This window comes from Tachypleus tridentatus, chromosome 7 (assembly GCF_004210375.1).
Source record: "Tachypleus tridentatus isolate NWPU-2018 chromosome 7, ASM421037v1, whole genome shotgun sequence".
NCBI classification, from domain to species: Eukaryota; Metazoa; Arthropoda; class Merostomata; order Xiphosura; family Limulidae; genus Tachypleus; species Tachypleus tridentatus.
Window position 1 is genome coordinate 110,974,866 of NC_134831.1, and position 62,093 is coordinate 111,036,958.

Here is a 62,093-nt window from a genome sequence, read left to right on the forward strand (position 1 = left end):
ATTCTGAGTGAATGTTGACGTTACTGTGTTTAGTTAGTGTATATAATATAAACGTGATTTTATACACATTGTGTATTCTGAGTGAATGTTGACGTTACTGTGTTTAGTTAGTGTATATAATATAAACGTGATTTTATACACATTGTGTATTCTGAGTGAATGTTGACGTTACTGTGTTTAGTTAGTGTATATAATATAAACATGATTTTATACACATTGTGTATTCTGAGTGAATGTTGACGTTACTGTGTTTAGTTAGTGTATATAATATAAACATGATTTTATACACATTGTGTATTCTGAGTGAATGTTGACGTTACTGTGTTTAGTTAGTGTATATAATATAAACTTACACTGCAGACATGTATGATTTCAGGTATTATAATACTGACAAAAAATGTTCTTATCTAAAAACGTACATAGAAAAGCCACATATTTAACGACTAATAATAATCTGTAAAGTATGTTTGTTTATGTGAAGTTACATTTATGTTGTGTGTTTTCATGGTTAGTGATGTTGGTGACTCTCCAGTTGACCAGTGTTCTGATGATCTTGATACCATGGACAGTTCTGAACCAGAGATTCTTGCTAGCGAAGATGGTAATAACTTTATTGTCTTGTTAGAAACATAAGTTTCAATTACATTGAAGATGCCTAAAGTACTTTTTGAGCAGATGATTTTGAAAACGCAATAATGGAAATTTGTTTGATATAAATACTGTTTCTATATAGGATCTCAATGATGTTTCTTTCTGACAAACAGAGGACAAACAACAAAATAATTAACATTAAAATTAATCTTCTGACAAACAAAGGACTAACGAACGACAAAATAATTAATATTAAAATTAATCTTCTGACAAACAGAGGACTAACGAACAACAAAATAATTAACATTAAAATTAATCTTCTGACAAACAGAGGACTAACGAACAACAAAATAATTAACATTAAAATTAATCTAACAAACAGAGGACTAACAAACAACAAAATAATTATTAAAATTAATCTTCTGAAAACAGAGGACTAACGAACAACAAAATAATTAACATTAAAATTAATCTTCTGACAAACAGAGGACTAACAACAAAATAATTAACATTAAAATTAATCTAACAAACAGAGGACTAACAAAATAATTAATATTAAAATTAATCTTCTGACAAACAGAGGACTAACGAACAACAAAATAATTAATATTAAAATTAATCTTCTGACGAATATAGGGTTAAAATTAAAAACTGTACTTTTGTCCATTAAGTGGGAACCTAAGTGACAAGACATAAGATTTTCACCAAGTTAGTTGAACATTCTTTAAAGATAAATAACAAAACTTTAGTATAGATGTAATGATAAGGGTATTTAAGATTTGTATATTTTCAGTATTAAGCTCTGAATGAAAGTTGATATTATGTTTTTAATTTCACTTGGTAGAGTTAGGTAGGTTTAAAAAAGTCCTTTTAGATCTTAACTTTGGTTAGATTAACATTCTTGCTTTTCTGTATGCTCTATAAAATATCAACATATCAGTCAGAAGCACCCGTTTTCCACTGTATACAGTGAAAAACAGATACATAACAGCATGCAGTCACTTATAAATGTCCTCACTGTATATTGGTGACTGCTTGTTATTATGTGCTAGTATGTTGTGAGGACTCATTGATGATGCTTTGACATTTAATAACTTTTATGACCCCTTGGTCACAAAAACTGACCCAAATTTAGTTTTAAAAAAAGACAGAGGTGAATTGGATGCATCAGGCTATGTAACTGTAATCCAATAATACAATATAAAATAAAATTATTTTTTTAGTTGAAGAAATATACCCATAAGATAAATCTATAAAATGATAGGAACATAAACATAGAAAGCAGATTGGTGTTTTTAGATGTTGGTTACCTTTGGATTCATGTCCGAATAAAGTATATCTTATTACTCCACTTTCAACATCATTTTAACTATTAATAAGAAGGACAAGTGTCCTGAGAGGTCAGAACAGAATTAGGTCAGAAGAAAGTAAGGTTATAATTCTAGAGAAGCTGGATACACTGAAACCTCTAAAACCATTACTGCTATATACAACTAACTTTTTTTTTTCAGTACTCTCGTGGAATTCAAATATGAAAACATTTTCTGAATATTAGAGTTACATAGTTTATTTCTACTAATCACCATCTTCTGGACATAATATTTAAAAATTTAGTCTGATGCCTATAGGGTCAGTTTATCATGACTATGGGGTTATAATATGATACACTTCATTAGTATCGCTTCACTCTTAACAGTGAGATATTGTAAATCATAATACTTACTACTAACAGTTGCCACCAAAACCAGTGTTTAATACCTAAATACCACAATTACTATCAAAATTGAACATCGTTGTGTGGTAGTTAAAATAAAAATATATTGATGTAATTAAACTAAAGAACATGTGGCACACAAGACTTAATTAAATAAATACATGTTTATTAAACATTTAATTCATGAAGTAACAGTTAATTTTAAAGAATATAGTTGTTGCTAGTGGGATCAAAATAGCTGAATCATTTGCCAAGTCCCTTTTGGTACAGTGATAAATTTATGGACACACAGTAGAAAGTTTTGGGGTTCAATTCCTAGTTCAGCCATTTACAGTTGCTTTCAGTAGTTAAGGTGAAGATGTGTTACTTGTTCAATTAACTATAATATTCTAAATATTAAACTCCTTAATTTCTGTTTTACTTCAGCTGTTTGTGTCATTCTGTTTTCAGGCATGTAATGCTATAAACATGTGACATTTCTAGAAGTTATTTACAAATAACAGTAGACAAATCACTGTTTATTTTCACATGGTTGACGTGTTCTTTGCACCATCTTGTCTGTTACTGATTTATTTTTTAAATTATTCAGTGCTGAGTAACGTGTGGAAATCATTTTTGATAGACAAAATACTTCAGCTGTTGTTTTAAATGTCAATAAGTGAAAACAGTGACCAAGGAAACATTTATCTTAAGTTCTGTAGTCCTCATTTAAAATATATTGTGGATTCATCTTCATTTGTAATTCTCAGAAGATTCATTTGACAAAACATTCCCAGTATAAATTATTATCTACATCCATAGGATACTTGAAAGTGGTTACTGATTAGAAGGAACCACACCTTGATTGTGTTTGTGTAACATGTTCCCTGTTATAAGATGTATATGGAAAGCCTCAACTGTGATCCAGTAAATGTTGAAGTGTTTTCAGAGTAGTGGTTGAGATGTATGTCCAACTTATAAATGTTTAACTCTTGGTTACATGGACTGTAAAAGAAGTTATTGTATTATCTGTAGAATGTGAAATTCTCGAAGGTGTGGCCCAGCAGACTTTCTGTGGCCCGAACGGATCGTGAACTCTCCTTTAAGCAGGGTGACGTTCTACAGTTGTACTCCCAAGTCTCTACCAAGTGGTGGAAAGGAAGTTTTAATGGGAGAGAAGGACTTGTGCCGGACAACTTTATCTTTCTGAAATTGAAGTAAGATTTTATTTTTATTTCCTCTTCAACTTTCTTTCAGAATAATGATTTAAAAATACAATCAATTGTGAGTTTATGAAGAATTTATACAGAAACACAAATTTAGAGTTGTCTCCCAACATCGAGTAATGACAGGCAACATTGTCTGGTAGAAAGTTGATTCCCAGTCGCAAACTGAGCAACAGTTGTCATGGTAACAAGTATATAAATGTAATAATCACCTAAGTGTCATTACTGATTGGTTGCGTTTTTGTTGTTACTGTTCGATGATTGATAGTTTATATTCTGCACTTTGTCTGCCTTTTAAAGGATTGAGTGTGGTTGTAGATGTCCAGGTACATCATTCCAAGGTGTGCAGTTGAGTTTTAAAACTAAAGAACTGCAAACCATTCCAGTATGGATTTTTCTTGTGTTATCATTGTCTGTTTATTGCACTGTAACATAAAAGACCAACTTCACTTTGTAATGGTGTTTTGCAAATTGAGGCATACTAGTGACTGGAGGGGTCATGGAAGAGTTCACAGATAATGTGAGTAGAAACGGAAGTGTTGGACACAATGATAACCTGTCAATTTTCACTGATTTTTTATTTGCTCTCACATTTGCTTGCTGTTACAAACATTTTTTAATTTGAAAATTATTAAAAACGGGTAAAGAAAATGTTGATGTTGCTGTTAACACGTGAAAATCATTTAAATGTTAAGTGAAATCGAAACTTTGCTGATGTGGTAGGGGATGCTACTGCTAAAAATGTAGAAAAACACTGCCTTGTGATATAGCATTTTTACCCCACAGGTTGCCCTAGAGGATTTGTAAGAATGAAGAAAAGTCCCTAGTCTTTCACTGTGATTTAATATGTTGCTCATTGAATGTTAACTACATTAGACCAGATTTCAACATTGTTTTTCACTCTCCAGTATTAAATGTGTTTCTTTCCTCCTCTTGGTGAAATATTTTGACATTCTATCAGTGACTTCCTTTTCTTGGATAATAAAAGAAGTGATACACTGATAATCTTGGGAAGTTAACCTGATAATATATCAGATAAAATGTTAAAAGAATAGTCCAATGATTTATTATCCAGTTATGAATTTAACACTAATTTGTAAAAATGGAGTATATTAATGGCAGGGAGTTGTGCAGCTAGCTCTGAATAAACTTACACTGGAATGGTACAAGTTAAACAGTGGTTAAAACCAGTTTCAGTATGTTACTAGTATAGTGTTTGTTTAGACATTTATAACACATTTTGAGTGTATTAATCTTGTGAGCTAAAAGTACACTCTGTCCATGTCAGGGATGAAGACAGAGATAAAATCAGTCACGATGGTAGTGAGAGACGTACAAGTAGCAGTAGCGACTCGTTGTCAGGCTACAGTGCGAGTCCCAAACCTTCTGTTGACATACACGTACCAGAAGAAGGGTCCGACACGTTTTTTCCAGATTCGCTGTCCACATTACCGTCGAGCTCGACGTCCAGCTCTGGGATTGGTTCTTTACATTCCCTAAACTGCCAGCGAAGGCTCAGCCTCAGCCCTTCCACTCTACACAAAGTTCAACTTTCTGCTTCTGGTGAGTTTAATCAACCCAAACTTGTTCATTCTAGCAGTGTAGGAAAAGCAATGGAAGACCTAGCACAAGATGAAAGTCCAGTGATGGCTAAAGATACAAGTTTCCCTGAAAAAGAAGAGAATAGGCAAGTGAAGGACTTTATCCCTAACTTTTCATCGTATGTTGAGTCTGCTAAAGGTAAAGCAGATGAGTTAGCAGGAATTAGTTCTACAGATTCAAAAGAAACTACCCTTTCATCTAGCAAAGGTACTCCAGACCTTGTTAGAGGTCTTCCATATAGTTCATGTAGATTTGATTTACCCTTGAATAAGTGTTCAGAGGAAAAGAAAGAAAGCTCACCCTCTCATGTCAACAGTCCAGAATTGACCACAGCAGAAAGATTTGCTCTTTCACATCAGGGCACTCTTAAGAAAGGTGGTTCTCGACCTGGGCTAAAGTCAACCGTGCCAGTCAAGGTTTGGACGAAATCTGAAAATACCGAGGAGTCTAGTTCAAGTACAATGTTCACAGTGGTTCCTCAAACAGAAGATCAGATGAAGCCCACATCCGAAGTCCCTCTGAATTTTAAATGGGAGGTAGAAGACAAGAAACATTCCATCAATTCTTCGGATAACCAGAGTTCAGAAGAAGTACATACAAGAGCTATTTCACATACCAAGCTTCTGCCCAAAGTTAAGCCCCCAGTAATGAAAAAGCCAACACTTCCTTCTCAACCACTGAGATTTCCAGAGAGAGAATACAAGTGAACCTCATGTTAAACATAAAGTTGGAATGTAGAAACGTGGGGATAATAAAACTTTGAAGAGCAACCTACACAAGAAGTTCCAGCATATCACTGAAACCAATATTGTGGAACAAATATCTCAAGTTATTTTGAAAATTATGGTGAACTGAGAAGAAATAAGGGTCTACCTAGTAAAATAAGTTAATTTCTGTTTCTGTAAAACAAATTACAGGCAATAAAGGAACAAACTATTAAATTGTTTTGTTTCCAAGAATCAAAAACACGTGCAGTTGAGATAATTACACGTGTTGAGAGTGAGTAATAAAAGACAACATTTATCCTCTGTAGCATACATGACTGATCTCAAAATAATATGTTGGTATTTGATATCTTCTATTTCAGTTAAACTGTGGTAGAACAAAGAGTATATACAGCTTTACTGTCATTGTAACAATTTCCTTTTTCAAAAAGATTTATGATATTCTATAAATTACACATTTTTAGAGGTATCAGTAATGTGTCCATTGGCCAGAAGAGAATTGGATTTTCCTGTATTTTTTAATCTTTTTGTATGTTATTTCTGTGATTCAAAGATTTATAAGCTACTAAATTATATCACATACTTTATAATATAAATCTATTACTCATAGAAAACAAGATATAGTCTTCATAACGTCATGGTTCTTGCATGTAACTTATCTGAAACATCTATCAGAAATTGTATGTACTTCAAACGTATCAGAACATCCAAGTGATTGGTGTGTATGCTTGCATTTAGAAATACCTTTTATTTACTGTGTAGGGAAATACTTTGATTATGATTTTATTGTCTAAATAACTTTGAAGTAAAGTATTGTATTATATACAGGTTTGTACAGAATGTTGTGTGATCCAATTATTGTGCACTAGCAGAATGTTGTGTGTAATCTATATATACACGTGTGAATCATGTGTTTTTATGTAAAAATCTTCAGTTATTAAATCCAATTACAATAGGTTCTGTTTTAAAGTGTTCGTTATAAGTTGCACATTGTTGTGAACACCTACCAATGCAGTTAGTTAAGCTATGATACAAAAAGTGATACATCTTATTCCAGTAATAATCTATCCCATATATAGCTCCTCAGACAAGTATTTTAAGTTTCTAATATTTAACATCCATTAAAAATCCTTTAAATTTTGTTTTTGTTCACTGTGTTACTGGAGAAAGTAACATGGATTGTTCACTCTTTATTTTAGGTTGAAATATTGTAAGTGGGGGGGTCTGGACATGTAGCTCAAAACTAAAATCAAAAATGTGTTGCACAAACAATTCATGTAACAATTTCAATCACAAACACATGAGGAAACTTTTGTTTATCAATATTGAGGAATACTGGGACGTTTTCCACTATGATCCTCGGCAAAGGATGAAACTGCTCCAGAAAGATCAGACTTACAATTAATAAAGAATGTAATGTTACTAACAGCTTTAATTTTCTCATAGAATTTGGGAAAAGTACCAACAGTTATGATAAGTTGATTTTAGTATTATAATGAAAGTACAACCCTACTACTATGTTTACCTAGAACTCACAGTAGTTTCAGACCTATACTATAGACCAAGTCTTCCTACACCTAACTTTAGCTTCTAGTTTTTTAACACATTAAAATCCAGGCATTGTTGGCCACTAATAACTTTTACTTTACACAGAAAATTATGTTCACAGTAAAGAAAAACTGCTAATAAATAAATTTTATGAAAATGAAACTTAAACCAAATGGTGTGTACACTGTCTACATAAGATTGGAAGATGTAAGGGGAAAACAAACAGATGTTAGATCAATTGGTCGGGGACGTGAAAGTGGGTCTTCTTTGAGTACTCCTGTTTCCCCCACATAAAAATTTGGTATCAGATCTATACTTCAGCGTGGTGTGGATCTACTCCAAGTTGTATATTGGCTGTTGATTTTGTGTTACTCATGCAGATAGGGTGCACGTGGTCAGTTGTTTTTGCTTGTGCTTGCTTGCCTCTTATGATTCCAGTATCACTTGTATTGTTTTGAAATATATATATATAAAATAAAGGACAATATATTTTTTTTCCCCTTGGGTCACTTCATCAATATTCTAAAACCATGAGTGGGACAAAGAGAAAGTTCATCTTTCTGAGTTATCTCTCTCTCCTGTGGGGATAGAGAACTTTACACGAAAATTTGTCAGTTTTTTGTTTAGTAGATATGGAACATAACACTGGCCAAAAGAGAGAACTCTATGAAGTCACCAGTGCCTGTCAAAAACCACTGAAATTATTTGTAATTATTTCTCGCTTTAAGTTTTCTTGTAAAGTTATAAAAAAAACTGTTTAAATTATTCTACTCACAACTTACAGTTGCATGACATGTGTAATTATAAGTTGATGTAAGACAAGTACAAAAAATTACTTGTTAGAATTAGTGAGGGTGGAAACTATATAATAAAGTTACACACACAATGGGGCTGTGAAAAAGCTGATTCATTTAAGCTTGTATACCACAGTAAAAGTGAAATTTTAAATGCCTTGAGAAAAAATCTTTATTAACATAATTCAAAGACCTGATTACACATCTTGAAAGGAACTGCTGTTTGGCAGTTAGATAAAATTGTAATTATTTCCAAGTTAGACTGGTCTTTCAATATATATATTACATTCCAGTCTTAACTTGGAATAGAAACCTGAAAAGTTGTACACAATACACTAGTGTAGGACCAACTGACACACTCACATGTTCCAGGGAATTCTGCAGTTGGACAGTAGTTACTGTGCTATTATAACAGAGCTTAAAACATTCTTGTATCAACGGTCTTCTATGGGTTACTTCCATTTTGTTGTTCCCTCAATTTTAATACTATTGATTGACACTTGAACGATGTTAAAACATTCCTTTCCTGCAAGCAAGAGCGACATCTTGTACAATGTAAGAAATTTATCTTGTGTAGGGTGTTTAACTAAAGAGAACAAATAAAATTGGGGGAACATGCCAACTGAGCTGTAAAAACATGCGACAGTAAGCATTGGTCATTACTTTTTGTATACACAGGATGTAGGAATCGCATTCTAATTTCAGACACTTTTGAAAAGATTGTATTCTCTTGTCCCGTGATATTCAGATGACTTTATAAACAATGAATTGAAGTGCATAGCTTGTACCACATGTCCATTTTAATGTGAGGTTTTCATTATGTTGTCACCTACAATATTCTAAAGTTTATTTTGAACGTCAGAATAATTTCACCTTTTATTAACCAGTAGAAAAAATGTATAATAATACAGGTACCACACTTGTACCTCTTGAACTTTCTCTATATACATAAAGTACTCTAGATTTCTTAAAAATTATTATTTTTTTGTTTGGAAAGATAGAGTAACAGTATATACATTTAATGAGTTGGAAAATTTAAAAATTATAAACCAAAGAATGTAGACAGACAGGAACATGTTCTGTGATGTTTCCATCTGAAACAATACATACATCCCTAGCCAGTCCCTGATGTTATCCATCTGAAACAATACATACATCCCTAGCCAGTCCCTGATGTTTCCATCTGAAACAATACATACATCCCTAGCCAGTCCCTTTTATCCATCTGTTTTAATGCAAGGATCACCTTACAGTGTTTGGCAGAATTTTGAAAGAGGTTGGGATAATCCTTTACAATTCAAAGCATTAGGATTGTAAACCCACAATCCTAATTATGTGGGTTAATGATGAATGTCCATCCAACAGTTTGAATGTATAATTAAAACTAGTGTCTGTGAGATTTGAAATCCTGCATCTAAGTCCTTCACTATTTTGAATAAAGTTATAAAACAGTTTTTATCTCTAATGCACTCTTACAATGTAAACATACACCATAAAACCTCTCTTTTTGTTTGACCTAAATTAACCATAACTACTTATTTCAATGCAGAGAAAATAAAAACACCAAATATTAAAAAAATTTCAACAAAAAGACCATTTTTGAAACCAGCTTAGCTTCTTAAACTGTTGTCTGGTTTACTACTTGACTCTAGAAGATTAATTTATCTAACTTCTGAAAGGCATGTTTTTTCTATTTACATGTAATAACAACATGCACATCTCACTTTGGACTAAATTCTTTACTACAATAATTCTAAGTCTTGCAAGATTCATTTCTAGAATAAAACTCATGTTATCGAAAGTGGTGATAAAAGAAATTGGGAGGATGGTGTGATCCAAGCGACACCTTCGGATTTTATCTCACACATTAAGAAGAGTCGCATTCACTGGTCCTTTAGTACCTGGAAAGTAAGACACAACAATGTTAACTTTTACAACAAATACAGCACACTGTTAAACCTTATTTAAATAAATATATATCAAAACAATACAAGTTCACTTTGCATTTAGTATTCTTACAAATAAATATATTAACAACTGTCTATGATTATTTCTTTACCTTATCTACATTAAAATATACTGATAGCAAAACACTGACCATATGAATGTTTAAAAAAAGTGTATGTAGGTGAAGTCCAACCTATAATTTGATTCACCATTTGTCACTAGGTAAGTACTGCATCGAGTTTCATCTCTACAGGCAAACCCCACTTTACGCGATTATGTCCCAATTTTTACTTACATTTAATAACTTGAAAGGTTTCTTCTAAAGCAATTGTTTTTATTTTCCTTTTAATATTACTGTCAGAGTTTTTTCTGTTATCCATATTTAATTTTACAAATCAGAAATAAAATAAAGGCAGGCAAGATTATACAGTATGTCAGAGACCCATGGTAACTGAGCATGCACCAAGTCTGACTGTCATTAGTGCATATTGCATTTAGGGCTGTGCACACAATCTACTTGTAACTGAATAATTGCACACATAAAACAGGTAATGGTCACAGTTTTCCAAATTGCGGTATCTGAATTTTGCATTGATTGAAGTAGCGTATAGTGAAGATTGCCTGTATTTTGTCTGGTGAATAACTTGTAGTAATACATTAATAGCATCAAATATTTCCTTGTAACATTACCTTCTATTATAGAAGATAAAATTAGCACAATAATTTAACTATTAAGTCACAAATTTTCCTGATCAAAGTAACATTTGGATGCAAGATATGTTTCATGATGTTCGTACACTAGATGCAACCTGCAGTAATTTTCATGCCTTTCAACCAAATTCTGTCATTTCATAAACAAATTAAGTTAGGATTTCTTGCACACATTATACATGAGACTGATAAATACTGGTCTGTGTTAAAATAATTTTAATCAGTCAAATAAACAAGCTCATGTTAATATAATAATTTAATAAAGCACATGATACAGTGTATAAAATATAAAACAGTTATGAGCATTCAGTGTATAATGCAGGTTTACAATACAAAACAACCAAAATTTAAAATTATTACAAAGTGTGTGTGAGGTTGTAATCAAAGCAAACTTGCCTGATATACAGAAACATTTGAAAGTTTAAATGTTCTTTTTTTAAAGGAAATTACACGAGTTAAATGTTGTTTTTGTGCAGAACTTTGCAAACAAAAAAAAAGTTGAATTTGAAGCCAACAAAGGCCAAGCTAATAACGTGAAATTTGTAGCATCTGATCGAAAAATGTGAGAAAACCTTCAGACAAATATGAGCATAATATTCATATAGATAAGTCTTACAGTTTTTGTACACATTTTTTATTGTCAGTAAGTTAGCAAAACATTTACTTGCTCTAAGCCTGATCCAACAAACCTACCTATAATAGTTAGGCTTGAAAGGCCCTGCTTTGTTCAACCCCATGTATTTAGCTTGTTCATCTGTCAGTTCAGTAAGATGAGCATCAAAACAGGGAAGATGAAGACTGGCAACATACTCGTCTGTTAAAATATGAGTGACTTTCACCACTTCTCATAAAACTACACATATAACAGAAACACCAAGTGTATATAAAAACAAATGACCAGAGACTTAGTTCATTGGACAAAGTGCTGATACCATCACATTTTATTCCAGGAAAAGAAAAAAAAAACAGGAACATTTTGACACAGAATATTATTATCTGGCTGAAGATAAATAAAGATAAGCATTACTCTTGTCACAGACCTGCATTATCTGGCTAAAAAAATATGAAGATAACCCTTACTCTTGTCACAGACCTGCATTATCTGGCTAAAAAGAAATAAAGATAAGCATTACTCTTGTCACAGACCTGTATTATCTGGCTAAAGAGACAGTTAAAGGTAAGTATTATCCTTGTCACAGACCTGTATTATCTGGCTAAAGAGACAGTTAAAGGTAGGTATTATCCTTGTCACAGACCTGTATTATCTGGCTAAAGAGACAGTTAAAGGTAAGTATTATCCTTGTCACAGACCTGTATTATCTGGCTAAAGAGACAGTTAAAGGTAAGTATTATCCTTGTCACAGACCTGTATTATCTGGCTAAAGAGACAGTTAAAGGTAAGTATTATCCTTGTCACAGACCTGTGTTATCTGGCTAAAGAGAAATAAAGATAAGCATTACTCTTGTCACAGACCTGTATTATCTGGCTAAAGACACAGTTAAAGGTAAGTGTTATCCTTGTCACAGACCTGTACTATCTGGCTAAAGACACAGTTAAAGGTAAGTGTTATCCTTGTCACCGACCTGTGTTATCTGGCTAAAGAGACAGTTAAAGGTAAGTATTATCCGTGTCACAGACCTGTGTTATCTGGCTGAAGAGACAGTTAAAGGTAAGTATTATCCTTGTCACAGACCTGTGTTATCTGGCTGAAGAGACAGTTAAAGGTAAGTATTATCCTTGTCACAGACCTGTATTATCTGGCTAAAGAGACAGTTAAAGGTAAGTATTATCCTTGTCACAGACCTGTATTATCTGGCTAAAGAGACAGTTAAAGGTAAGTATTATCCTTGTCACCGACCTGTGTTATCTGGCTAAAGAGACAGTTGAAGGTAAGTATTATCTGTGTCACAGACCTGTGTTATCTGGCTGAAGAGACAGTTAAAGGTAAGTATTATCCTTGTCACAGATCTGTATTATCTGGCTAAAGAGAAATAAAGATAAGCCTTACTCTTGTCACAGACCTGTATTATCTGGCTAAAGACACAGTTAAAGGTAAGTATTATCCTTGTCACAGACCTGTATTATCTGGCTAAAGAGACAGTTAAAGGTAAGCATTACTCTTGTCACAGACCTGTGTTATCTGGCTAAAGAGAAATAAAGATAAGCATTACTCTTGTCACAGACCTGTATTATCTGGCTAAAGACACAGTTAAAGGTAAGTATTATCCTTGTCACAGACCAGTGTTATCTGGCTAAAGAGAAATAAAGATAAGCATTACTCTTGTAACAGATCAGTATTATCTGGCTAAAGAGACATAAAGATAAGCATTACTTTTGTAACAGATCAGTATTATCTGGCTAAAGAGAAATAAAGATAAGCATTACTCTTGTTACAGATCTGTATTATCTGGCTAAAGAGAAATAAAGATAAGCATTACTCTTGTCACAGACCTGTATTATCTGGCTAAAGAGACAGTTAAAGGTAAGTATTATCCTTGTCACAGATCTGTATTATCTGGCTAAAGAGAAATAAAGATAAGCATTACTCTTGTCACAGACCTGTATTATCTGGCTAAAGAGAAATAAAGATAAGCATTACTTTTGTAACAGATCAGTATTATCTGGCTAAAGAGAAATAAAGATAAGCATTACTCTTGTTACAGATCAGTATTATCTGGCTAAAGAGAAATAAAGATAAGCATTACTCTTGTTACAGATCTGTATTATCTGGCTAAAGAGAAATAAAGATAAGCATTACTCTTGTCACAAACCTGTATTATCTGGCTAAAGAGACAGTTAAAGGTAAGTATTATCCTTGTCACAGATCTGTATTATCTGGCTAAAGAGAAATAAAGATAAGCATTACTCTTGTCACAGACCTGTATTATCTGGCTAAAGAGACAGTTAAAGGTAAGTATTATCCTTGTCACAGACCTGTGTTATCTGGCTAAAGAGAAATAAAGATAAGCATTACTCTTGTCACAGACCTGCATTATCTGGCTAAAAAGAAATGAAGATAAGCCTTACTCTTGTCACAGACCTGTATTATTTGGCTAAAGAGAAATAAAGATAAGCATTACTCTTGTCACAGACCTGTATTATCTGGCTAAAGAGACAGTTAAAGGTAAGTATTATCCTTGTCACAGACCTGTGTTATCTGGCTAAAGAGAAATAAAGATAAGTATTATCCTTGTCACAGACCTGTATTATCTGGCTAAAGAGACAGTTAAAGGTAAGTATTATCCTTGTCACAGAGCTGTATTATCTGGCTGAAGAGAAATAAAGATAAGCCTTACTCTTGTCACAGATCTATATTATCTGGCTAAAGAGACAGTTAAAGGTAAGTATTATCCTTGTCACAGACGTGTATTATCTGGCTAAAGAGACAGTTAAAGGTAAGTATTATCCTTGTCACAGAGCTGTATTATCTGGCTGAAGAGAAATAAAGATAAGCCTTACTCTTGTCACAGACCTGTATTATCTGGCTAAAGAGACAGTTAAAGGTAAGTATTATCCTTGTCACAGACCTGTGTTATCTGGCTAAAGAGACAGTTAAAGGTAAGTATTATCCTTGTCACAGACCTGTGTTATCTGGCTAAAGAGACAGTTAAAGGTAAGTATTATCCTTGTCACAGACCTGTATTATCTGGCTAAAGAGACAGTTAAAGGTAAGTATTATCCTTGTCACAGAGCTGTATTATCTGGCTAAAGAGACAGTTAAAGGTAAGTATTATCCTTGTCACAGACCTGTGTTATCTGGCTAAAGAGACAGTTAAAGGTAAGTATTATCCTTGTCACAGACCTGTATTATCTGGCTAAAGAGACAGTTAAAGGTAAGTATTATCCTTGTCACAGAGCTGTATTATCTGGCTAAAGAGAAATAAAGATAAGCATTACTCTTGTCACAGATCTATATTATCTGGCTACAGAGAAATAAAGATAAGCCTTACTCTTGTCACAGATCTGTATTATCTGGCTACAGAGAAATAAAGATAAGCCTTACTCTTGTCACAGATCTGTATTATCTGGCTAAAGAGAAATAAAGATAAGCATTACTCTTGTCACAGACCTGTATTATCTGGCTACAGAGAAATAAAGATAAGCCTTACTCTTGTCACAGATCTATATTATCTGGCTACAGAGAAATAAAGATAAGCCTTACTCTTGTCACAGAGCTGTATTATCTGGCTGAAGAGAAATAAAGATAAGCCTTACTCTTGTCACAGATCTATATTATCTGGCTAAAGAGACAGTTAAAGGTAAGTATTATCCTTGTCACAGACCTGTATTATCTGGCTAAAGAGACAGTTAAAGGTAAGTATTATCCTTGTCACAGAGCTGTATTATCTGGCTGAAGAGAAATAAAGATAAGCCTTACTCTTGTCACAGACCTGTATTATCTGGCTAAAGAGACAGTTAAAGGTAAGTATTATCCTTGTCACAGACCTGTGTTATCTGGCTAAAGAGACAGTTAAAGGTAAGTATTATCCTTGTCACAGACCTGTGTTATCTGGCTAAAGAGACAGTTAAAGGTAAGTATTATCCTTGTCACAGACCTGTATTATCTGGCTAAAGAGACAGTTAAAGGTAAGTATTATCCTTGTCACAGAGCTGTATTATCTGGCTGAAGAGAAATAAAGATAAGCCTTACTCTTGTCACAGATCTATATTATCTGGCTAAAGAGAAATAAAGATAAGCATTACTCTTGTCACAGATCTATATTATCTGGCTACAGAGAAATAAAGATAAGCCTTACTCTTGTCACAGATCTGTATTATCTGGCTACAGAGAAATAAAGATAAGCCTTACTCTTGTCACAGATCTGTATTATCTGGCTAAAGAGAAATAAAGATAAGCATTACTCTTGTCACAGACCTGTATTATCTGGCTACAGAGAAATAAAGATAAGCATTACTCTTGTCACAGATCTATATTATCTGGCTACAGAGAAATAAAGATAAGCCTTACTCTTGTCACAGATCTGTATTATCTGGCTACAGAGAAATAAAGATAAGCCTTACTCTTGTCACAGATCTGTATTATCTGGCTAAAGAGAAATAAAGATAAGCATTACTCTTGTCACAGACCTGTATTATCTGGCTACAGAGAAATAAAGATAAGCCTTACTCTTGTCACAGATCTATATTATCTGGCTACAGAGAAATAAAGATAAGCCTTACTCTTGTCACAGATCTGTATTATCTGGCTAAAGAGAAATAAAGATAAGCATTACTCTTGTCACAGACCTGTATTATCTGGCTAAAGAGACAGTTAAAGGTAAGTATTATCCTTGTCACAGATCTGTATTATCTGGCTAAAGAGAAATAAAGATAAGCATTACTCTTGTCACAGACCTGTATTATCTGGCTAAAGAGACAGTTAAAGGTAAGTATTATCCTTGTCACAGACCTGTGTTATCTGGCTAAAGAGAAATAAAGATAAGCATTACTCTTGTCACAGACCTGTATTATCTGGCTAAAGAGACAGTTAAAGGTAAGTATTATCCTTGTCACAGACCTGTATTATCTGGCTAAAGAGAAATAAAGATAAGCATTACTCTTGTCACAGACCTGTATTATCTGGCTAAAGAGACAGTTAAAGGTAAGTATTATCCTTGTCACAGACCTGTGTTATCTGGCTAAAGAGAAATAAAGATAAGCATTACTCTTGTCACAGACCTGTATTATCTGGCTAAAGAGACAGTTAAAGGTAAGTATTATCCTTGTCACAGACCTGTATTATCTGGCTGAAGAGACAGTTAAAGGTAAGTATTATCCTTGTCACAGATCTGTATTATCTGGCTAAAGAGAAATAAAGATAAGCATTACTCTTGTCACAGACCTGTATTATCTGGCTAAAGAGACAGTTAAAGGTAAGTATTATCCTTGTCACAGACCTGTGTTATCTGGCTAAAGAGAAATAAAGATAAGCATTACTCTTGTCACAGACCTGTATTATCTGGCTAAAGAGACAGTTAAAGGTAAGTATTATCCTTGTCACAGACCTGTATTATCTGGCTAAAGAGACAGTTAAAGGTAAGTATTATCCTTGTCACAGATCTGTATTATCTGGCTAAAGAGAAATAAAGATAAGCATTACTCTTGTCACAGACCTGTATTATCTGGCTAAAGAGACAGTTAAAGGTAAGTATTATCCTTGTCACAGACCTGTGTTATCTGGCTAAAGAGAAATAAAGATAAGCATTACTCTTGTCACAGACCTGTATTATCTGGCTAAAGAGACAGTTAAAGGTAAGTATTATCCTTGTCACAGACCTGTATTATCTGGCTAAAGAGAAATAAAGATAAGCATTACTCTTGTCACAGACCTGTATTATCTGGCTAAAGAGACAGTTAAAGATAAGCACTACTCTTGTCACAGACCTGTATTATCTGGCTAAAGAGAAATAAAGATAAGCACTACTCTTGTCACAGACCTTTATTATCTGGCTAAAGAGAAATAAAGATAAGCATTACTCTTGTCACAGACCTGTATTATCTGGGTAAAGAGACAGTTAAAGGTAAGTATTATCCTTGTCACAGACCTGTATTATCTGGCTAAAGAGAAATAAAGATAAGCATTACTCTTGTCACAGACCTGTATTATCTGGCTAAAGAGACAGTTAAAGGTAAGTATTATCCTTGTCACAGACCTGTGTTATCTGGCTAAAGAGAAATAAAGATAAGCATTACTCTTGTCACAGACCTGTATTATCTGGCTAAAGAGACAGTTAAAGGTAAGTATTATCCTTGTCACAGACCTGTATTATCTGGCTAAAGAGAAATAAAGATAAGCATTACTCTTGTCACAGACCTGTATTATCTGGCTAAAGAGACAGTTAAAGGTAAGTATTATCCTTGTCACAGACCTGTGTTATCTGGCTAAAGAGAAATAAAGATAAGTATTATCCTTGTCACAGACCTGTATTATCTGGCTAAAGAGACAGTTAAAGGTAAGTATTATCCTTGTCACAGACCTGTATTATCTGGCTAAAGAGAAATAAAGATAAGCATTACTCTTGTCACAGACCTGTATTATCTGGCTAAAGAGACAGTTAAAGATAAGCACTACTCTTGTCACAGACCTTTATATTTCAATACAATGGAGGGAAAAAATACTTGTGTCACAGATCTGTGGTAACTGACTGAAAACCAATTAAGTCCTTACCCATTTTTTTTGGAAGCAAATAAACATCACTTTTGTAGCGACCGTTTGGGGCATTGTACAGTTCAATAAGAGCTAAAGCTTGTGATGCTGCTGTTATGGAAACGACAAAAGATGGGATGCTGGAACAGCTGAGATTAACAAGTCTTCCCTAGAAAAAAATAATTCTAACCTTAATGTTTTGTTCCATTAAGAGAGTACAGGATAGAGTATCGAGATAAAAGTTTGGTAAAATATTAAACTTCTACAACTAATTTGTTTTATTTGTGTAAAACTGTGATGCCAGAAGACATGTCTAGAAATATTAATAGTGACTTATTCCTCTGGAAAGAGAAACTTACAAATTCTTGAAAAATAAAATGTTTTGAGAATCATTCAAATGGTTTGGTTCAGTTTAGACACACATGTAAAGTTGAAGACAGCTCATAAACAGAAATGTTGTTGTTATATTACCTCAGCAATTAAAATAAGCCTTTTTCCATCTGGCCAGATAATGTGATCCACTTGAGACCGAACTTTTTCCCATGTTAAATCGGGAGTTCGTAGACTTTGCTACAAGAAACAGCAAGTTTCACAAATTCAGTATACACACTGTTACGACTAGATTAATACTAAATTTTATATCTGGAAAGAAAACAGGTTTATTACCCATTAATTTTAATTAAAACTAAGGTAAGCATAATTATACTATTTGAGTAAAGAAAGAGTTATATCAGCTGGCAACATTAAGTTGCTTTATGTTTACAGCTTATAAGGCAATACTTACAACATCTATCTCAGTATTGGAGTGACCCATGTTACAGATAATACAGCCATTCTTCATCTTATCCATGTGCTCTCTGGTCACCACATTCTTGTTTCCTAAGTTTTCAAATAGAAAGACCTTAATCTTTCTTGACTTGGTTATTGAAGTTTAGTAAAATAATAATGCTATACAATCTTCTAGTGAAAGAACAAATATACAGTTACTGTTAATATACTACAACTCTCAGTGTAAATAGGATTATAAAGGTGTTGTTGAAGTAAGTTTCATGCACATTTTATATCTTTAGAATTATAGGAAACATACTGGCTTCCTTTATCCCTAACATGAATCATATGTCTGACATCAGACAATACTGTTCTTCAATATATATGTACCAGCTGCTTGATGTACAAATCTCCTCAGTCAAAGCTGCCTTCAATCACAACATTAAGGTCTTGAATTAAACCTACTGCCAAACTGTTTGTACAAAGTTTCATATTTTACATGGAGCTTCCACATAATTATTAGTTTTTTTTAGAAGAAAACATTACACTGCTGGCCAAAATCTTAAGGCCAATGAACATAAAGAAAAAATATGCATTTTGCATTGTTAAACTCAATCACTTATTTGAGTAGAGCTTCGAAAAGATTAAAGTAAGAAAAGGGAAAATAAAAATAAAAAACTTTTTAGCATTTAATATGGAAAATGTGAACACTATGAAATTAGCCTAAATACTAGCTGGTCAAAAGTTTAAAACCATACTGAAACGAAGCGTTAATCAGTAAACATTTAACAAAATTTAGTCATTTGTGTTCAAGCATTAGCGTTGTCAACATCTGCCACTGACATGTTCTGTGTTGCATTGAAAACATGGCAAAGGTTAATATGTTGACAGAGTTTGAACGTGGCAGAATTGTTGAGCTGCAAAAGCAAGGTCTCTCTTTATTTATTCTTAGAGCTAAAATTACTACATTTCACGTCTTCCAGTATTGTTTTACTGCACAAGATTACAACAAAGTAACTACACACCACACTGGTACTGCACAAGATTACAACAAAGTAACTACACACCACACTGGTACTGCACAAGATTACAACAAAGTAACTACACACCACACTGGTAAGGCTTTGTGCAAAGTACCAAACTGTTTATTGAATATTTTGTTATTAGTTGTTTTGTTTTTCCTTTTCAGTTCTCTTATCTAACCTAACAAGTTTCTAATATTTACATTTATAGTAACAGATGAAACGAAACATGTGTACAAAAAATAGTTTTAATGTTAACATGCATGTCTCGATAAAAGTTAACCCTACTTTTTTTATTGGATTGATTTAACCACTTGATCAAAGTTTCAATTACCCCAGTTTGAACATAACAATAAAATACACAAACAATACAACTTCCTATCACCATCATAGTTTGAGAGACTTTCTAACTAAGCTAAATGTTCCTTAAAATAATTCCAAGACTTACCAGATAGATCTGGCATTACATAAAAGTTGGTAAATTAAAAACTTCCTATTCATAATGTTTCCCAGCGGTACATCAGTAAGTTTACAGAGCCCATAGGGTGTAATTTCCCACAGTGGACACAGCAAATAATGCATTGTGGCTTTGCTCTAAAATAACCAGCCATTCTATTGGTTACAAATAATCAAGAATGTGATAGAAAATGTTAGAAAAGAATGTAATTTGTGGTTTGGTTTTATATTTCAGTAGAGAAAGAAATCTATTTATAATAGATGAACAACAATTCTGTAATTTGTGTCAAATTCAGAATATACACAGTAGAAAACAAACAAAGATGGGTAAGTTGGCGAGAAAAATGTCACGTGATATAGGAATAAAAATTAAAAGATTAGTTTGATTAAAGATGAAATTTTAGATAACATATAAATTACATTTTGATGCCATATCTGCTAGCATACATTTATAATGAAGTGTTGAATGTAACTCGATAAAACAGGTTACATAAAGAGACTTATCAGTTTATGAAAGGTTAAAGGTTACAGGAATTTATTCTTAAAAACATTATTAGACACATGGCTGAAGATGACCAAATCATTTTACAACAGGCAAGATACTACTACCATCTATTATCTAATCACAACAGGCAAGATACTACTGCCATCTATTATCTAATCACAACAGGCAAGATACTACTGCCATCTATTATCTAATCACAACAGGCAAGATACTACTACCATCTATTATCTAATCACAACAGGCAAGATACTACTACCATCTATTATCTAATCACAACAGGCAAGATACTACTACCATCTATTATCTAATCACAACAGGCAAGATACTACTGCCATCTATTATCTAATCACAACAGGCAAGATACTACTGCCATCTATTATCTAATCACAACAGGCAAGATACTACTGCCATCTATTATCTAATCACAACAGGCAAGATACTACTACCATCTATTATCTAATCACAACAGGCAAGATACTACTGCCATCTATTATCTAATCACAACAGGCAAGATACTACTGCCATCTATTATCTAATCACAACAGGCAAGATACTACTACCATCTATTATCTAATCACAACAGGCAAGATACTACTACCATCTATTATCTAATCACAACAGGCAAGATACTACTACCATCTATTATCTAATCACAACAGGCAAGATACTACTGCCATCTATTATCTAATCACAACAGGCAAGATACTACTACCATCTATTATCTAATCACTTCAGATATAATACTTTAACCCCTTCACAACAGGTCAAGGATCAAAACCATTAAATTGTGTTTATTAACTTGTATTCAAAGTTTTACTGAACTACTATTTTATGAATTTATGTCAATAAGTTTGGAATCAAATTGTAGGTTATAATTCAACAATTAACATTATGTACGAGTTAATGTTTTAATTTAAAGTTTTGTACAAATTAGGAACTCAAATTAATAGTATTGACAAACTAGAATATAAAATAAGAACCTCGTATATTGCTAAGGTATGGCTTATTTACTGAATCAAACATGTTCAACTCTTTCCATTTTATGAAGAGGTTCCTGATTACTCTCATTAGTGTGTGACACATGAATAACCAGTCAACAGCTCAGAATGTCCCCGGAGTGGTTTTCCCTGCCATTGTAGTGTGTGAAAAGGCTACCACATTCTTTTAAATTAAGATTTCAATGAGGTAGGATGTGTCTTTAGTTTGCTTGAAGTTTCATATTCTAAAAAATCTAAGTACATTTTGGTTACTAAGCTTCAAAAATGTGTTATTTTGCAATTCCATGACATCAGTGTAGTTATTTGTGATTTTTTGGTTATACAATTGTATATTAAAGACCTAAAAATTTTTTATTTGATATCCTTCAGGTCAAAATTTTAAACGGGTTATCAACCTGTGTCCAGCAACAACCAAGTACAAAGATAACTGTTTAGTTTACTTCTTGATTTATCATTACATATTTTAAGAAAAATAAGTTGAATAATTTATTTCTGCATATTAATTATCTATATACATATATAAAATGTATAATAATTGAAAAGTGACTGTATATTACAGGATACTAGTTCATTAAAACACAGCTAAAACAGGGAAGACTAAAGGTCAGTTTTATATTACTGGATACAAAACTAGTGCATGTGCACCTCACCAATGCAAATTAGGTAAATTTTAGCTAGGCATGACTGGAAAGTCAGTATAATAAAAAATAATATATATGTAAATAATATAGTGTTATGAGACTTTGATACTTAAAACTACACATTTTTATTTTTGTGTTATAATATTTAGTTATTCTAGCATGAAAAAGCATAATTTGTATTTCCTAATTTTTTTTATGGTTACAAGGTTGGTCAAATAACAGACCCCACATAGTTAAGAGATTAGAAAATAACAAAATATAAAGTTACTGAAATCAAACATTGTGAGAATATTTAGGAGGTTTTAGAGATCACACAAATAATAGTTGTTTTGTCTTAATCATAACATGAAATCACTTTGCGCTCAGGTTAGTAACGAAACAGACTATTTTCACAAACAAATATTTAGTAAAAATATTTCATTAAAAAACCTGATTTTTTATACACAAAATACTTGTAATCTTTACTAAAACTCAACCAAATTTTGTGAATATACATATGCTGATTAACAGTTATAATACAAATACTTAACATGCACATATGCTGATTAACAGTTATAATACAAATACTTAACATGCACATATGCTGTATCAAAAGTTATAATACAAATACCTAACATGCACATATGCTGTATCAAAAGTTATAATACAAATACTTAACATGCACATATGCTGTAACAACAGTTATAATACAAATACTTAACATGCAGATATATAGATGAATTTGTGTATATTATACCAAGCCAATTGTGAAAGGGTTAATATGCTTTCTTTAATAAATCACCATTTGATAATAATTAATGTCATGTAATAAGAGTTATGTTACTGTTTTTATCACCTAACTTTATATTCCTTCACTGACAAAAAGCAAGCAATTCAAGATTTTATAGTTACATGTAATGTCATTTGGAAAGTGAAATGAAAGAGGACACATGCACATTTCGATCTCTCGGTAAAGAGGGTTTATCATGAAATTATTTTAAAAATTGTAAGCAAAAATACGTGAACAATGAGAGCAACATAAAACTTACCTATTGCTGTTATAAGAATATCAAACAATGAGAGCAACATAAAACTTACCTGTTGCTGTTGTAAGTATATCAAACAATGAGAGCAACATAAAACTTACCTGTTGCTGTTGTAAGTATATCAAACAATGAGAGCAACATAAAACTTACCTGTTGCTGTTATAAGAATATCAAACAATGAGAGCAACATAAAACTTACCTGTTGCTGTTATAAGTATATCAAACAATGAGAGCAACATAAAACTTACCTGTTGCTGTTATAAGAATATCAAACAATGAGAGCAACATAAAACTTACCTGTTGCTGTTATAAGAATATCAAACAATGAGAGCAACATAAAACTTATCTGTTGCTGTTATAAGTATATCAAACAATGAGAGCAACATAAAACGTACCAGTTGCTGTTATAAGAATATCAAACAATGAGAGCAACATAAAACGTACCTGTTGCTGTTATAAGTATATCAAACAATGAGAGCAACATAAAACGTACCTGTTGCTGTTATAAGAATATCAAACAATGAGAGCAACATAAAACTTACCTGTTGCTGTTATAAGAATATCAATGTTTCGAATGACTTCTGAAATTTTCACAACCTTAAACCCGTCCATGCTGGGAGAAATAAGTTTAAATATTACGTTTTCAAATTACTGTACACTGTCTTCTGATTTATATTTAATACAATAAACATCTTTTATCTCTCCATATATCACATCTTCATTTTATTATGTCTTTATAGAAACAATTCATAGTATTTAAACATTACAGTACAATAAAACAAAGTCCAGAACATCACCCTAACATCTCTTATAAAAAAGCACTTTTACTGTAAGAAGTTGTTTCATAAGTTTATTAAAACTGAGAATTTTTCTGTTTAAATAATAAATAACACAACTTTAAAACATTTACTCAATTAAATACATTTTCATTATGGTCAATATTTATGACCACTAAAGTTTAGTCTACAATATAGCATCATCTTCATGAGGGAGTTACAAGACATAATCATGTCTTATTTATTTATATATATTTAGTTAAATAAATCATATGATCTATATTTACAATTTCCACATGAATATTTTAGAGAAGGCCAACCCTACATTTTCACAAATATTCACCAGACCATCATCTATATTTAATAATAGATTATCCTTTTTATATTTAATTATTTCCAAAGATTATCATATATTACTAACCATAATATAATATCTTTTGGTTGAGCTAATATAACAGAACTATCCCACAATACCAAGAACTAATACTCACTTTTCCATTTATTTAAAGAGTATTAGCTTACAAACACATTACTAATCACCAGACAAAACCTAACCCTAACATTTACATCTGTATACTTCTAATATCACAAAACTAAACATCTGTTCTTTCAATTCATTTCTGACATAAAAATTCTCGCATCTTTCCTCTCTTCTACATTTCATCGATTCACTAATATTAATTATCAGCTTAACCTATCGAAACTAGAAAATTTTTGCAACAAAGTTGATTACTTGTATGCAAAAATAAAAAGTATAAAAATATAATTTACGTTAAAGGACAACTTTTGAAACACCTCCCAATAAGTTGATCACATCAAGCCTGATGTCCCATTAACTTACAAACAATATTACAAGTGCAATATTAGCGAGGTAAAATGTATCAGCACAAAAAAACCCAACGAAAGTCTGTTAAATATAACTTACCATGCCTGAAGGGCACAGATAGGGTCGATTTCGGTTAAATAAACCACGGCTCCCATGCCTTTTAAGGCCGAGCAACAACCTTTTCCTACCTGTGAAAAACAACAAATATAAAATGATCCGTTTTATCATCTTCCTGTTCATTTAACACAAGTTTAGAGGTTTTACTCCATGGTTTACATAAAGTGAATTCACTTAGTGCATACCACAATCTTCTGTAAACACAATGAGGATTCTCAGAACGAAACAACTGACAAATTATCTGTTCTTTCAAAGCACTAGAATACTTATTAACAAAACAAAAAGTGAATGGTTATATTATTATATAAACCTCAATACATGAGCATGTCTAAAATATAAACAGACAGTACTATACGTACACGTGATTTCAAAACTAATACCTTAATGTTAACAGTCTAAACATAATGTCTGAATTATGTAATAATGTGAATTTTAACAGTTTAAACAGAGTGTTTGGATTATGCATTAACCAAACTCTTAACTAGCATCTAATTAAATTTTTTAACTATAATGTGAGTTTGCACTGTATCAACAGAACGTTTAATTAAATTAGTTTTATGTCCACATATAATATTTGACGTATTAATAGGGGTCTTGACAAAATGTTTGAAGTCAAGGTACTAATTAGTTTTAAGTTGTTAGAGACTGACCAAATTTAAACTAGTACTTATCTGAGTAAATAACTACACTTTCATTTTAAGTTTTTATGCGAGTTCAGATGAATATAACTCACTTCTCCATAGCCACATACAAGAACCAGTTTTCCACCAAACATTACATCTGTTGACCTTTTAGCCTGGAACAACAAAATAAATTACTGTACAAATATTGATAATGAAACAATTACTTGTCATATACATGACAAACAAACTGCTACTTTTCAAGAGAAAACTTGTTTCTGAGAAATCAAAAGCTAAGCTATCTTTAAATGAAATCAATTCCCAAGAATATAATTCATCTTTCACAGAAACAAAGAGTATGGTTAACTGATTGCTGAAGACTCATTTTGTGACACAAATAAAGATTTAAACAGACATTATGTGGTTATAATGCATTAATTTCAGACTAATTCTTCAATACATTAAACATGTATGAATTAAGGAAAACCTTAAGAGACAGAAAATGTGTTACTGGCGAGTGTGTATTAATTTACAGTGTTTGTGTTTCAGGCCTACAGAGAATATCTCTAGCATTACTATGATAGTAAACTAGTGTTAATCCAACCAGGCTAAGAAAAAGCTCAATTATCCACAGCCATTTGATCTATGTTAACACTGTACACTTCTTTACATTATTTACATTAAAAGACACACACAAAACCTGAATATTCTACCAATCAGTGCTCTACGTTAACACTGTACACTTCTTTACATTATTTACATTAAAAGACACACACAAAACCTGAATATTCTACCAATCAGTGCTCTATGTTAACACTGCACACTTCTTTACATTATTTACATTAAAAGACACACAAAACCTGAATATTCTACCAATCAGTGCTCTATGTTAACACTGTACACTTCTTTACATTATTTACATTAAAAGACACACACAAAACCTGAATATTCTACCAATCAGTGCTCTATGTTAACACTGTACACTTCTTTACATTATTTACATTAAAAGACACACACAAAACCTGAATATTCTACCAATCAGTGCTCTATGTTAACACTGCACACTTCTTTACATTATTTACATTAAAAGACACACACAAAACCTGAATATTCTACCAATCAGTGCTCTAATGCTAACACTGTACACTTCTTTACATTATTTACATTAAAAGACACACACAAAACCTGAATATTCTACCAATCAGTGCTCTATGTTAACACTGCACACTTCTTTACATTATTTACATTAAAAGACACACACAAAACCTGAATATTCTACCAATCAGTGCTCTATGTTAACACTGCACACTTCTTTACATTATTTACATTAAAAGACACACACAAAACCTGAATATTCTACCAATCAGTGCTCTATGTTAACACTGTACACTTCTTTACATTATTTACATTAAAAGACACACACAAAACCTGAATATTCTACCAATCAGTGCTCTATGTTAACACTGCATACTTCTTTACATTATTTACATTAAAAGACACACACAAAACCTGAATATTCTACCAATCAGTGCTCTATGTTAACACTGCATACTTCTTTACATTATTTACATTAAAAGACACACACAAAACCTGAATATTCTACCAATCAGTGCTCTACATTAACACTGTACACTTCTTTACATTATTTAATTTGACAGAGCTATAAACTTAGAATTATTCTACTTTTCAGAAGCAGAAATGATGGATAGTTTACATTAATATAAAAATGTGAAAAGGGTTAAATAATTATATAAAATCATAATCTCTGGCCAAAAACTTGTATAATAAGTACCATGTCAGTTGGAGTTCATAAGTGGCACCTAGTGTCTTCCATTTTATTTGTGAGTAAGGATGTGCTAAACAGAACCAGAATCTGGAAGAGTTCTGGACTCTTGGAAGTCTTCACATTCTAAACCAAACTTTGTTTATAATGGTAGACTGAGTACTGCTTCAGTTGTACAACACATTACTGTTTCTACCATTTTCTTTTTATTGTTTCTCTCAACTCAACCAGTCAGTACATATATTCAAACTTAAATGGGACCAAATGTAGTTACTTCAGGCAGTATTATCAAGTGATCGTTGATATCATGTGATTCTTAACATACACTCATTGTTGGGAAAGTAAATAAATAAATGCAACCCTATCTCCCCATACAAACAGTAATGAAGATAGGTTAAGCACACCTTTGCTTATCTTTGTACAGTGTTATAGTGATGAGTTGATTAGATCTATTCTGAAACAACCTGCTTGGTCTATCAATAATGCAGTGTTTATTTTTACTTTACTTTCATTTATTACAAGAATCCACCTACATTATAGTTTTTAATTGACTATTTTAATAATTATAAATATGAAGTTTAATATACATTACATAGTAAAGTCTAATAATGAACTGTTAGTTTATAAAGGTAAAACTGTACGTTTTCTGCTAAAACCATACAACTGGCTCAAAATGAATTGCATAACTTTTCTGTAACTGACCTGGCTCCTAGGTTAGACAATACTTGTTGAAGCCTCAGTTACCACCATGTTGGTTGGAAATCACAGATATTTTAAACCAATTATATATCTTCACAATACTTCGTCAAAAAAATCCATACAATTAAAGCACAACATTAGTGCAAAGTAATACAATAGGTTATTGATACGTTAGGCTTGTGTAAAGTATTAAATTATGCAAGTCAATGAATTCTTAAAAATGTTTTAAATTGCAGCTATTTCTTCAAAAATAATATAATTACTACACGTATCTGTGGCACAACTATACAAAATTACTACACTTATCTGTGGCACAACTATACAAAATTACTACACTTATCTGTGGCACAACTATACAAAATTACTACACTTATCTGTGGCACAACTATACAAAATTACTACACTTATCTGTGGCACAACTATACAAAATTACTACACTTATCTGTGGCACAACTATACAAAATTACTACACGTATCTGTGGCACAACTATACAAAATTACTACACTTATCTGTGGCACAACTATACAAAATTACTACACTTATCTGTGGCACAACTATACAAAATTACTACACGATCTGTGGCACAACTATACAAAATTACTACACGTATCTGTGGCACAACTATACAAAATTACTACACGTATCTGTGGCAACAACTATACAAAATTACTACACGTATCTGTGGCACAACTATACAAAATTACTACACTTATCTGTGGCACAACTATACAAAATTACTACACTTATCTGTGGCACAACTATACAAAATTACTACACTTATCTGTGGCAATAACTATACAAAATTACTACACTTATCTGTGGCACAACTATACAAAATTACTACACGTTATCTGTGGCACAACTATACAAAATTACTACACGTTATCTGTGGCACAACTATACAAAATTACTACACGTGATCTGTGGCACAACTATACAAAATTACTACACTTATCTGTGGCACAACTATACAAAATTACTACACTTATCTGTGGCACAACTATACAAAATTACTACACGTATCTGTGGCACAACTATACAAAATTACTACACTTATCTGTGGCACAACTATACAAAATTACTACACTTATCTGTGGCACAACTATACAAAATTACTACACTTATCTGTGGCAATAACTATACAAAATTACTACACTTATCTGTGGCACAACTATACAAAATTACTACACGATCTGTGGCACAACTATACAAAATTACTACACGTATCTGTGGCAACAACTATACAAAATTACTACACGTATCTGTGGCACAACTATACAAAATTACTACACTTATCTGTGGCACAACTATACAAAATTACTACACTTATCTGTGGCACAACTATACAAAATTACTACACTTATCTGTGGCACAACTATACAAAATTACTACACGTTATCTGTGGCACAACTATACAAAATTACTACACGTATCTGTGGCACAACTATACAAAATTACTACACGTATCTGTGGCACAACTATACAAAATTACTACACTTATCTGTGGCACAACTATACAAAATTACTACACGTATCTGTGGCACAACTATACAAAATTACTACATGTATCTGTGGCACAACTATACAAAATTACTACACGTATCTGTGGCACAACTATACAAAATTACTACACTTATCTGTGGCACAACTATACAAAATTACTACACTTATCTGTGGCACAACTATACAAAATTACTACACTTATCTGTGGCACAACTATACAAAATTACTACACTTATCTGTGGCACAACTATACAAAATTACTACACGTATCTGTGGCACAACTATACAAAATTACTACACTTATCTGTGGCACAACTATACAAAATTACTACACGATCTGTGGCACAACTATACAAAATTACTACACTTATCTGTGGCACAACTATACAAAATTACTACACTTATCTGTGGCACAACTATACAAAATTACTACACTTATCTGTGGCTACAACTATACAAAATTACTACACTTATCTGTGGCACAACTATACAAAATTACTACACTTATCTGTGGCTACAATCTATACAAAATTACTACACTTATCTGTGGCACAACTATACAAAATTACTACACTTATCTGTGGCACAACTATACAAAATTACTACACTTATCTGTGGCACAACTATACAAAATTACTACACTTATCTGTGGCACAACTATACAAAATTACTACACGTATCTGTGGCACAACTATACAAAATTACTACACTATCTGTGGCTATATCTGTGTGCACAACTATACAAAATTACTACACTTATCTGTGGCACAACTATACAAAAATTACTACACTTATCTGTGGCACAACTATACAAAATTACTACACTTATCTGTGGCACAACTATACAAAATTACTACACGATCTGTGGCACAACTATACAAAAATTACTACACTTATCTGTGGCACAACTATACAAAATTACTACACTTATCTGTGGCACAACTATACAAAATTACTACACTTATCTGTGGCACAACTATACAAAATTACTACACTTATCTGTGGCACAACTATACAAAATTACTACACTTATCTGTGGCACAACTATACAAAATTACTACACTTATCTGTGGCAATAACTATACAAAATTACTACACTTATCTGTGGCACAACTATACAAAATTACTACACTTATCTGTGGCACAAACTATACAAAATTACTACACTTATCTGTGGCACAACTATACAAAATTACTACACTTATCTGTGGCACAACTATACAAAATTACTACACTTATCTGTGGCACAACTATACAAAATTACTACACTTATCTGTGGCAATAACTATACAAAATTACTACACTTATCTGTGGCACAACTATACAAAATTACTACACTTATCTGTGGCACAACTATACAAAATTACTACACTTATCTGTGGCACAACTATACAAAATTACTACACTTATCTGTGGCAATAACTATACAAAATTACTACACGTATCTGTGGCACAACTATACAAAATTACTACACTTATCTGTGGCACAACTATACAAAATTACTACACTTATCTGTGGCACAACTATACAAAATTACTACACTTATCTGTGGCACAACTATACAAAATTACTACACTTATCTGTGGCACAACTATACAAAAATTACTACACTTATCTGTGGCACAACTATACAAAATTACTACACTTATCTGTGGCACAACTATACAAAATTACTACACTTATCTGTGGCACAACTATACAAAATTACTACACGTGATCTGTGGCAACAACTATACAAAATTACTACACGCATCTGTGGCACAACTATACAAAATTACTACACTTATCTGTGGCACAACTATACAAAATTACTACACTTATCTGTGGCACAACTATACAAAATTACTACACTTATCTGTGGCACAACTATACAAAATTACTACACTTATCTGTGGCACAACTATACAAAATTACTACACTTATCTGTGGCACAACTATACAAAAACTACTTACGCATCCAGAATACTTTCCCGACAACTGTACAGATTGTCAAATTTAGTCTGTCAAAAGAGGTATAAAAAACAAACAACCTATAATTAAAATCAAACACAATTCATTCATTGAGACATTTTAGTGTTTTTATCAACTTTTATTGCCTAATTAAAATTTCATCTTTCCATCATACTAACAATAAAGTACATAACTGATTTTATAACAGTCAATTTTAGAACTATATGTGACAGAAATGTCACATTTGTTTAAAAAATTAAAGTATTGAATTTTGAAAGGATTTTTATTTAAATATTTTACCACTGAGAAAATAAACCTTAATTTGTAAAAGAACCATTTGTTATTTATTGTTTTCCTTCTGAAATATCAGTAATATTTTTACTCTAATATTAACACTTACTTTATTAAAATTATTAGATGTTAATAAATATTTATATATCCTATTGGTATGTGTACCATCTTCTGTGTCATGTTTTCTTTTAAATTATTTTGGAACATCAAAAGTTATTTTACATACATGAAACTTTGTTTATGATTGTTTAAAAAGTTAAAAGATACTCAATTTGCACAGAAGCAAGAGTACTGAAACAACAAAAGTTAGTTTCAACACAGTATAAAGCATCTTAAAGTCAGTGGCCATTCTACACCAAATATTAAAATACATACAAAATAGTAATTGTTTCAACCTTAAAAGCCAATAGGCCTAATACTGATGTTAATGATAATTTAAAAGTGATGTGAAAATAAAACATTTGCAGTTTATATGATTTATACTTTATTAATACTTGGTATATCTGAGGCTCAACAAGACAAGCGTAGCCAGTTGAGACCACATGCTGAACGTCTCGCAGCTAATCAAATGAGTTGAACCTCAGCCTCCCTCTACCTCCATTTCCTGTTATTTAGCTTGAGTCCATCATGCAATTAAAATGGTAACTGTAAAACAGGTTTGGTAGCAGCTTCTTCCTGATAACAAATATGGGCTTCAGAAACTTCTAATACAAATGACTGAAGCCCATATGTCGTGGTTGTACTGCTACTTATAAATGTTGTTATATACAGTTACCAATTCAGACTTAAACCACATAATGTGCATTTATCACATTGATTATTCACCTTTGTCACAGAATCGTTGACATTCATGGCTGGAACTGATAGTTTTCCAGCCTTAGAGAGCTGGTAGAGCCTGTGAACACCAGTAACACTCTCTTCAACAATACCCTTTATCATCTTAAAGAGAGCGGGATGCTTCTTAGACATCAAGTGTGTAGCATCTCCGCCATCATCCAATATCTGAAAAAAATGGACTTCTTTCTTAAACAATATTTATTGTCAATAACAATATCTGTCTTTATGACAAATTGCAAATTTCATATATTTGAAGTATTTCTAGAAATTAACAGAATTGGGTCAATGACACAAACCCTGATTACCAGTTAATGAGCAAACAGGGCAAAGCTGAACAAACCAGCTAACAACAATGAAACTCAAACTGTAAAACTTATCATATCTAAGACAAAGAGTGAAATTCTTGTTGTTAAACTTATCATATCTAAGACAAAGAGTGAAATTCTTGTCAAACAATCAAATGTTAATACCCATCTCAAAATACAATAAACAAATTGGTCTGATGAGTTCATATTCAGAACAGTTTAAACAATAAACAAATTGGTCTGATGAGTTCATATTCAGAACAGTTTAAACAATAAACAAATTGGTCTGATGAGTTCATATTCAGAACAGTTTAAATATTTTGTTTAAATACTAATATTAAAGTCTGGTTTACATCACGTAGTAATCGTTCTTTTAAATACTAATATAAAAGTCTGGTTTACATCACGTAGTAATCGTACTTTTAAATACTAACATAAAAGTCTGGTTTACATCACGTAATAATCATTTCTTTTAAATACTAATATTAAAGTCTGGTTTACATCACGTAGTAATCGTTCTTTTAAATACTAATATAAAAGTCTGGTTTACATCACGTAGTAATCGTACTTTTAAATACTAACATAAAAGTCTGGTTTACATCACGTAATAATCATTTCTTTTAAATACTAATATTAAAGTCTGGTTTACATCAATGTAGTAATCGCTCTTTTAAATACTAATATAAAAGTCTGGTTTACATCAATGTAGTAATCGTACTTTTAAATACTAACATAAAAGTCTGGTTTACATCACGTAATAATCATTTCTTTTAAATACTAATATTAAAGTCTGGTTTACATCACGTAGTAATCGTTCTTTTAAATACTAATATAAAAGTCTGGTTTACATCACGTAGTAATCGTACTTTTAAATACTAACATAAAAGTCTGGTTTACATCACGTAGTAATCGTTCTTTTAAATACTAATATAAAAGTCTGGTTTACATCACGTAGTAATCTTCTTTTAAATACTAATATTAAAGTCTGGTTTACATCACGTAGTAATCGTTCTTTTAAATACTAATATAAAAGTCTGGTTTACATTACGTAGTAATAATTTCTTTCTTTGATGGCCATCAATAACATTTTATTAGACAATTTTAAAGAACATTAAGAACTACCAATAAGCTACTTTATTTTATTAAACTATGGAACAGAATAAAAGGTCTTGTTGAAATACTGGCTTCATAAGAACTGTGGCTAATAGTCTATCGCTACTGGAAAACATGAAGGAGTGGATAAGTTCTGGAGATGATCTAATGTAAAGAATCTAACAAAAGAATGTGATAATGTTGCACAGTGGCTGGACTGATACACAAGCAGCAAGTTCTACTAACATTTTGACAGATAACATTAAAGTATAAAAACTTTAGTAACTATTTTACCAAAATAAACTACAAGGAATTGAAAACTTAGTAGTTCATACCATGTTGGGTTGCCAGTTGTCGGCATGGACACAGCGATCTATACACCACCAGAAATCTTCCTCAGATTCTCCCTTCCATGAAAATACTGAAATACCTAAAATAACGTAACCACTTAATGGCAGAAAACATCAGATAGTTTACAGAACACTGAAATACCTAAAATAACGTAACCACTTAACGACAGAAAACATCAGATAGTTTACAGAACACTGAAATACCTAAAATAACATAACCACATAATGACAGAAAACATCAGATAGTTTACAGAACACTGAAATACCTAAAATAACGTAACCACTTAACAGCAGAAAACATCAGATAGTTTACAGAACACTGAAATACCTAAAATAACAAAACCACTTAATGACAGAAAACATCAGATAGTTTACAGAACATTGAAATACATGAATTAACACAGAGTGAAAAACACTAGATAATTCATGGACCAATGAGGCTCATGAAAAATGAAATAAACAGAATCTCTACAAGTTTTGTTTTCATCCTAGTAGAAAAATTGGTGAAACATAAAATCAACTTAAACTCAGTAAGAGATCACTTGGCATGACATTTGTACCTCATCTTTTATCAGTTTTTATAGAAATAAAGTGGAAACATCTTGTATAACCAACAGCCAACACTAAGTATTAATCATTTATATCTGATTACCTGCTTCTTCCATAAGTAATAACACTTGTAACATGTTTATTCTAAAAGTTAATAATGTTTATAGTTTCATAACTAAATGTCTTCAGTTCATTACCTGCTTCTTCCATAAGTAATAACACTTGTAATATGTTTATTTTAAAAGTTAATAATGTTTATAACTTAACAGGTTTCATAACTCAATGTCTTCAGTTCATTACCTGCTTCTTCCATGAGTAATAACACTTGTAACATGTTTATTCTACAAGTTAATAATGTTTATAGTTTCATAACTAAATGTCTTCAGTTCATTTCCTGCTTCTTCCATGAGTAATAACACTTGTAACATGTTTATTTTACAAGTTAATAAAGTTTATAGTTTCATATCTCAATGTCTTCAGTTCATTACCTGCTTCTTCCATAGGTAATAACACTTGTAACATGTTTATTCTACAAGTTAATAAAGTTTATAGTTTCATAACCAAGTGTCTTCAGTTCACTACCTGCTTCTTCCATAAGTAATAACACTTGTAACATGTTTATTCTACAAGTTAATAATGTTTATAGTTTCATAACTAAGTGTCTTCAGTTCATTACCTGCTTCTTCCATAAGTAATAACACTTGTAACATGTTTATTCTACAAGTTAATAATGTTTATAGTTTCATAACTAAGTGTCTTCAGTTCATTACCTGCTTCTTCCATAAGTAATAACACTTGTAACATGTTTATTCTACAAGTTAATAATGTTTATAGTTTCATAACTAAGTGTCTTCAGTTCATTACCTGCTTCTTCCATAAGTAATAACACTTGTAACATGTTTATTCTACAAGGTAATAATGTTTATAGTTTCATAACTAAATGTCTTCAGTTCATTACCTGCTTCTTCCATGAGTAATAACACTGTGACATGTTTATTCTACAAGTTAATAATGTTTATAGTTTCATAACTAAGTGTCTTCAGTTCATTACCTGCTTCTTCCATAAGTAATAACACTTGTAACATGTTTATTCTACAAGTTAATAATGTTTATAATTTCATAACTAAGTGTCTTCAGTTCATTACCTGCTTCTTCCATGAGTAATAACACTTGTAACATGTTTATTCTACAAGTTAATAATGTTTATAGTTTCATAACTAAGTGTCTTCAGTTCATTACCTGCTTCTTCCATAAGTAATAACACTTGTAACATGTTTATTCTACAAGTTAATAATGTTTATAATTTCATAACTAAGTGTCTTCAGTTCATTACCTGCTTCTTCCATGAGTAATAACACTTGTAACATGTTTATTCTACAAGTTAATAAAGTTTATAGTTTCATAACTCAATGTCTTCAGTTCATTACCTGCTTCTTCCATGAGTAATAACACTTGTAACATGTTTATTCTACAAGTTAATAAAGTTTATAGTTTCATAACTCAATGTCTTCAGTTCATTACCTGCTTCTTCCACAAGTAATAACACTTGTAACATGTTTATTCTACAAGTTAATAATGTTTATAGTTTCATAACTAAGTGTCTTCAGTTCATTACCTGCTTCTCCCATAAGTAATAACACTTGTAATATGTTTATTCTAAAAGTTAATAATGTTTATAACTTAACAGGTTTCATAATTCAATGTCTTCAGTTCATTACCTGCTTCTTCCACAAGTAATAACACTTGTAACATGTTTATTCTACAAGTTAATAAAGTTTATAGTTTCATAACTAAGTGTCTTCAGTTCATTACCTGCTTCTCCCATAAGTAATAACACTTGTAATATGTTTATTCTAAAAGTTAATAATGTTTATAACTTAACAGGTTTCATAATTCAATGTCTTCAGTTCATTACCTGCTTCTTCCATAAGTAATAACACTTGTAACATGTTTATTCTACAAGTTAATAATGTTTATAGTTTCATAACTAAGTGTCTTCAGTTCATTACCTGCTTCTTCCATAAGTAATAACACTTGTAACATGTTTATTCTACAAGTTAATAATGTTTATAGTTTCATAACTAAGTGTCTTCAGTTCATTACCTGCTTCTTCCATAAGTAATAACACTTGTAACATGTTTATTCTACAAGTTAATAATGTTTATAGTTTCATAACTAAGTGTCTTCAGTTCATTACCTGCTTCTTCCATAAGTAATAACACTTGTAACATGTTTATTCTACAAGTTAATAATGTTTATAGTTTCATAACTAAGTGTCTTCAGTTCATTACCTGCTTCTTCCATAAGTAATAACACTTGTAACATGTTTATTCTACAAGTTAATAATGTTTATAGTTTCATAACTAAGTGTCTTCAGTTCATTACCTGCTTCTTCCATAAGTAATAACACTTGTAACATGTTTATTCTACAAGTTAATTACCTGCTTCTGCTAGAGCTGCTCCGACCTCATTCTATAATGAAGAATAATGGAACATTCAGGGTTTTAACTTTAACATCATGTCACATACAAAACACTGAGAAAATATAAGACAAGTATTTTCTTACAACTTTTGAAACTTTAGATACTTCAATATTTTAATGACTAAATGTATTTAACATTGTTTTAATTCAAAACTGAAGATTTTCCACACATGTGACACACAATGAGTCCAGTTTACTTCTAAAGTCTAACTAACGTGCAACTTGGTAACACATGGTATTATGCTAACTTGCTAACACATGGTATTATGCTAACTTGGTAACACATGGTATTATGCCTATTTCATATTACAGAATTATAGAAAGTACTTTTCAAATGTGAGCATCTTAACTTCATAGCAAATACTAAAATGTTGCATTAATAATTATCCAAGACTACTTGATCTAAACTACAATCAATACAAAAAATTAGATAACACTATGTAACAAAATGTTTACTTTTTCTTGTTCCTGGGCAGAAAGTGTTATTTTCCAATTGCTTTTGCCTAAAGTAAATGGAAAAGGCCTATTTTTTTCTTCAAACTTTGCTTTCATGACCTGGCTAATGAAATTTTCAAATTTACCCATTTTCCATAACATTCCAGGTAGATTCAGTGCTGAGTAACTACATCCCAGGTAGATTCAGTGCTGAGTAACTACATCCCAGGTAGATTCAGTGCTGAGTAACTACATTCCAGGTAGATTCAGTGCTGAGTAACTACATTCCAGGTAGATTCAGTGCTGAGTAACTACATTCCAGGTAGATTCAGTGCTGAGTAACTACATTCCAGGTAGATTCAGTGCTGAGTAACTACATTCCAGGTAGATTCAGTGCTGAGTAACTACATTCCAGGTAGATTCAGTGCTGAGTAACTACATTCCAGGTAGATTCAGTGTTGAGTAACTACATTCCAGATAGATTCAGTGCTGAGTAGCTGATAGAGATTTTCCTCAAACTTACAAGAATTTTCAAGAACCTTCTAGAATGTTGTAGAACTTAGGATAATTTTCTAGAACCTTCCACAGTAATATATATACAGGGGCTCACCACACACCACTTCAGTTTAGTTCTAGCTGCCTAAGTGAACACATAGACCTATCTGATTTTATCAGAGGTGACATCAAGAAGCTGTAAACATTCTCCAGATGAATTTTGCCATGTATGTGGCCAATTTATCAAGACAAGAGTGAAGAAGTACTCTGTGACAGTATCTACTAAAATACCTACAAGACATATTTTGGAATGCCTGTCGTGGATCAATACAAACCCTGGATACCTCATTATACCTGTGAGCACTGCAATAGAACTCTAGAAGGTAAGACGGACAATTTTTGTTTGATTGATCAGTAAGGTTTTATATATATACAAATGTTAGACCTTTTACATTTTAAATATCTTTTTTTTTTTATTTCCAATAGTATAGAAAAATATCACATATAAAATATTTTGCATGAACCTCTCACACATTAGTTGTGGATGAACTAAATTTATTCTTTATAATAATTTTATTTTGCTCTTTTGCAGGATGGTACAGAGGGGAAGAGAGAGCCATGAAGTTCTCTATTCCAAGAATTTGGTGTGAACACACTGACCACTCAAACAATTGTTACTTCTGCATGGTGGACCCTTCCATCATCCAGTGCCACACTGCCCTGAGTCCTCTGTACTCACTCTGCCAGAAAGAAAGCAGCCATCCTCAGAAGAGGAGGTAGATGGTGAAGATCCAGATTACAATTTCAGAGGTGCAGCTGGTGAGAGAAACCCATACTACCCCAACCAAAGAAACCCCAACGACTTGATCAGAGATCTTGGTTTAACAAAGTCAAATGTCAGGACTGTATTTGTGGTCTGATACGTGAAAGTGATTTACATTACAGTCGCAAATCTAGAAAAACTACTCACTTCTAAACATTTTTGTATAACTTTAGTATAAATACATGTAAATCATGATTCACATGTTGTTTTATTCAGACCTTATATTAATGAAAATGTGCAAATTTGCCTGTTTTTACATAGAAAATAGATTAATTTCTAAATTTCATTATCCAGGTCACAAAAGCAAAGCCTGAAGGGAATAATGGCCATTTTCTATATGTTTACAACATAAGTAATTAAGAAATAACAAATACTATCCAGGAACAAAATTTGTGTTAGACATTGTGATTGTCACAAGACAAGAAATAACAGAACAAGGGTTATTTTACAATAACTAAGCAAACGTACGTGTGTGCGCGCATGTGTGTGTGTGTGAAGAGAGAAAGAAATAATAAGAGTGAGTGATAGATTATGCAACTTTGTTTTTATATTCTTCAACACCATTACCCATCTGTGAAGTTCCCTAATGTCTCCTGGTTCGTATATAAAACTAATTATTTAAATTCATTTTTAATTCTCAACAACAAAATCATGTTTAATTTTATTTTATACAAGTTAAAAAAATTCAAAGAAATTGATCTTACATGGACTGAATATTGTTTGGTTTAAAATTATCATAACTCAACATTTAATAAAAATATTTATAGAAATATGTTACACCCTAAGTCCAACAGTTTTATCTCTAAAGTAATTTTACAATAAATAAATCTCACTAAAGTTAATACCTGAAATGAGACTTAATATTTCATTCTTATGCACACCAAGCTAACATTTCACACTTATATTCATTTATAATTTTACATAGGAAATATTTTCTCCAACATTAAATACATAGACAGGTAACAAAATGAGATACAGATGTTTATAAAGGTTGAAGTATTTTAAAAGACACACACCTGTGTAGAATAAATGTTACAAGCAGCTAATCTGATACTGGCTCCAAGTGCTACAAGTGTCTCGATTAAAACCTGCAATTTACAAAAAACATACAAATTGGTTTCACTTCTTACAAAAATATGCTGCATTTATTATAAGCACATCTAGTCAAATATCTTTCTAGTAACATTATTAATAATACATGCAAAGATAATCTTGAAGGAACTACCACTTTGTAATACAAACGTGGTAACATTACACAGTTATGACTTAGAATAAGCTAGAAACATGTTATGCAAAATAAACTCTAAAAGAATCAAAGATTAGAATATCAATTTAGGGAAAAAGAATAAAAATGAAATGAAAATCTTTATACGTTATAAATACTGTAACAGATCCAATATTAAAAACATCTGTGAAATGTTTTGTGCCAGATATTCATACACCAAGATAGTTTTCAAACGCATTACAGCTACATTGTAACAACATCAATACACTCAGCAAGTATAGAGAATTACCCCTGTTTATCAGTTTAAGTAATAATAAAAATCTTAGAATTCATGGCTGCACTTAGATAATTCATTTATTATCATGATTATACTATTACAATTTTTACAGCCTAATTGGCATGTTATATGATGAATACATTTAATTATATTGTAGTGAATGGTTAAAAACATTGTGTATATAAACACACTTTTAACATCAGTCTGCAATTCAAACTTTAAATAGAATCTGTGGATGTGAGGAAAACAATTTGGAATTTGGAAGACAAGCGAGTTTCACCTGTAATGTCTATATTAAACATTAGAAAATATTTCCATTTTGAAATATTTTCTTCATGTTATATAAACCTGAATATCTGTTTCTAATTAGAAATAGCTCGTACTCACTGCTGTCTGAGCATTGATGTGGATACAACAGACAATCTTGGCCCCCTTCAGTGGTTTATCCTGCTCGGCACGTTTCCGAAGTGCCATGATGCCTGCCATTTCTTCAATTAAAATAATAAAAATTATTATTCAGGTAACTTCTCAATACTTTAGTTTTAAAATTTCAAAAGACTTGTATATTCTCTAGAAAAATATGTAAACTATTGTCATACTTTTGTTAATCTTTAAAAGTAATGAAAAACAATAAAAATGACACACAAATAACAGAACTAAACTTTACATCACATACCAAAATTGACCACTACTTTACAGGCTTAACAAAACTGTCAACCTGAACAGCACCTTATTTCACACTAATGGATGACCTGAACAGCACCTTATTTCACACTGATGAACTGAATAACAAGTATACAATTTAATGGTAGTTTTTGAAGTATCTAACAGGACTCATCATACTAACATCAGACCTAAATGGAAGTTACACAATTTAATGGTAGTTTTTGAAGTATCTAACAGGACTCATCATACTAACATCAGACCTAAATGGAAGTTACACAATTTAATGGTAGTTTGTGAAGTATCTAACATGTCTCACCACACTAACATCAGACCTAAATGGAAGTTATACAAATTTAATGGTAGTTTGTGAAGTATCTAACAGGACTCATCATACTAACATCAGACCTAAATGGAAGTTACACAATTTAATGGTAGTTTTTGAAGTATCTAACAGGACTCATCATACTAACATCAGACCTAAATGGAAGTTACACAATTTAATAGTAGTTTGTGAAGTATCTAACAGGACTCATCATACTAACATCAGACCTAAATGGAAGTTACACAATTTAATGGTAGTTTGTGAAGTATCTAACAGGACTCATCATACTAACATCAGACCTAAATGGAAGTTACACAATTTAATAGTAGTTTTTGAAGTATCTAACAGGACTCATCATACTAACATCAGACCTAAATGGAAGTTACACAATTTAATAGTAGTTTTTGAAGTATCTAACAGGACTCATCATACTAACATCAGACCTAAATGGAAGTTACACAATTTAATGGTAGTTTTTGAAGTATCTAACAGGACTCATCATACTAACATCAGACCTAAATGGAAGTTACACAATTTAATGGTAGTTTGTGAAGTATCTAACATGTCTCACCACACTAACATCAGACCTAAATGGAAGTTATACAAATTTAATGGTAGTTTGTGAAGTATCTAACAGGACTCATCATACTAACATCAGACCTAAATGGAAGTTACACAATTTAATGGTAGTTTGTGAAGTATCTAACATGTCTCACCACACTAACATCAGACCTAAATGGAAGTTACACAATTTAATAGTAGTTTTTGAAGTATCTAACAGGACTCATCATACTAACATCAGACCTAAATGGAAGTTACACAATTTAATGGTAGTTTGTGAAGTATCTAACATGTCTCACCACACTAACATCAGACCTAAATGGAAGTTACACAATTTAATGGTAGTTTTGAAGTATCTAACAGGACTCATCATACTAACATCAGACCTAAATGGAAGTTACACAATTTAATGGTAGTTTGTGAAGTATCTAACATGTCTCACCACACTAACATCAGACCTAAATGGAAGTTACACAATTTAATAGTAGTTTTTGAAGTATCTAACAGGACTCATCATACTAACATCAGACCTAAATGGAAGTTACACAATTTAATAGTAGTTTTTGAAGTATCTAACAGGACTCATCATACTAACATCAGACCTAAATGGAAGTTACACAATTTAATGGTAGTTTTTGAAGTATCTAACAGGACTCATCATACTAACATCAGACCTAAATGGAAGTTACACAATTTAATGGTAGTTTGTGAAGTATCTAACATGTCTCACCACACTAACATCAGACCTAAATGGAAGTTATACAAATTTAATGGTAGTTTGTGAAGTATCTAACAGGACTCATCATACTAACATCAGACCTAAATGGAAGTTACACAATTTAATGGTAGTTTTTGAAGTATCTAACAGGACTCATCATACTAACATCAGACCTAAATGGAAGTTACACAATTTAATAGTAGTTTGTGAAGTATCTAACAGGACTCATCATACTAACATCAGACCTAAATGGAAGTTACACAATTTAATGGTAGTTTTTGAAGTATCTAACAGGACTCATCATACTAACATCAGACCTAAATGGAAGTTACACAATTTAATAGTAGTTTGTGAAGTATCTAACAGGACTCATCATACTAACATCAGACCTAAATGGAAGTTACACAATTTAATAGTAGTTTGTGAAGTATCTAACAGGACTCATCACACTAACATCAGACCTAAATGGAAGTTACACAATTTAATGGTAGTTTTTGAGGTATCTAACAGGACTCATCATACTAACATCAGACCTAAATGGAAGTTATACAATTTAATGGTAGTTTGTGAAGTATCTAACAGGACTCACCACACTAACATCAGACCTAAATGGAAGTTACACAATTTAATAGTAGTTTTTGAAGTATCTAACAGGACTCATCATACTAACATCAGGCCTAAATGGAAGTTATACAATTTAATGACAGTTTTTGAGGTATCTAACAGGACTCATCATACTAACATCAGACCTAAATGGAAGTTACACAATTTAATAGTAGTTTTTGAAGTATCTAACAGGACTCATCATACTAACATCAGACCTAAATGGAAGTTACACAATTTAATGGTAGTTTTTGAAGTATCTAACAGGACTCATCATACTAACATCAGGCCTAAATGGAAGTTACACAATTTAATGGTAGTTTGTGAAGTATCTAACAAGACTCATCACACTAACATCAGGCCTAAATGGAAGTTACACAATTTAATGGTAGTTTGTGAAGTATCTAACAAGACTCATCACACTAACATCAGACCTAAATGGAAGTTACACAATTTAATAGTAGTTTTTGAAGTATCTAACAGGACTCATCATACTAACATCAGGCCTAAATGGAAGTTATACAATTTAATGACAGTTTTTGAGGTATCTAACAGGACTCATCATACTAACATCAGACCTAAATGGAAGTTACACAATTTAATAGTAGTTTTTGAAGTATCTAACAGGACTCATCATACTAACATCAGACCTAAATGGAAGTTACACAATTTAATGGTAGTTTTTGAAGTATCTAACAGGACTCATCATACTAACATCAGGCCTAAATGGAAGTTACACAATTTAATGGTAGTTTTTGAAGTATCTAACACGTCTCACCATACTAACATCAGACCTAAATGGAAGTTACACAATTTAATGGTAGTTTTTGAAGTATCTAACATGTCTCACCACACTAACATCAGACCTAAATGGAAGTTACACAATTTAATGGTAGTTTTTGAAGTATCTAACAGGACTCATCATACTAACATCAGACCTAAATGGAAGTTACACAATTTAATGGTAGTTTGTGAAGTATCTAACAGGACTCATCATACTAACATCAAACCTAAATGGAAGTTACACAATTTAATGGTAGTTTGTGAAGTATCTAACAGGACTCATCATACTAACATCAGACCTAAATGGAAGTTATACAATTTAATGGTAGTTTTTGAAGTATCTAACAGGACTCATCATACTAAAATCAGGCCTAAATGGAAGTTACACAATTTAATGGTAGTTTTTGAAGTATCTAACAGGACTCATCATACTAACATCAGACCTAAATGGAAGTTACACAATTTAATGGTAGTTTTTGAAGTATCTAACAGGACTCATCATACTAAAATCAGGCCTAAATGGAAGTTACACAATTTAATGGTAGTTTTTGAAGTATCTAACAGGACTCATCATACTAACATCAGACCTAAATGGAAGTTACACAATTTAATAGTAGTTTTGAAGTATCTAACAGGACTCATCATACTAACATCAGACCTAAATGGAAGTTACACAATTTAATGGTAGTTTTGAGGTATCTAACAGGACTCATCATACTAACATCAGACCTAAATGGAAGTTACACAATTTAATAGTAGTTTTGAAGTATCTAACAGGACTCATCATACTAACATCAGACCTAAATGGAAGTTACACAATTTAATGGTAGTTTTTGAGGTATCTAACAGGACTCATCATACTAACATCAGACCTAAATGGAAGTTACACAATTTAATAGTAGTTTTTGAAGTATCTAACAGGACTCATCATACTAACATCAGACCTAAATGGAAGTTACACAATTTAATGGTAGTTTTTGAAGTATCTAACAGGACTCATCATACTAACATCAGACCTAAATGGAAGTTACACAATTTAATGGTAGTTTTTGAAGTATCTAACAGGACTCATCATACTAACATCAGACCTAAATGGAAGTTACACAATTTAATGGTAGTTTTGAAGTATCTAACAGGACTCATCATACTAACATCAGACCTAAATGGAAGTTACACAATTTAATGGTAGTTTTTGAAGTATCTAACAGGACTCATCATACTAACATCAAACCTAAATGGAAGTTACACAATTTAATAGTAGTTTTTGAAGTATCTAACAGGACTCATCATACTAACATCAGGCCTAAATGGAAGTTATACAATTTAATGACAGTTTTTGGAGGATCTAACAGACAACTGGCCAGCATCACCCACTGTCAACTCTACTGACTAGAGAGATGAAAGCAGACGTTTAATTCTATAGCTAATTTTGTGTTAAGTAATATGTAAAGTTACTGTTTTTTATTTTGTATGCTTCTTACTTGTAACTGTAGAACTCTATTGTTTGATTATGTGTAACAAACTGGAGAACCCACGAGACAAACTCCATCTATCCTGTTTTTTTTTTAAATTAATGACTGTATTACTTAATATTGATATGTAGGCACAGATATCATGAGGGCCAACCCCTCCTTCATTTATTTCAGAAATAAATTAGAAAAACAGCCAGCCATTCTGACACTACCATAAAGTATCAAAAAAAGACACTAGATGTCAGTGTTGTTATTTGACTGAGCTATTAATCACCATATGTGAACACAGCTGGAGTCTATAGTAATTCAGTACAGGCTTTAGTCATTCATTGATTATTTCTAACTCAGACAACAATCTGAGTGTCAACTGAATGTTATCATGGCAAATCTTCCAATGTGTAAGATGTTTTCTTCATAAAAGTGGATATGTTTTAGGGCCCTTACAGCCCCTGGGACAGATTTATTACAGAATTAATTGTTTAGAAGTTACAATTCTCATGAGAAGGAATTGTTGTGTGCTGTTGACGTTTAAAACAAATAAAAATACAAGTAGTGTGGCTGTATAAGTAATGACTTCTTTAAAATTAAAAACAAACTCTCAAAATCTGTTTTTTTCTCTAATTAGAACTATACACAATTAGAAACGTCATTTTAGTGAGATGTTTGAAACGTTTGTTTTTAACAATTTTTGTTTTCATATCAACCACAATACATGGGTTTGTTTGTTTTGAATTTTACACAAAGCAGCATGAAAGCTCTCTGTGTCAGCCATCCTTAATTTAGCAACCATTCATCATAACCCACTGCAAACTCTTGGGATTACCTATTACAAATAGGTACTCCCAAATTACAAATAAATAGTGAGATTAATCATCACAATATAATGTCTACATGGTTGAGAGAGCTAGAATATTTGGTGAGAAGGGGATTCAAACCCATGACCCTAAGTTTTGATTACCTAAACCAAACATTTCATCATAAGTACATATATTTTGTGAACAGTTTTGATTACATAAACCAAACATTTGATCATAAGTATGTCTTGAGAACTGTTTTATACTGATACAATCAAACAATCTGTAATGTTTGAAGTTTTAAGAAGTTATACACAAAAAGTGGAAACACGGGAACAAAATTTAAGAACTATCACATCAAATTTTGACAGTAATAATTGGTAAATATTAAAGGTTGGGTTAAAATTAAAGTTCCTGTTATATTAATTAACACTTTCAAAACCTAAAAGTTCTTCAAAGTATTACTAATTATTCAGAAGTAACAATTTATAATTACAAATACTTTAAACACACAATTAATAACAAAAAATATGTATTGTTTTAGTAAACTAACATTGTATTCTATTTTTTACTTCAAACATAATTAAATACTGAAATTATTCTCTGTATATCATTGTTTATATTTATGAAACAAATATTTAATCCTATTAAAATGAAATTAGTTATTACAATCAGAGATTGTTTAAATTACTGTAACACATCTGACCTTGTTCTGCTATTTCAATTTCCCGACGACCAAATGCTGATTGGTTGATATTTTTAACACAGAAGTCACTGAATCCTTTGGTGTTCTTCTGCACTTTCTCCCTCGGTGTAAGCCCTTCATCATCAGAGCTTGTGTCAGTATACGAGGCTAAGGAAAATGAAAACACACACACACAAACTTAGATCTGGTTTAAAAAATAATAAAAAAAAATCTAGTTACAAAACAAGGAAGCATGACCAGATACAAACTGATAAGAAACCAGAAAACAAGGTTTTAACAAACTTCGTTTTGTTTTAATGACAAGCAAATCACTAAGAGCTTTTAATATTACAAGAAGGATAAAATGAAGACATTAATGTTCTTCTTGGCATCATGATCTAAAACAGACAGCGGCTACAAAACTCCAGGTCACTCATCCTTAGTAGGTGGCCTTCACACATCTACCTAACGTCCTACACATATTGATTTATTGATCGGTGGAGATAGGATACTATAATTCAAACATAACTGGTCTCTCACTCTCTCAAGTAAGAAATATGTACAGCTTAATGGCTATACACAATCCTCCACTGTTCTGTAAATGGAGCTACACTAGAAGAAAAAAACTATGACCCGTTTTCTTTGTCTAAACAACAAGCAGAAAGCTTGTTTCAAATTAAATGACAAGCAGAAAGCTTGTTTCAAATTAAATGACAAGTAGAAAGCTTGTTTTAAATTGAATGACAAGCAGAAAGCTTATTTCAAATTGAATGACAAGCAGAAAGCTTATTTCAAATTAAATGACAAGCAGAAAGCTTATTTCAAATTAAATGACAAGTAGAAAGCTTGTTTGAAATTGAATGACAAGTAGAAAGCTTGTTTGAAATTGAATGACAAGCAGAAAGCTTGTTTCAAATTGAATGACAAGCAGAAAGCTTGTTTTAAATTAAATGACAAGCAGAAAGCTTGTTTCAAATTAAATGACAAGCAGAAAGCTTGTTTCAAATTAAATGACAAGCAGAAAGCTTGTTTCAAATTAAATGACAAGCAGAAAGCTTGTTTCAATTAAATGACAAGCAGAAAGCTTGTTTCAAATTAAATGACAAGCAGAAAGCTTGTTTCAAATTAAATGACAAGCAGAAAGCTTGTTTCAAATTAAATGACAAGCAGAAAGCTTGTTTCAAATTAAATGACAAGCAGAAAGCTTGTTTCAAATTAAATGACAAGCAGAAAGTTTGTTTCAAATTAAATGACAAGTAGAAAGTTTGTTTCAAATTAAATGACAAGCAGAAAGCTTGTTTCAAATTAAATGACAAGCAGAAAGCTTGTTTCAAATTAAATGACAAGCAGAAAGCTTGTTTCAATTAAATGACAAGCAGAAAGCTTGTTTCAAATTAAATGACAAGCAGAAAGCTTGTTTCAAATTAAATGACAAGTAGAAAGCTTGTTTCAAATTAAATGACAAGCAGAAAGCTTGTTTCAAATTAAATGACAAGCAGAAAGCTTGTTTCAAATTAAATGACAAGTAGAAAGCTTGTTTCAAATTAAATGACAAGTAGAAAGCTTGTTTCAAATTAAATGACAAGTAGAAAGCTTGTTTCAAATTAAATGACAAGTAGAAAGCTTGTTTTAAATTAAATGACAAGTAGAAAGCTTATTTCAAATTAAATGACAAGTAGAAAGCTTGTTTCAAATTAAATGACAAGCAGAAAGCTTGTTTCAAATTAAATGACAAGCAGAAAGCTTGTTTCAAATTAAATGACAAGCAGAAAGCTTGTTTCAAATTAAATGACAAGTAGAAAGCTTGTTTTAAATTTGCTTTATAATTCCAATATATTTTATTGAAACATTTCAAGTCCTGTTTTATAATTAGAACAGTATGTATTCTAGCTAAAAAAACAATCTTAAAACTCATTAAAATCTGTAATAAAATCAGATATTATAAAAATGAATAAACAAAAACAAATAGATGTTAAGATTACAGTAAGCATTTTATCATCTTCACAACATAATTAAGAACAAAAACTAACTTGGGCACAGTTTATTTATATGTATGTGTCACTGTGCAAATTCTTACAAAACCCAGAATCTACTATTAGGAGCACACTTGAAGCCATATGAGACATTTGGAACTGACCTCCATGTTTTCTCCACACACTTAAGACGTACACCTTCTAGTATTTAATAAACATGAGATTCAAATTACTAAACCACAACTCAAATATTATGGTTTCACCACATAACGTTATATGAGGTGATTCACATCTCTTGTCACTCTCAGTAATCAGTAGTCCAGTGATAACTTGACCATCTTGTCACTGTCATTAATGAACAGTGCATTGAAAATTCTGATATACAATCACTCTTTCACTGTTGCTTCCAGATTAATAAAGTGTTTGTTTCCAAACACTGGTATTCAACAGTTGTTTTACAAATGTTTTCTTCTTGGAGTTAAAAGTTCATTCTTATCCAAGAAATGCTCCATTAAACTAATAAAAGTATAACTCACTGTAAACTCAATACTTCAAAGTTAAAAATTTACAAATATAGAAAGAAAACTACAAAACAAACAACATGGTTATCGTGTAATGAAAATATTATTTTGGGTAAGAATTTTTTTATGGAAAGCTTTTGCCAACATTCCACTCTATTAGAGTCAATCATTCTGATAAATGGAACAGTACATACAAGATCAGCTGCTCTGGAGTAGTAGATCACAGCTACAGTTCACTTTGCAAAACCATGAAACACTGCAATAATTACAAACATTCATAATGTACGTTATAGCAGTTTCTTTTACTATAAGAAGTATTATGAAAACCTCTCTTTTCAATGAAGACATTAATGTTACACAACAAAAGAAAACAATATTTCTTGTGTTAAGAAAAAACATTCTTTGGTATTAAACACTGCAGGGAGATATTTTCACATAATGTCACCTCTAGTGTGAAATTAATTATACTTTCAGAAACAGAATCTGTGACACTAAAAGCTTTCATTTCCTGAAAGAAATGTGATCAACATATATCCACATTTTATGGATGGACCTTCTATCAGCAGCTCAGAGGTAATCCGAAATGAATCACGAAGACCAAACAGAGCAAAAAGAAAGTGTAACAGTCAGCAAATTACTGAACGTACTGTAAAGATGAAACTTTACTACATCAACCTAATACCCTTACGTTACTGGGCAAGTGCAGCAAATCAATACCGCTACGCTACTAAGCACGCAGCAACTCAACACCAATACACAAGACTCAAAATCATTACCTAAGCACACAGAGCAACATGGAGTAATTCAAACCAGTTTATTACGATACAGATACACTACTCTGTGGTAACAGTTTTTAAACATAATTAGAGAATAATAATTCACTATTTAATATACATTTCCTTGTTTTATTCGTAACATTTGTGGCCTTAAACTACAATTTATTTTTGTAAAGAAACAAAAGTAATTATTTTGACAAAAACATACATATTTCATAACTATCAAAACGTATTCAGACACACACAAGTCATTACAAACTTGTATATGACATGTAAAAAGCATCACATTATTACACATTACTCTCCCAATTATTTTTAACTCATAATTTAGTATACTTTTGGTTGGTTGATTTAGTGTTTTATGGCACAAAACAGCTCGACTATCTGTGCCAAACATCTGGTAAAAAGTTAAAAGGTAAATTTAGTAAAATTCATAAAAGTAAACTAAGGTAAAACAAAAAGTTTAAAAAAAACACACACATAACTAACATAAAACTAATGTTTACATCTAGTCTACAACGTTAAGAAAAAACTACAGTAATACAAGTTGTAAAGATAACAGATAAGACAAGCCCACATAGTGTTTAACTACAACAAAGCTACAACAGCTGTATTCCTAGGACCAGACACACACCCACATAGTAGTTAACCACAACAAAGCTACAACAACTGTATTCCTAGGACCAGACACACGTCCACATAGTAGTTAGCTACAACAGCTGTATTCCTAGGACCAGACACACACCCACAAAGTAGTTAACCACAACAAAGCTACAACAGCTGTATTCCTAGGACCAAACACACAGACACATAGTAGTTAACCACAACAAAGCTACTATAGCTGTATTCCTAGGTTCGTTGGTTTGTTTTATGACACAAAGCAGCTAAACTATCTGTGCCAAACATCCGGAAAAAAGTTAAAATTAAATTTAGTAAAAGGAAATTAAGGTAAAACAAAACAAAGTTTAAAAAACAAATATAACATAAAACCAAAGTTTACATCTAGTTTACAACATTAAGAGAAAAACTACAGTAATACAAGTTTTAAAGGACTTTCAGTAGCATAATTGTAATTATCATAACTCGCATGGAAAACAAACAGGTAAGTACAAAAACCACCATTAATCACCTGAAGCTGGCCTCTCCAGGCCTGGATCTAAGTTATTACATGTTATGGCTATTTTCAAAAAGTAAAGTAAAAAAAAAAAAGGTTTTAAAAGACGTGGAGCAAAATTATAATAATAACTCATCAGAATGACTAACGGGTACTTCAAACAGCAGCGTTAGTCACCTGAAGTTGGCCTCTCCAGTCCTGGTTTCGAGTTATTTAATGTTACTGCTAGTTTCTAATTTCAAATTGAACTAGATTAACTGTGATTTTTAAAAGGGAATCACATTAACAAGGTGTAAAGTATAAATTAAAAAACTTATATAGTATTAAAACCATTAATGATCTTTAAAAACTAAAAACATTACCAAGGTGGACAGTGTCACCATCACCAATAACACTAACGTTATGGACAAACCTTGTAACAGAACATGCTGAAAATGGTGCCGTTGTTAAGAGTCGTAATGACGGCATGACAGTAAAATGTGGCTTATTGTGATCTGAGTGTAACACAAACTACACACTGGCGCATCAGTTCCAGATAAAAGAAAACAATGAGTTAAAAAACTGTGACCAATGTGTAGTCTAGTTAGAACAACTTCCTCTTTCTGATCCTTATGGAAGGAAGACGGCCAAAGTCCAATATAGGGTTTTATTTGGAAGAGTTTGATTTCGCGTTGCTCACTCCTAGTTGACTGCCAAATGGCACAGAGCCGAGTCTTGAATACAGTATCATAGTCCATGTATGGAACAGGCAGAGCAGTGATAGTGCCAGAGTAGATGGACTTAGCTACAGTGTCAGCAAACTCATTCCCGCGAATACCAACGTGGCCTGGTATCCAGAAAAACTGGATAGAAGTAGATGTTGAAGAGAAATGGTCCAGTCAGTTTTGAATATCGGTGAAAACAGGGTGTGAACCAAGGTGAAGCGATTCCAGAGCCAGTATAGAACTAAACGAGTCAGTGTAAATAGTGCAGTTTGAGTACTGCTTCACTTCTATGTGATCCAGGGCAAGAGAAATGTTGTGCAGTTCAGCAGTGAACACAGAAGCCGTAGGGGAGATTCTGCAAACCATATGTATAAATAGGAATGGAAGGATGGTTCAAAAGATGTTCAGCAAATAACAGACAGTATTTCCAATTGGGAGTGTCTGCTTTTCTCAGACGACTTAAAGATAGGTCACAATTGGAAACTGTAAGAAGCCATGATGGGATGGGCTGATCAGTGGATATAGCAATGTTATCCAAGGACAAACCCAATTCACCCAACTGCACCTGGATATGAAAGGCAAAAAACGCAATGGCAGATTGCCTGTTCTGAAAAAGTATGACCGACCAAGGAAGGAAAACACTATCCCAGGTGGGATGCTATGGTAAGGAACGAAGACAGTTGCAAACAGCAGAGGTGCAAAGAAGGTTCATGAGACTATGTTTAAGCTCTGAACTGGGAAAGTGCAGACAGCTCCAGTGCAGAGCCAAAGTCCTAGATGATGAATAAGGTCTAGCATCTTTAAGGCTGATGGTCTGGCAGAGTCACAGACCAGCAATCCATAGTCGAAGTTTCGATCGAATAAATGCACGATATATCTTTAGCACAGAACATCAATCCACTCCCAAGTGGTGAAACATAGGACACAGAGGATGTTCAGTATTCTTGTACATTTTACCCATAGCTGGTTCATGTGTGGTATAAAAGTCAGCTTATGATCAAAGATAAGCCCTAAGAACTTTGTCTCAGGGACGACAGGCAGTACAATTTCACCGATACAGTGTTCAGCATCAGGGTGAATACCCCGTTAGCAGCAAAAGTGCATGCAAATGGTTTTAGAGAGAGAGAGATGTTAAAGCCGTTTGCTGTGATCCACTTCACTAAACGATTGAGGGCAGTCTGTAGCTGCCAATCAATATACCTCATGTTTGATGACTGACATGAGATGTGAAAGTCGTCGACATAGAGCTCATTTGCAAAGTGAGAGGAAGTTGTTCAGTGATGGCATTAAATTTTTACATTGAAAATTGTGACACTCAGAACACAGCCCTAAGGGACTCCAAGTTCCTGCAGAAAAGAGCAGGAAAGTGTCAAACCCACATGAACTTGGAATCTCCTGTCCATTAAAAAAATTTTAATAAAAATGGGCAAATGGCGAAATAACCCATATATATGGATGCCTCGCAAAATGCCATACCTCCATGTTGTATCATAAGCCTTCTCAATGTCAGAAAATATTGATACAAGATGTTGTTGTTTGAGAAAGGCTTCTCTAATGGACATTTCAAGTCAAATCAGGTGGTCCATGGTGGAGCACTATCATCGGAACCCACACTGTGTGGGCGAGAGGAGTTTGTTTGATTCAAGGAACCAAAAAAGACGAACATTAACCATCCTTTATAAGGTATTACAGAGACAGCTTGTCAAATCAATTGGATGGTAGTTTGAAGGAGTCTTGGTATCCTTCCCAGGCTTAGAGAAATGAAGGACAATAGCCTGGCACCAAGCATCAAGAAAACATTCTCCTGCCAGATCCGGTTAAAACAAATCAGAAAAATAGCAAGAGAAGCAGGGGGTTAGATGGAGCAGCATGTCATAGTGTACATCATCAGATCCAACTGATGTACTGCCAGACTGAAGAAGGGCCAGTTTGAGTTCCACCAGTGTAAAGGGACAATTATAGTCATAGAAACAACCAGCTTGAAAGGAAAGAGGTGATTGTTCTGCATGAGTCTTGATTACTAAGAAGGTGGAAGAAGAAGTAGAAGTGCTAGATAACCAACAAAAACTTTCACCCAGAGTATTGGAGGTGATTTGGGTATCAGCTACTTCCTGGCCATCAGAAAGCAAGACTGAGGGGGGGACAGAATTTTATTGCCCACTGACCTTTCGAATCTTGTCCCATATGACTTTGTAACTGGTGGTAGAAGATATGCCAGTTGTGAACTTAATCCAAGATTACTTCTGGCTTTGACATCTTACCAACCAATCATGTGCACAGGCCTGCTGGAAAGCAATGAGGTTTGAGAGTGTGGGAGATCTATGGAATGTATCCCAGGCCCATTTTTTAGCCTTCTGGCTATGTGTCACACAGGATTCCACCATGGACAAAGATATAATGGAAAATGTGTCAAGGTTTTAGGAATACATTGAGAAGCTGCTTGTGAGATAACATCAGTTACTGCTGCCACACAGTTGTCTATTGATGGCTTACAAATGATGACAGGATAACATTCTGTAAGAGCAGTGTAAGAAAGCCTGTTTGCTTGATCCAACTTCCACTGTGGCACACAGGTCAGGTGACATTGACCATGACCAGTCTCTCTCAAGATTATAGGAAAATGATCACTGCCTCATGGATTATTGTCAGCCCTCCATGAAAAGTGGGAGAATAATAAAGGAGAACAAATTAAGAGATCAATAGCAGTAAAGGACTGACTAGGTGCATGAAAATAAGTAGAAGAACCAGTTTTGAAAAGAGAAATGTTGTGATCAGAGAGCATACACTCTACAGAGCAACCCCTCCTATTAATTTCAGCACTGCCCCAGAGGGGATGATGTCCATTAAAGTCCCCCAGGATGAAAAAGGGAGACGACAACTGTTCAATGAGAGCATCAAGGTCTGATTGATCATATGTCTCTCCAGGGGACACGTATAGAGAACAAACAGTGATGGTATGACCCAAGGAAACATGGATGGCTACAGCCTCCAAGGGTGTGCCGACCACTTGACACATGCTGATCAACTAACAGTGCTATCCCTCCATGCACTCATCCATCACACAGGCTGTTATTTCTGTACAAGAAAAACTGCCAAAAGGTGACTGTATTGGCAGGCTTTAGAAATGTTTCCTGTAAAGGAAGACATGCAGGATGGCAGGAAGCAATCAGTGTTTTTATGCCATCCAGATTAGAACATAAACCTGGACAATTCCATTGTATCAAGGTGGCCATTTTTACTTATGTGTAGGCAAATTGGGTGGAGAACCTTTCTGTTTACAACCACATCTTGTTTCCTTACTGGGTCGATTGGGCAGGTCTTTGCTGTTGGAAGAGGATTACAGTGACTGAGGACATAAACAAATGATTGTTGTACATCTTGGGGTGGGAGAAGATGTATCCAAGGAAATGCCTGTACCTGGAACCAAAGGATGTGGATCTTGGGATTTGTTGGAATGTATACAAGGGACAGAAATAGGTGTTGAAGTTGATTCATCAAATTTTTTAACCATGGAGGTCAAAAACTTTTCATTTGTTTTGAGAACAATTTTTTGGAGGCACAGAGAGAAGTGTCTGCACTCCCACTGTAGTAGTGGAACGAAGTGCAGCAGTATACATCCGAGATGAGGTAGTAAACAGCAACTTTCAAGCCTCAAGATAAGTAATGTTATGAATTGTTTTTAAATGCTGCACCTCTTTTTCTTCCAACCATTTAGGGCAAGAACAAAAGTAGGACAGTTGAGAACCATTGCAACTGATGCAGTGAGGGTCCATTTCATACTCATAAGCATCGTGGTCTTTGTCCCTGCAACGAGCACACGTCAAGGAACCACAACATGATGTCTTCGAGTGACCAAACAGCAGACACTGGACACATTGGAGAGGGTTTGGAATATATGGCTGTACTCTGCAATTAAAATAACCTGTCTTGATGGTGGCAGGTGAACATAATGACGTAAATGTAAGAACAAGGACATTGGTCAGCATCATAATTCCATCTTTGCGAGTGGAGATACGTCTCACTGCAGAAACTCCTTGGGTGGAGAAAACAGCAAGAATCTCCGACTCTGGGATGTTCTTCAAATCTCTCTCAACAATAACCCCTAGTGATGAATTCAAAGTAGCATGAGGTGTAACCTCAATAGGTATATCCCCAATTGCCTTTGAATTCAAGAGGAGTTCACTGTGTTGAGATGTGGATGTTTCCACCAATAGGTCATCAGATCGAAGCTTCTTTACTGACTTTGGAGAGTCAGCAAGTCCCTCTAGTCCCTTCTGAATGAAAAAGGGAGACATTTGCCCTAAAGGTTTGTCTGAAAGAGAATGTAGTATAAGAAAATAAAGTACAACAGGGTGGTACAGATGGTGAAGATGGCTGCTCCGAATCTTCAAGACGTGGTCGTTTACCAATAGACTTTTTCACTATTTTAAGATTTTTATTTAAAGTATCCAAAATAAAGCAAGGTAAATTTTGGTGCCCACTGACCCCACCCACCGTGGAGCCCTACAAGGGGACACACTACAATGTGAAACAAGGACACTGCAGTAATGCCAAGGTTTTGTGAGCATTATTCCCAAACATCAGCAACAGATACAATGTCCACAACATCTGTTGAGAACATCCGACACCGGTACGTGGTTGACCCAAGGGGGCCACCCCAAGGCTGCCTGTCTATAGGAATTTAAGGCCAAAGTGGTGTGTTAGGGTTGGACCCCTCAACCCCCAGGATCCTCTCCTTCCCTTCACATGTTACCACACAGTACCTTCCCTGGGAGGTCCCTTCACCAGGTACAGGAATCCACATGGAGGAATATATTTTTGGTTTATGGTAGTTTTGTCACTTAAGGTGTAGAATTTTTTTTGGAAGCTTAGGAAATGTCTTGAAACAGGTAAAAAAAAAGTTATGTGAGAGTAAATTATTTGACACTGAGTAAGCTACACAGATTAGCTCTGGTATACTACATGTATGATTCTAGCAAGTACTACAAACAAGAAAGTGTATAAATATAAGAGAAGTTAACAAGTACGTAAGTGAAACTGATGTATTTAACATCTGTTGTGAAGTTTGGCCTATCTATAAGAACTCTTCATACCAACTTCTAGAATTTGTGGTTGAATAAATAAAACATCATTATCGTAAGTAGTGCTAGACTATTGCACTACACCCTACAGTAAAAATTATGTTGGCATTCACTTTTAGAAAACACTGTTGTGAAATATTTTACACTTTAAGTTAGTTCTGTTTTGAAAATGTCAGTACATAAAAACTTCATTCAACATTTACAGTAAACAAAAGTATTATCACATTTACTTTCAAACTCCAAACTATGTAAACTGAGACAGATCCTGCCTTTATCTTCAGGTAACTTGCATACTTTAAAAGTGATTAACATTGCAAACTGTCTTAAACCACTAGTTTAAAAGAAAAGAAAAATTCAACGTACTCGTATGTGATCCAAACACTAATAGATAATCACTTATTACACTGCTATAACAACTTAAACATTATAAAAAAATACTAGTTTATTATGTTCTCTAATGTCACAAGCAAAGTTTTCTTTATTGACGTAAATACGATCTCAATAAACCACTTGTCTTATAGCATACTCCAATGTCATTGGAAATTAATGTTTCTTTTTAAAATGATTAATATACATTTGTCTTACAGCAAGTTACAACTAGAACAGGTTGAAGTCACTGTTTAATGTTTCTTTTTAAAATTATTAATATACATTTGTCTTACAGCAAGTTACAACTAGAACAGGTTGAAGTCACTGTTTAATGTTTCTTTTTAAAATTATTAACATACATTTGTCTTACAGCAAGTTACAACTAGAACAGGTTGAAGTCGCTGTTTAATGTTTCTTTTTAAAATTATTAATATACATTTGTCTTACAGCAAGTTACAACTAGAACAGGTTGAAGTCACTGTTTAATGTTTCTTTTTAAAATTATTAATATACATTTGTCTAACAGCAAGTTACAACTAGAACAGGTTGAAGTCACTGTTTAATGTTTCTTTTTAAAATTATTAATATACATTTGTCTTACAGCAAGTTACAACTAGAACAGGTTGAAGTCACTGTTTAATGTTTCTTTTTAAAATTATTAACATACATTTGTCTTACAGCAAGTTACAACTAGAACAGGTTGAAGTTGCTGTTTAATGTTTCTTTTTAAAATTATTAATATACATTTGTCTTACAGCAAGTTACAACTAGAACAGGTTGAAGTTGCTGTTTAATGTTTCTTTTTAAAATTATTAATATACATTTGTCTTACAGCAAGTTACAACTAGAACAGGTTGAAGTTGCTGTTTAATGTTTCTTTTTAAAATTATTAATATACATTTGTCTTACAGCAAGTTACAACTAGAACAGGTTGAAGTTGCTTGTTTAATGTTTCTTTTTAAAATTATTAATATACATTTGTCTTACAGCAAGTTACAACTAGAACAGGTTGAAGTTGCTGTTTAATGTTTCTTTTTAAAATTATTAATATACATTTGTCTTACAGCAAGTTACAACTAGAACAGGTTGAAGTTGCTGTTTAATGTTTCTTTTTAAAATTATTAACATACATTTGTCTTACAGTAACTTACAACTAGAACAGGTTGAAGTTGCTGTTTAATGTTTCTTTTTAAAATTATTAACATACATTTGTCTTACAGCAAGTTACAACTAGAACAGGTTGAAGTTGCTGTTTAATGTTTCTTTTTAAAATTATTAATATACATTTGTCTTACAGCAAGTTACAACTAGAACAGGTTGAAGTCACTGTTTAATGTTTCTTTTTAAAATTATTAATATACATTTGTCTTACAGCAAGTTACAACTAGAACAGGTTGAAGTCACTGTTTAATGTTTCTTTTTAAAATTATTAATATACATTTGTCTTACAGCAAGTTACAACTAGAACAGGTTGAAGTTGCTGTTTAATGTTTCTTTTTAAAATTATTAATATACATTTGTCTTACAGCAAGTTACAACTAGAACAGGTTGAAGTTGCTGTTTAATGTTTCTTTTTAAAATTATTAACATACATTTGTCTTACAGTAACTTACAACTAGAACAGGTTGAAGTCGCTGACGACCGCCGAGAATCCTTAATGCCTTCTTTTTCGTGAATCCACAAGCCGCTTATTGGCAGACTCATCTCGACGCTGGGTCCGATCTTTGAAGTTTGGCAGGTCCATTAAAACTTGTGGAATCTTCAGAGCAGACAAAACCAGTCAGGTATATAGACTGCTTCCTACTACTATAGGAGAACAGGAGACTCCCCACCCCAAATAAATAAACTAATACATTTACACTGGCCAGACCAGTATATAGCAGAGCCAACACACCACTCAAAAAAAAAGCCATGAATGTCTCTGGAACTACTTTCTGTAATCTCTTCCCCCTTAAAGGGCTTTTTGATCCCCTATATAAAATCCACAAAACCTATAATGGTTTTATTAAATATATAAACAAAAGTTTATTTACCATAGATCTACTCAAACTGACTCTCAGTTAACAGACATTTAACCATTAGATCACTTGTGAGACTCTTCAAAAACTCTTTAGTTTGTTGTTTTAATTAAAACATTTGATGAGACATGGAGATAACTCTCCTAGTGACAGAACAACATACAACAATAATGGACAAGTAGTCATCCCATCTGTACACCATAACCCCAGGAACCATTAAAATAAACATTGGTGACGGAATCAGGCTAATACACAGAATGCTTCATCAGAATATACAAACACTTTGTAGAAAATGTTAGCAACCATGATGTAACTATATAAATTTTGTTTCTCACATAAAATAGTAGATTCAACTGAACCCTCTTTGCTTATGTGAGTGAGGACAGTTTAATGTACTGTTTTATTTTTATACTGGATTGTTCAATGGACTTCAAGAAGGGGGCACTGTTGTAAGCTATATTTTTAGTATCTGTTTGCTGGAAAGTGCATGAAACAATATTTACAAAGTTCATCCAGTAAGTAGAGACAACAGTACAATATAAGTAAGAGAATCAGTAAAGTAGTTAATTAATGAGTAACATGTGTTAAATAAGTGATTTAGTTCAGTATCAGTAATGAGAATTATCTCGCCTATTCTCTTACCTTTATTTGTGAATTAGGAATACATTAGTTCAAGATCAGCTGTTGAAATAAAAATGAAGTTGTGAGAAGTGAGCATAGCCGGTAGAAAAACCATTCCTGAAGAAAGAAAAAACATTCATGACCTCTACGTGGAATATAAAAAATAATTGAAATGAAACTTCCGTGGGCAGTAATTTAGTTTTGAAGGAAAGTAAGATTTCCTAACTGGAGTGTTAAGGAATACTGATATCCCTCACCACAGTAGAATTTATGTTGTTATTTTCACAAGTTTGGATTTAAATTGAGGTCGGGAATGTCTTTTTTTGTCAATTGTTTCAGAAAAGTGCGAATAGAGGAGTTCAGTCAGATAAGGGTAACGAGAGAAGGCAATCAGACCTGGTGGCATGAGAATGCCTGTAGACGATAGAGGAGTTCAGTCGGATAAGGGTAACGAGAGAAGGCAATCAGACCTGGTGGCATGACAATGCCTGTAGACTATAGAGGAGTTCAGTCGGATAAGGGTAACGAGAGAAGGCAATCAGACCTGGTGGCATGACAATGCCTGTAGACAATAGAGGAGTTCAGTTGGATAAGGGTAATGAGAGAAGGCAATCAGAGCTGGGGGCATGACAATGCCTGTAGACGATAGAGGAGTTCAGTCGGATAAGGGTAACAAGAGAAGACAATCAGAGCTGGTAGCATGACGATTCCTGTACACCATCGATGACACAACTTGACAGAAGAACGAAAAAGAAGAAAAATGATGAACATCCAAACATCACGCGATCAGGGTCACGGAGTGGCTAGGATCAGTAAATCCAAGTGCCTCAGAATCTGCTGTGGGGAAACCCTGAGTGCCCCGAGGAAACCCACATTCACAAGACAAGCGTGATAATGTTCCTGCAGTATCTTTATAAAAGACGGTTTAAATGAACTTAGGACTTTTGTATTTATGCGATGCCTGTAAGCTCCAACTGAGCTTAGGCTGAAATATTGTAGTAATATTGTTATCATTTTCACTGTACTAATAATAAACCTAGAAAAGTCATTTCACAAAATGCTTCAGCAGATGGAGGTTGAACTTGCGGGTCCCACACTATTGAATATATGCGCAATTCGCCTGAAACTTAAATGGCGTTAAAAGCCAATGATGCTTAAAAAATTAAAAGCATTTGTAAGGTGTCCAGCGTCAGGGTAAACATGTAGACAGAACATGTTGAAAATGGTGCCGTCGCTGAGAGTCGTAATAACGGCAAGACAGTAAATCGAGGCTTATTGTGACACGAGTGTTACAGAGACAACACATTACTGCATCAGTCCCAGATGAAAGGAACTGACGAATATAAGAAACTGTGACCACGCGTAGTCTAGTTAGAACTTCCTCTTCCGACTATTATGGAAAAGCTTCTTTTCACAATGCTCACTCCAAGTCAACTGCCAACTGGCACAGCAGTGACAAGACAACACCAGAACAG

General features: G+C 32.7%; 2 pseudogenes across 2 annotated transcripts in view; one reads left to right on the plus strand and one right to left on the minus strand.

The window, feature by feature from the left end:
- LOC143257772 (SLIT-ROBO Rho GTPase-activating protein 1-like) overlaps positions 1-6,792 on the plus strand; it is a 28,162-nt pseudogene extending 21,370 nt beyond the window's left edge. The window contains exons 11-13 of the transcript XR_013031995.1: positions 513-601; positions 3,320-3,501; positions 4,799-6,792. The product of XR_013031995.1 is annotated as an SLIT-ROBO Rho GTPase-activating protein 1-like (transcript). The remainder of the gene's footprint in view (positions 1-512; positions 602-3,319; positions 3,502-4,798) is intronic.
- Positions 6,793-11,526: 4,734 nt separating this feature from the next.
- Positions 11,527-60,260, minus strand: LOC143256405 (adenosylhomocysteinase-like 1; annotated as a pseudogene). The gene is made up of 15 exons (XR_013031339.1): positions 59,593-60,260; positions 47,463-47,609; positions 41,225-41,325; positions 40,352-40,423; positions 37,542-37,572; positions 34,537-34,631; positions 32,793-32,969; positions 31,676-31,726; positions 25,853-25,915; positions 25,102-25,190; positions 23,943-24,013; positions 18,770-18,864; positions 18,457-18,555; positions 18,007-18,154; positions 11,527-11,651 (listed from the first exon to the last, which is right to left on the minus strand). The product of XR_013031339.1 is annotated as an adenosylhomocysteinase-like 1 (transcript).
- Between the last annotated feature and the right edge of the window lie 1,833 nt (positions 60,261-62,093).